This window comes from Rutidosis leptorrhynchoides, chromosome 1 (assembly GCF_046630445.1).
Source record: "Rutidosis leptorrhynchoides isolate AG116_Rl617_1_P2 chromosome 1, CSIRO_AGI_Rlap_v1, whole genome shotgun sequence".
NCBI lineage: Eukaryota > Viridiplantae > Streptophyta > Magnoliopsida > Asterales > Asteraceae > Rutidosis > Rutidosis leptorrhynchoides.
Window position 1 is genome coordinate 620,319,779 of NC_092333.1, and position 72,089 is coordinate 620,391,867.

The 72,089-nt window shown below is 32.6% G+C and overlaps 1 protein-coding gene and 1 pseudogene across 1 annotated transcript; both read right to left on the reverse strand.

Moving 5' to 3' along the window:
• Window positions 1-10,368: 10,368 nt before the first annotated feature.
• LOC139848460 (cold-responsive protein kinase 1-like) lies at window positions 10,369-13,537 on the reverse strand (annotated as a pseudogene).
• Window positions 13,538-23,709: 10,172 nt separating this feature from the next.
• LOC139848473 (homeobox-leucine zipper protein HOX17-like) lies at window positions 23,710-26,132 on the reverse strand. Its single transcript, XM_071838204.1, has 5 exons — window positions 25,767-26,132; window positions 25,517-25,596; window positions 24,756-24,855; window positions 23,791-23,820; window positions 23,710-23,733 (listed from the first exon to the last, which is right to left on the reverse strand). The coding sequence occupies exons 1-5, from the start codon at window positions 26,130-26,132 to the stop codon at window positions 23,710-23,712; spliced, it is 600 nt and encodes a 199-aa protein (XP_071694305.1).
• Between the last annotated feature and the right edge of the window lie 45,957 nt (window positions 26,133-72,089).

Here is a 72,089-nt window from a genome sequence, read left to right on the forward strand (position 1 = left end):
GATGAAGTTTAACTTTTGTCTACGTAATCACTATGAATGTTTAGTTCATAGTAAAATACGAACAGAAATGAATACAGAAAATAAAATAGATAAAACAATAAAATAAGGATAGAATCATACCTTGAAAAGAAGGTAGATGTAAAAAGACTTGAATTAAAACTTGAATCTTGATTACAATAAGTAAATCTAACCTAAGGGTTTAGAGAAAACCCCTAAAAATGACCTAACCAATTCTGGAAAAACTATCTACTTCTGAACATATGAAAACTGAGACCAGAGGCCTTAATTTATAGAATTCCGGGGCGGTGGCCAAGCCGGCGGCTTCATAGGGAAGTCGGCGGCTTGCCTTGAGTCGGTGACTCCTCATGCAAGTTATACTTGATCCGCAAGCTAAGATCTGGTAACCGTTATACCCAAGCCAGCGGCTTCAGTCCAGGCCGACGGCTTCACTTGATTCGCCAAATCTTTCTAATTTTATCTTGATTTTGTTTACATTTTTACTTGAACTTGGTTAATAAGTTGAGAAACCGTGTTAACCAGGCCGGCGGCTTCATAGGGAATCCGGCGGCTTCCTGTGCCTTTTTCTTGATCAACAAGTTCTTTCAATTTTACATCGATTCTGGAACATTCTGGTACTTTCAACACCAAGCTGGCGGCTTCATCCTTCCCATGCTGGCGGCTTCATCTAGCCGATTTGCAATTTTCTTTATTTTTTAACCTGTTTAATACATAACTTTGACATAATCATTAGAAATATATTTTTCCCATTTTTACCCATTTTAGTGTGTTTTAGCATCAAAATGACTCAAAAATACTAAGATAACTCCTCAAAACGTTATCAAAAAACTGTATAATTTAGGAGTTATCAGCTTTCTAGGATCGTTGAGGGTGTCGGGAACTCGGTTAAGTTTAGTAATCGACGGAAATTATCGAGCTAGTGGGAGTTAGTCAACTAGTAGAGTGGTGGAGATAATTATGCGACGTTTTTCTTCAAAGTTCTCAAGATTAGTGTGATGATTATGGGTAACAATAGGGCTTTGAGTACTTGTTTTACTCTCCGATGGCAAAGAAATTTGTGACTGACTGGTGGTATGAACCAAGTTTCTTCTTGAGTAGCCGCGGTTTTATTTCTTAATCGTACAGTGAGAGCGTGCTTGGGATGAGAAGATGGGATTGTGAAATTCATAACTATGAGGAAGTCTGTGTACCAGCGAGAAAGCGAAAAGTTGAAAAGTTAGTATATTTTGAGGTTGTGACTGTGTTCTCAATAGAGCCTTGATGAAGAGTCTACAAGGTCGTCTGTTGATTTTCTGATTTCCGGAAAGGAAAATCATAGATAGACGATGAAATCCTGTATGAGGGTGATCATTGACATGTGTGTTCGGGATTGGACATGTCTAGAGTGATTGGTGAGGCGGTGTAGTCTCATGAAGAATCCTATAACTGAAGAGTCGCATACTTCAGTTGGTCTTCTAGTGTAAGAAGATGATCTTCGTGTTAGAAGATGGTGGCAATAGAAACCGAGATGGCTCAAGCTAGTAACTAAGAGATTGGATTATCGCGCAACGGTGTTTTTGGTCACGAAAGATTTCACTTGCTCGTAGAATAACGAGTGAAGCGCGGTGTGATTCGGGTGTCTCATCTGGTGGTATCAAAAGGAGTTGGTAATCAGCTAATCTGGAGTTATTGTGGGCTGTTGAAGAAACATAGTGACGGGTTGGCGAAGGTTGTGTTTAGATCATCCTTTAAGTGGGAGATTGTTGGATGTGTGAAGGATATCAAAACAACAAGAAAAAAAAGGCTGATTCGAAATTACACCTTAAAGCGCAACGCGCCCCTTTCTAGGCGTGACGCAGCCCAAGCCTGACGGGCTGAAAATTCTAGAATCAAGTTTCCTTGTTCCCTAAGTTGTTTCCTTGCCTATATAAACATCTCATCGTAACCTGTAAATGTGAGCACAAAAATTATAGTGAAAAATCTCTGGTTTGCGCCCGTGGAGTAAACCATTCTCCGTGTTTTGGAGTTCAGATATAACCACGTTAAATCTAGTGTCGATTATATTTATCGTTATGCTTTATTTTATCATTTATCGTTCGCGGGTTTAGTGATTGGTTTAAATCATCGGCCTTGTTTGGGTCCATAATTCCTAACAATTATATTGATTTTTGGTATGTATATTTCTTTTAACAACAAAAAAATATGTATTTCATATTAAAAAGAGACTTACTAGCAAGAGGCTAGAGGAGAATTAGAAAGGACTTGATTAATTTCGATTTGAAACCAAATAACCTTTATGATTTAGCCAAAAAAGGAAAATATTCTAAAATAAGAAATACTTACAATTCACGGATTTATCATTAAGAATAGGGTAAATGACTCAAAAGGGTAACGTAAGTGTCCTAAGTTGTCAATCAAGGTAATATGACTTTTCTTTATACCCTAAAAGGATCGTATGTTATAATTCATTCCCAAAGAGAATTATTGTTTAAAGACTATGAAATTAAGGTAGTATTGTCAACTTATTAACGAAAGTTAGTTAAATTTCGTTAAGTGCTCAAATTTCGTTACACGGTTGGTTTACACGTTTGGTCCCTGAAATAAAAAAATAATGAAAAAATTAGAAAGATAAAATAAATAAAAGAAAGAAAAAATATTAAAAATATAAAATATAAAAAATTAAACATAATAAAAATATTAAAAAATATATTTTTTAGTTTCTTTTTAATTTTTTAATTATTATTTTTTTTAATTTTTTATTTATTTTTTAATTTTTTATCATTCTTTAAATTTTATTATTTATTTATTATATTTATATTTATTTTTTGTATTTAATTATTTTGTATTTATTTCATTTATTTTTTTCATATTATTTTTTATAATTTTTGTATTTTTTTATTTCAGGGACCAACCGTATAACGAAATTTGAGCACTTGACGAAATTTGACTAACTTTCGTTAATAAGTTGACAATACTACCTTAATTTCACACTGCTTAAAAAATAATCTTTTTTTAGGGAATGAATTGAAACATACGATCCTTTTAAGACATGAGGAAAAGTCATATTACCTTGATTGACAATTTGGGAAAGTTACATTACCATTTTGGTCATTTGCCCTTAAAATAACAGCATTCCGGCTGTAACTACCCGTCCTAATCTATCTGGACGAATACATTACATTTGGTTACATCGCGAGGTACTTGACCTCTATATGATACATTTTACAAACATTACATTCGTTTTTAAAAGACAAACTTTCTTTACATTGAAATTTGACGGCATGCATACCATTTCATAATATATCCAACTATAATTGACTTAATAATAATCTTGATGAACTCAACGATTTGAATGCAACGTCTTTTGAAATATGTCATGAATGACTCCAAGTAATATCTCTAAAATGAGCAAATGCACAGCGGAAGATTTCTTTCATACCTGAGAATAAACATGCTTTCAAGTGTCAACCAAAAGGTTGGTGAGTTCATTAGTTTATCATAATCATTCATTTTCATCATTTTAATAGACCACAAGATCTCATATATTGTCAAGCGTAACTCGCGAATTAAAATTCATTCATATGGTGAACACCTGGTAACCGACCTTAACAAGATGCATATAGAATATCCCCATCATTCCCGAACTCTCATCGGACATGATAAATCGAAGTACTAAAGCATCCGTAACCCAGATGGGGCTTGTTGGGCCCGATAGATCTATCTTTAGGATTCGCGTCAATTGGTGGCAGTTATAATAAACACCAATTCTTAGGCTACCAAGCTAAATAAGGGCATATTCGGTTTGATAATCCAACCATAGAATGTAGTTTCGATCACTTGTGTCTATTTCGTAAAGCATTTATAAAAGCAGCGCATGTATTCTCAGTCCCAAAAATATATATTGCAAAAGCATTTAAAAAGGGAGCAAATGAAACTCACTATATTGTATTTTGTAGTAAAAATACATATGACGATATTGAACAATGCAGGGTTGGCCTCGGATTCACGAACCTATATCATTTATATATATATATATATATATATATATATATATATATATATATATATATATATATATATATATATATATATATATATATATATTAATACACATAATCGTAATTGAATAATTATATATATTATTAATAATAATATACTAGTTATATTATATGTTACTTAAATAGATTTAATATATTTAATTTATATATTTTATATACTAATAATTATCATTCTTTATATCATGATATTAATAAAATCTATATTAGGATTTATATATGATAACAACATATATTTATATATTAATTGTTACATTTTATATATATAGTTTAGTTACTATCATTTTAATAAAAATATAGGGATATGTAATATTAATATTATTGTAATGTATTTTTTTATATAAAATATCTATTTGTCATAATACTAATAATGGTAAGTATGATAATAATAATAATGATAGTAATAATAATAATAATAATAATAATAATAATAATAATAGTAATAATAATGTTTATTTTAGTATAAAGGGTAGTTTTAAATAAAAAGATAATTTACTTTAATAATATAATGATAAAATAACAGTGTTAATAATAATAATCAGATTTATTATAAGCTTTATGTTTAATTTCTAAACTTAAGACTACGGTTCTTATAACTTATATTCGTAATCGTTTTCATAATTGTACCTGTATTCCTATAATTATAACTATTTTCCATAATTTTATCACATCACTTTTATTATTAATTTCGTAACATGAATGTAGTTAACATGTTCATAGTCATATTAATGCTAATAATCATAATAATACAATAAATATAATACTAACAATGATAATACTAATACTAGTAATAATAATACTAATAACTATAATAATGATATTAATACTTAATGATAATATTAGTAATAACTATAATGATAAAATTATTACTTAGTTAAATGATAATAATATTTATTACTTCTAATACATAGGAATATATAACAATTATCATAATAATAAAAATAATCAATAATAATAATGATAATAATAATAATGATAACAATAAATGATAAATAATAATAATAATAATATTTTTAATATAGAAGACTAACTTCCAAGGCTTTTTAAAAAAATGTCGCGAACCAGACTCGAACCCGTGACCTCTCGCTCACCCGCTAACCTCCTAATCCATTCTGCCAATTTCGTTTTTCTGATATTATATCCATCAGTTTATTTATAACCGTTATCAGATAATTCCCTTATTCCTTCTTCTCCACAAACACAGATCGACCAGAGCACGATTCTAACCATTAATTTATTATTATTAAGTTCTAAGATTTATAACCATTACAGAAACGTTTTAATAATTTTAATTTGCATTAAACAGAAAACGAATTAATAATAAAAAATTAAAAATAGACCTGATGAACACGATTTCAAACTCAATCATCAATTGTGATTTTTAGACAATTTTAGATCATGATATCAACATGAAAAAGATTACTTTTCACTCCTAAAAACTTTCTGAACAATCAATTTGATTTGAAACATCATAACGAATCCTAATTTCTCGATGAACACTCAGTTTGACTTTTGAAATTTAAACTTTGACTCCAAAATTAGAGCTTGATACTAAAAATTGAATGTTGAAACTTTCCAGATAGTTTAAGTGGAAGGTTTCTAACATAATTGCATTAACACATTTTGAAAATTTATTCATTTTCGAAGTTTTTGAAAAAATGGAACAAAACAGAGAAAAGGAGCTGTGTTCTTCAATTTAAACTTTGATTTTTGTTGTTTTCTCTCAAATTACCTTAGTGGAGTATTATGTAAAGTTTAACATATATAAATACAGCTGGATTAACTCAATTAATGATTGTATTAAAGCTTGATTTGCTCGACACATCAATATTCTGTCAGAACTTTAAATAAATAATTATAGTCGACTATAACTGAATTTGTTTGGTTCTGATAATTGAATTCCTAATTGGTACAATTTAGAAGACGTAAAGCAAATCTCCTACAGCATGAAAACGATTGAGAATAGAATATGGAATTTATTTGTAATTGTATTTGTATATCACAGTTTTCATATATATATTGAATCATATTTATATATTTATATAAATATATATATCTGTATTGGTATCTATATATGTATATATACATCTGTATCTTATGTATGTATATCTATTTGATTATAATCTATAATATTCATATATATGTATCTATACCAGTATTTGTATATCTCTTTTATTTATAATATACATTTATAAATTATATTAATCTTATTAATAATTATAACCATAATAATAATGCTCTTAATATTATAAATACTAGTATTATAAATTTATAGTATAATAATAACATTACTAATGATAGTGATAACAATTACCATAAATGTATAACAATAATATTATTAATAACAATAATACTAATATTAATAATATCAATAATATTAATGATAATAATAATATATCAATTTATATATATTAACTTATTCATACCATATTTCCTATATATATATATATATATATATATATATATATATATATATATATATATATATATATATATATATATATATATATATATATATATATATATATATGTATTAAAATCAATAATATTGATGATACAAATATTAATATTAATATTAACATTAATAATTAATAATAATAATGAAAGTAATAATAGTAATATTAATATAACAATCATATTTTTAGCGTGTATTTATATTTAATATTTTAATGGTATATATTATAATTGTACCACATATAACATGTGTTGAATATTATTTATTCATTTTAATAGATTATATAATATGTGTTTGTATATTAAATATAATTGTCTTATATATATATATTTATATATATATATATATATATATATATATATATATATATATATATATATATATATATAAGTTTTATATATATATTTACTTGATATGTTATATTCTTTTATTAAAATAAATTCAACATATAATATCTATAACTTTTACATATATTTCAATATACATATGATAATAATCATTATAGAAATCATTTATATCTATTCATAGATTTATATTAGTAACAACTTATTTTTTACATATTTAATTTTAATGAATTAACATTTTATAATTTCCCATACTTACATTTATAATTATTTATATATTTATATATATTTTATTTGTTTTCAAACAATTGTTCGTGAACCCTCGGAACTGGTCGAAGGTCAAATGATTTCATAAAATAGTTCAAAATTTTTGAGACTCAACATTACAGACTTTGCTTATCGTGTCAGAAATATATAAAGATAAAGTTTAAATTTGGTCGGAAATTTTTGGGTCGTCACACCGGCAACGCTATCACATTCGAAGAGTAGTAACCGTAATCGCCATAACCTTGTTTTTCGTATCAATAGCCTTGTCCCAGTTTTGTAACCACTCAATAAATGTCTCCCGTGAATCAAATGAAGGGGTAGCAATATCTTACTATTGTCTCACTTTAAACCAAAGATCCATTGCAACATTGAAATGAAAATGAAAGAAAATATGGACACATGTCTTTTTGCCATAATTTCACACCGGGAAAGCGATCGAATTTAGTCCAAGTCCTCGTTTAGAAAGATTAAACCGGTTTGGTAGCTTATTTAACTGATTTCGCCACAAAAAGATGTTGACTTTTCTCGAAATAAACTTGAACCATTTAGTGTTATGATTGAGCGAAGGAAGCATATTGCAATTGATGTACAGACGGACAGACTTAACAGAAAAGTACCATCGAAGGTGAGAGACCATCGCCATTTATCTTCATAATCATGTAGCTGCACATTTTGCAATTCAGATAAAAGCATTTCAAGGTGTTCCTCATTTATGCTTCCAAACGATTCCCAACTCCATTGCCACATCCAAGTATTATTGGTAAACCTACTATGAATCGTTACCTTCTTTTCAGTTTCGAGATTACTCGTCCCCCGGATATCATGAATAGATATGACCTTTTACCTTTACCTTTAATAGTGGAATTCCCATTCCATTGATCGAGCCAGAAACGAGTCTTCAAGCCATTACCCACCTGACGAGAAATGACATCATATGGTAACAAACCATTAAAATAGCCTGAAGAGCAACATGCTACAATACAAGACTATATTCTAGGAATGGAACAAAGCTCAAATGTAGTACCATGAATAGCCCGAACATATTTAGACCAAAGAGCATCACTATCCGTAAGATAACGCCACCTCCAATTATGAATTAAAGTGAGATTAAAAGCTTTAACACTACCAATTTTTAAACCCCCTTATCGTGAGAGGCTAAAACATTATTCCATCGAACCCAAGTCATCTTCCTCCTACTATGCAAACATTCCATAAGAATCGAGCTCCAAGCGCTTCAAGGGCATTTAAAACCGCTTCATGACATTTAAAAATCAATAATAAATAAATCCCTACACTTCCCAACATTGATTTTCGATATGCGTATTGGAGATAAACTACCGAAAATGTTTAATGTATATATCGGAACTATATATTGTTGCATAAGATTTTCCGTCGCAATGCCGAGGTCATCTCTACTACTGAAACAATGTTTAAGTTACCGAGCGAAATCATTTCTCGCAACAATGCATGAAAACTCTCTTCATAATTAAATTTCTCTGTGAATCCTTCCACCGCTTCTTGTTCGACACCGCTCTTCACTCTGGCCTCCTCGCTTTGGCCATTTTTTGGTGGTTGTTCCTCATTTTGTTCCCGTAGTGGCCTTGTGTTCTGGCCTCCACATCTCACTGAAGGTCCGCTGGGTTAGTTTCCCGATTTCCTTTTCCTTTTTCTCTTGGGTCTGGTGTCTTATTCACCTTTCAGCGGTTGAGGTTTCCGGTCACCTTCTTTCTGGTGTTTTTGGCGGTACAGGCAACGAATACCGGCTCTTGTGCATTCTGTGTCTCCGGTAAGATTTAAGGTTTGTTTCATCGTTTCCCATTTTTTGGTTGTTGGTTTTGAGTTATCTGAAGCTGCTCTTCACTTTTTCGGCATTTGTTCCGGTACTTTGCACTTCTGAGATCTCATGCAACGATCTCCGGTGAGATATGAGATCGACGAGGTGTTAGTTGCCGTTTTTGTTTGATGTCGGCTCCCTTACTCCCTTTTGATTCCCAGATGATGTCGCCTCCCTTGCTCCCTTTTGGTTACCAGATCCAAGAGTGTACGAGTTTTGTCTCCGATGTTTTTTTATCGGAATTGTTGCCGGCCTTTCTGTTTAGGGTGTTTTTAGTTCCTTTTTAGAAAATGGCATTTTTTATTCTCTGGACTTCACCTCCTCTTTCCCTCTGTCGGCTGCCCTCTGCGGTAGTCAGAGTTCCCTGGCGGGATTTTGGCCGTCGGTTGGTGTTGGTCTTTTTATGGTGGTTTCGGTGTTTTGTTTGCTGAGTTGGCTTCGTTTCGCTCCATCCTCCCTGTCGTTGTTCTGGTTCGGTTTGGAACTACGTCGTTGTTGCCGTTGTCGTTTTGTCTATTTCAAAAAATGAGGTTTTCGTGTGAGGTCTCTCAAGGGCTTTACGACTGCCCTGACGGTAGTTTAGTCTGTTTATTAGGGGGTCTTCGCCGGTTTGCTGGTCTTAGAGCGGTTATTAGGTGGTCTTTGTCGGTTTGCTGGTCTTAGAGCGGGTGTTCTTGAGTTTCTCGGTGGACGGAGCTTGCTTGTTTGCTGATGATTGGGTGGTGCTCTTTATGTCAGGGTGGTGAGGTGGTGAGTCGGGAGGTCTATTAGGAGCTTGGTCGAGCTTGGGGGTAGTATATCGATAGGTCTAGATTTTGGCTGGGTTACAGATTTCAACGTGCATGTATCAATTTGTATTGGTAATTGTCTTCAATTTGGTGTACTCGTGCACCGTTTAATGTTTGTAGTTATTAGTGGATCATAGGATCACGAACAACATATCAGTTGACCTACTCAATTGTATTTCAATTATGTATTCCCCCCGATCTTTTATGATTTATTAATAAATTATATATTTTCACAAAAAAAAAAATATTCACTCCTTAAATAACATTGGCGCTATCTTATTCAAAAGTTATTACAAAATACATGATATGGGTTGAATACTTGAATGTTGCAGAAATATTTATACACAAATATAGCATTCTTCTGCTACTCTTTCTATCAAATTGTGCTACTCCTTTACAAGCTTAGTACCTTTCATGTATGTATATTGATGATGCGTACTAACAAGAATAATAATAAGAGGATCTAAAAAACAACCATGAACTTAAAACTATAATTAATACAGTCATGGCTTAATAGTATCGTGGTGACCTTTTCAACAATGAAGCTGAAACTTTTTCAAATCCTGTTATAGATTATTGTATGCAAGAGTTTGCCTAATAAAAGGTTAAAAGTATAATTAACTGTTTTTTATGAAGAACTTCCACTGACTTCAAAATCTCGCGAGTTTGGAGGTTGAGTCAATGAAGGGGATTCGGTTGCCGAAGGACTAGAAAAATCAGCAGAGATGGTTTCATAAGAAACCTTAGCTTCATTATTTGGTGGTTTACGATCCAAGAAAGTTGGTTTTATTGGAGATTTGATGAATTCAACTATCCAACTCAGCATCGCTACAATCTCAGACATGGTTGGCCTTATGTTTGGAACAGGCTGAAGGCATGATAAAACTATACGAATCGTTTTTATAACGTCCTTAACTGAAAAACCATCCTTTTGCATTCTTGGATCGATTAGATCAATCACTTTTGATCTCTCATATAGTCATATAGCTTCCATGCCTTGTTATCATGAAAAAAAATCGACTAGTCAATCAACATTAGTTTTTGCAAATGGAATAGTTTGAAATACAGAAATTAAGCATGTAGCAGGTGTTGTAAACTGGTGCATCGTATCTACCAATCAATTCTATTAAATGAATAGAAAAAAAATCCAAGAAGTATGATATGTTTATGTTTGGGTGGTTGGAATGTAGGGTCCTTAACATTGAAGGTAGAGAAGTAATTATCATATCTGAAACGGGTAAACGAATCATGTTTTTCTTGTTCAGGATATTCAAAAAAACGAGGCTTAACCATCGTATTACGAACCCTTTCTACGTCACCCTCAAAATAATTATTTATAGAGAGGTTCGAAAGTGAGACATCTCTTCGGGACATTATACGCCTTACCACTAGGCCATCTTGGAGATTTTCGATTTGTGAATCAAAATTAAATTATTTATTAACACACCGCTACAATGTTCCAGTAATGTAGATTCTGTTTGTTATAGCTTTAGGTTTGCTTTGTAACCTAGGTAAACGTCCTTTCACCCTGTTGGTGAGCCCACTTGTTTTAGGTTTGTTTAGTTTGACTATGGCTCGTTTTGATTTTTTATATCGATTTGTACTTGTTGATCTTCGGATCCGTATTAATGTTATTACATTTGTTCGCCAAAAATCTATATTCTATAAATTAATCTATATAGAATATGCCTCAAGTGTTGAAAAAGTTAACTATAAGTGTTAAGCATATTTAAGCTAAAAACAAAATCAGAGATGCAATATGGTCAACAAGATATAAATGGCTTACATATTCAGGGGGATATTGCATATCTAAAGGTAGCGTAATATCAGTATTTCTCCTGCAGCTAATTATCTCATGAACCAGAACTCCAAAACTATAAATGTCTCCCTTCTCAGATACTTCGCCCCTGATTGCATATTCAGGGGCTGTATAGCCACTACAAACGGTCGAAATTTTTAAAAAGATCATAATTATAATTAGTACAAACGGCTAATATATCAATACCAAGATAACATCAACTAACAAGATACAATGTTCTAGCGAATGTTGCGCTGAGATACGCTTGGCCCTCAGGGAAGAACTTAGCGAGACCAAAGTCTCCGATTCTTGGCTGAAAATTGCCATCAAGTAAGATATTGCTCGCTTTGATATCTCTATGGACGATTCTATTATGGGATTCTTTGTGTAGGTACTGCAAACCACGAAAAATGCCCAAATTAATCTGGAATCGAGTATTCCAGCTTAAATACTGCTTACTTTTGCCTATTTATGAATACAAGACAAGTGGCGGATTCAGAAATCTGTAACCTCCCATGGAAAAATAAAATAATTCAAAATTTTAGGCTTGTGGGCTGGCACAATATAAAATAATTCAAAATTTCAGGCTTAAAATTTGTTGGTCCGCCCCTGACACCCCATGTCTAAAGCTAGGTCACCCCATGTCTAAAGCTATTTCCGCCCCTGGATACAACTTGAAGAGTGATTAATAAAAACAGAGCATAGATATTTACAGAAGCTAATGCATTTTAGAAAAAGGTAAATTATACTATAGATAATGTGGTCCAAACTTCTGTTCTTCATGTACTCGTAAACAAGTACCCTTTGAGGTCCCTTGCAGCAGCAACCAAGAAGACGTACGAGGTTTTTATGTTGTATGCTCGTAAAGTCGTAATCATCCTAACTTCTCATCCTAACTTCTGCAATGAATTCTGGTTCTCCTTGTTGCTACTCGACGAAACAAGGTTTCTTTATAGCAACTAACCTCCCATCTTTTAATATATAAACCCTATTAAAACCATCATAACTCATAAATTGTTCATTGTTCAATAACAATAAATTAACATCACCGATAATTCCATTCTAAAACAACATGTCGAAATTTTTATCAGGTAATAAAGTGTGAGGAAAGAGACGTACCATATAAACTGGCCCAAATTCACCTTTGCCTAAAAGGTTACACTAGTGAATATTATTGGACGCTTCTTTTAATGTTCGGAAGCTAAAAATAACTTATCGTCTCTAGTTTACCGTTGAAATAGTCTTTTGCAGCTGCAATTCACAATAGAAGTATAGTTTAGCTAACATGAAGTTAATAATCAACGCCTTAAAATAACAAAACGGTTCGATAAAAAATACATCCTTTTACCTTTACAACTATCTTTACGCCTCAAACACTCTCCTGACTGTGCAAATCTTATAAATTTTCTGAAAGCAAGAATCACAATAACCAAAACTAGGAACACAATTTCAGCGGTTGGTTATTGTGATGTGGTCCAGCGGTTGGTGGCATGCCTCCTTTAGAGGAGGTCAGGAGTTCGACCATCGTTGGCTACATATTAAAAACACAATTTCATCCCTGCCATGAAGTATCCATGGCACCTTTCCCATATCGTTTGGGGGGTAAAGGGGAGGGGGTTTTACTTGGCCGTGCCCTTAGATCGGTTTCAAGGTTTCCTCCAGGGCAGCGATGGGGGCGGGGTTATTATCGCTGCATCGACATAGTCGAAACGGAAGATGATTGCAACGGGTAGTTTAATCCCCCTCGGGTGACCTCAATCGCTGTTAAAAAAAAAAAAAAAAAAAAAAAAAAACTAGGAACACAATAAAGCCTCCAAGGAAAAAGTATAAGCCCACCTTATGACGCTTTTGAAACGAGCTTTCTTGATCAGGCGATACAGGTTTTTCTACATAATGTACACAATTATATTGTTATCATATTACTTGAAAACAAACATATGATAATTATACATATAGTTGATAACTACTGTGAGTACGTACCTTGAAGTAGACTACACATTTCTTCTTGTTAAAATGTTTGTAGTGTTTATAGTATGTATGATCAACTTAGCTATAAACACTTGTTAACCAATACTTGATTTGAAGAAATAAATATGGCCAATCGGTCGTTGATTGTTCGAAGTATAATTCTGAAATCGTGTGCTTGTTGAAGAGGTAGAAAGGATGAATTTGTATTTGTTTATATTTTTCAACGGGCTGTTGGAATTTAGAAATTTGATCGATTGAAGTTTGTAGTTGGGCTTTTTCAATGGGCTATCACCCATATCTGGGGCTACCAAATATTATATAAACAAAAGTACGGAGTATATATTCATCAATTATCATAATACAAGTTTATTTAAGTTTTTCTTAACAAAATAGTACATAGTTTTTTAAAAATATTGCAAAAATAAATCATAGGTTTGAATAATGTTCGAACATGACCTAGTTCAAACTCAATGACCGATGAAATTGTACTTCGAACCGGTGCACTAGGTTGACAAGGTTCGAACACGACCTGTTTTAACTCAATAACAGCGACATCCCAAATACGATGACAGATAAAATTCTATTTCGAAGTCATGCACTTGGAAAGGTTCGAACACGGTCTTGTTTGAATTCAACCTTGGCCACATTTTATCTAAGATAACCGATAAAATTATATTTTGAACTCGTGCACTAGGTTCGAACGAGTCCTTGTTTGAAACTGTGATGTTTTTTTGCACTTTTCTTTTAATAAACTGAATTTTATTAAAAATACACTTTAAAATTTTGTATTTTGGTGAATTTCCAATAAAAAGTAATAACCCCACTTAATGTAAAATGACTAATAAAAAGCTAATGTTCAGGTGGGGGCAGTCACCTCCTCCAGTCTAATATTTTTCTTCGCCGATACCGTGATGATCATCTTTTTCTTTATAATGATAATGATTCAAAAACTAGACAAATATTGACCATCTTTCTTTTAATTATGCTTAATACTGTCATGATCGATCAAGGAAAGTAGATTCTGCATTGACACATTGCTCCTGATACTAACAGTTATAATAGTTGACATATCAAATCCCGTATATTGTGGGATTTTTTAGAATAGATTAACATCACATATATTTTAGGCTTAAACCATTGACTCATTAGCTAGCCTATCAAATCCCATATATTGTGGGATCTTGTCAATATTTCCCATGCATAGCTAATCTATTATTGTATATATATACAATGCATTGATGAAGGAAAGTCAAGAAAAACATTCATAACCTTTATGATATCACGAGCCTTTTTTTTTTTTTTTCTTTTCCTTCTACTCACTTTCACAAACTTCTTCACTCTTTCAATGGCAGAAACCAAAATCCACCTTGCAATCACTGTTAACAACATCAGAAATTTCATTCCAATCATCCTTGATATGGATAACAGTCAATACGGGTCTTGGTCTGAATTATTTAAAATTCACTGCAGGGCATTCGATGTAATTGAACATATTATCCCTTCCTAGCCCACCTCTTCATCATCCACTAACACAGACTCTACCTCCATCGAAACCATTCAATCTCCTGCCTTATGGTCACGACTGGATGCTATAGTGCTTCAGTGGATTTATGGTACAGTCACGCTGTAGCGACCCGACCAAATCATGTTTGACGGCGCCGACTACTTAGGTCCCGTTACGTGGTCATAAGTTTTTAACATGACGTTTGACCAAAATGTGTCGCATTCATTTCATAAGTAAAAGGATGTTTCAAGTTTACAAATGTAGTTCAAAAGACTAGTTACATTACAAAGTTTAACGTACGAATGAAACCTATGCGACACAATTTAAAGTAGTCAAAAGACGCTCCAACTATGCATGTATACTCGACATCCAAGCAAGTATCAAAAAGAGTGCGGAAGCATGTATCAAGTAGCTTTCAAGGACCTGAGAAAACATATAGAAAACTGTCAACGAAAACGTTGGTGAAATCATAGGTGTTTTAGTAAACGTTGCATTTGAACCACAAGATTTAATATAATATGATTATCTAAATCATTTGCATTCCAAAGTTGTTATTTGTTTCGCGGGCACCCAATTATCAAACTTAACTGTTTTGTACCCTGTTACATAGTGTTAGAACATACACTATACTCGAAAATATATTTCATCCGCTAACGGTAGCGAACCGTCCGAATGAGGCTCGTCAAGCCCATGTGATCACATAATATAAGTTCTCGTTTACACCCTGCAAGTGTAACTAATGATAATTGAATTGAGGATTTTTGTTCAAACCCGTACGTGGAATGTTCGTTTTCGTACTTGTGTTCAAAGTGTAAAGTATGATACGTATATGTTTCTCATCCCATAGTTTAAAGCATAAAAGTTGTTTGAAAGATGGGACTATGATCTCACCTTGAGTGCACGTATGAAAAGTACTTCACAAAGTAACGTGTGCAAGGATAATGCTAGTCTTGACCTAAACAAATAGGTCGTATCAATAACGGTAAACACGATAGGTCAAAGATGTTCAATTAGTCCTATGGCTCGTTACGACTCGATTAAGTAGCATGTGAATCAAATTGTCAAGTTTCATGCAAGATACAAGTATAGAAACAAGTTAGGAAGGTTGCATAATCATTTGGTTAAGTTTGACAAAAAGTCAAACTTTGGTCGGTCAAAGTCAACGAAAAAGTCAACACGTTCGGGTCGGGTCCCGAACTATTTTTCTGAGGTTTTTATTCATATATAAACATGTTAGAACAAGTCCCATGTGAATCGGAGGTCCATAGGGTGCCAAACATTTTTCATAATTTGACCAAGGAGGTCAGAACCTGACCACGGCTTAGGCCGCGCCGCGACCCAGGATTGTCGCGCCGCGACAATACACGGGAGCTGGTACCTGGTCAGTCTCAAATTTCCAAACACTTTCCAAGCATAACTCGCAAACCGCTAATACTTAGAACTCGTATCTTATATCGTTAGAAAGGTAATTTGACAAAGAACACAACTAAATACATTTCACCAATCAAAAACGTTATTTGTAACAATCGACTTTCCAAAGTAATTGATCAATTAATGCACACATTTAATACTCAAATTTGATAAGTGCACATTTATGATTTGGGCATTTAATGCATACATACAACATGCCGTTTTGTAGGTAATCGAGCATACAATACAACTAACTACTTACTAACAATAATTCATGGCATTCAATGCATCAAATATTCATTTCAAGCTTATCAAACCCTAACCCAATTTCACCAAAATCACTAATCAAGTTTATGGAGTTTTCTCAAGCAACCTATACATCAAATTGAAGCTAGTGATACTAGGAATACATTTAATACATGCATTTATAACATTTAACACATTAAAACAACCAAATCACCAAATCAACACACCAAAGTTCATACTCAAGCTAGTTACTTCAAATAACGAAATCGAGCATATAAATCATATATTCATGTTAGACTTGAGCCATAGACACTAATTAACAACTTTATAAGTTCAAAATATCAAGAACACAAAAATCTAGTGATTTTAGAAAGTTACCCAAAGTTGATGAAGTCGGTATGGAATCGAAGGAAAAGTTGCAAGAATTCCAAATATGTAATTTGTTTTGCAAGACACCCGCTAGCTTGGATTTAGATGATGATTCTTTGATATGGAGTTTGAGAGAAAATTGAAAAGTAGTAAAGAAAAAGAGAAATGAAATGAAAAAGGTGGTAGGAAGGGGTTGACTAGTCAAATGCTAGTCACCTCTTTGGCACTTTGGCGAAACCAGTCCCTCAAGTTCGGTTGCGGGTGCGTGAATTCCTAAACGAGATATTTTTAAAACGCGTAATAACGGGAGATGTTATAAACATATAACGGGATTTAAATAGTTAAACGGAAAGGTAAACGGAAAAAGGCGGGATGTTACACACGCCTCCACTACTTCAAACGATTCTGTCACCGGACTCCACTGCACAGCAAACTTGGGAGCGGTTGAAAAGCATCTTTCACGACAACGAGCAATCTCGTGCCGTTCAACTCCAACACCAATTTTCTAACATCTGCTTGGATAACTTCCCCAATATGTCCTCCTATTGTCAAGAACTCAAAAATACGGCGGATCAGCTTTTCAAATGTCGGTGATAAGGTTAAGGAAGATCGGCTAGTGTTGCAATTGATTTCAGGCCTGGACGAAAACTATCAAGCAATCGGTACTCTCCTCTCATTCACCAAACCGCTACCTTCATTTTATGATGCTCGGTCAATGTTGATTTTAGAAGAATCGCGTAAGCAGACGATGGGCGTAAGCAGCCGATGGCAACACAGGCTTCATCAAATGCTGGTACAGCTCTCTTAATGCAAACCAATTCGTCAAATAACTCACAACAAAATTCCGGTAACTCACACAATCGGAATAATAATTATCGAGGCAGAGGTAACAATCGGGGTTCTTCTAATCGGGGACGAAGTAACAACGGAAGGGGTAAACCTAATTCTGGTCGTGTTTTTCAGGGTTACCAACAAACACCATATGCTGGGCCACCAGTATATAGTTCTTGGGTGTGGCAAAACCCAACTTGGAATTCCTCTCCACCACCATGCCCTTACCCCACTAATTCAAACTTGCCCACAGTTATAATAGTTGACATATCAAATCCCGTATATTGTGGGATTTTTTATAATAGATTAACACCACATATATTTTAGGCTTAGACCATTGACTCATTAGCTAGCGTATCAAATCCCATATATTGTGGGATCTTGTCAATATTTCCCATGCATAGCTAATCTATTATTGTGTATATAGACAATGCATTGATGAAGGAAAGTCAAGAAAAACATTCATAATGGACATAATGACAAATTGGCAATTCGCAAGTCAAACAATTCGCCACCTTCTGGCTTCTGCACCTACTCAAACCAATTCTGTTGGACATAATGGTACCAACTTCGTACCAAATACTAGTTCTTCTACTACTAACCCCTCGAATAACACTCAACATCCCACTCGCTCAATGATAACTCGTTCCATGTCGGGAATTTTCAAACCTAAAGCTCCCTTTAATCTCTCGGCAACAACTTCTATCTCTCCTCTACCCTCTAATCCTAAAATTGCATTAGCTGACCCTAATTGGCGTCGTGCCATGACCGAAGAATACCAGGCTTTGATGGATAATAAGACGTGGGAACTTGTACCCCGTCAATCCAACATGAATATCATCCGATCTATGTGGATTTTCCGTCATAAGACGAAATCTGATGGTACGTTCGAGCGTTACAAAGCTCGACTTGTAGGAGATGGACGAGCACAACAGCTCGGTATTGATTACCATGAGACCTTTAGTCCAGTAGTGAAACCTGCCACCATTCGGACTGTTCTTAGTATTGCGATTTCAAAATCTTGGCCTATACACCAGTTGGATGTTAAAAATGCTTTTTTACATGGTAATTTAAATGAAACTGTTTATATGTATCAGCCTACAGGTTTTAAAGATCGTACTCGCCCGAATCACGTGTGTTTGCTCAAACGCTCACTCTACGATTTAAAGCAAGCACCACGTGCATGGTACCAACGATTTGCAGATTTTGTCTATACTATTGGTTTCATACATAGCAAATGTGATCACTCGCTATTTATATACCATCAAATGTGATCACTCGCTATTTATATACCATCACGGCAAGGACATTGAGTACTTGTTACTTTATGTGGATGATATCATTTTAGCTACATCTTCTGATGCTCTTCGTGATCACCTTATGGGCAAATTGGCTTGCGAGTTTGCTATGAAGGACTTAGGTCCTCTGAGTTCATTTTTGGGTATCTCCGTTCAGCGTAGTACTAATGGTTTGTTTCTTAATCAAAGTGCATATGCTTGCGATATTATTGAACGTGCAGGTATGACTTCATGTAACCCGATTGCTACACCAGCTGATACCCAAGGCAAGCAAAGTGCCAACTTAGGAAATTTATATCCGGACCCCACTTATTATCAGAGTTTAGCTGGTGCACTCCAATATCTCACGTTCACACGCCCGGATATCTCATATGCAGTTCAGCAGATATGCCTACACATGCATTCGCCACATGACGCTCACATGCTTGCCCTAAAGTGCATTATTAGATATATTCAAGGCACAATATCTCTCGGATTATTTATCTCAACGTCCTCGTTACATGCACTAGTATCATATACTGATGCCGACTGGGCTGGTTTTCCTGACACTCGTCGGTCCACTTCCGGATACTGCATCTACTTGGGAGATAATATCATTTCTTGGTCATCGAAAAGACAACCTACGGTTTCCAGGTCGAGTGCCGAAGCCGAGTATCTTGGAGTTGCTAATGTTGTTGCCGAATCCTGCTGGTTACGCAATCTGTTACTTGAGCTCACGTGTCCAATTATGAAAGCTACTCTTATTTTTTGTGATAATGTGAGTGCGATATATTTGTCTGGCAACCCAGTCCAACATCAGAGGACCAAACACATAGAGCTCGACATTCATTTCGTCAGGGAAAAAGTCTCACGTGGCCAAGTTCGCATTCTTCATGTACCGACTAGATTTCAAATTGCGGACATTTTTACAAAAGGACTACCGAGACTTCTTTTCAACGAGTTTCGCACCAGTCTTTGCATACGAAACTGATAGCTCCGACTGCGGGGGAGTAACAGTTATAATAGTTGACATATCAAATCCCGTATATTGTGGGATTTTTTAGAATAGATTAACATCACATATATTTTAGGCTTAGACCATTGACTCATTAGCTAGCCTATCAAATCCCATATATTGTGGAATCTTGTCAATATTTCTCATGCATAGCTAATCTATTATTGTATATATAGACAAGTCAAGAAAAACATTCATAACCTTTAGATACCACTAATTGAAATTTTTTTCACAACATATTTGTATAAAACATCAATAAATTAAATTATAGGAGCTTATACATTTTTAGGAATTTTGAATCCTTAAATAGTCATGGAAGTGCTCTTCAAATATACCTAATTAATTTTGAAAAACAATTCAAGACACCTTTACGTTTTAATCATAAATTCGATATTGATCACCAGATTAACATTGTCGATTATAGATTTTTTGAAAAAATAAGCCTGTTACGCACACATACATACATATGCATCTATATAAATATAATACGAGCAATACTTCGAATTTAATTCTTTTTTTAAGGCGATTTTTTATCATTAGTATATCATTTATTTCAACGACCCTCATCATTTACACGTAACACACACGTTCGGGCGGAAACCCGATCGACTGTACCCGGGAACACATCCATTCAGGCAGTGTTCCGGGTAGAGATCCGCGAACGAATCCGGTAAAACCTCCCTATAGGGTCAATATATACCACCATTATTAATTGATGGCTTTATGTATTTGGACCAATCTTTAACTTATTTGGACCAAACCTATAAATTTATAGGTTATAATTAGATAATAATTACACTATGATAATAATATAATATATGAAAAGAATTAATTAAATTAAATTATTATATATATTAAGGTAATGATAACTCTATAATTACAATGTCAATGTGAATAATATAAATTAATTAAATTAATATTAAGAATATTAAAAAAGTTGAATAGTATTAATAAATAAAATACACTACATGTAGTAACACTAAATAATAGTAGTTACGTATTTTACGTTTAAGTATTTTTCGCTTATGTTTTTAATTTTTACGTTCAAGTATTTTTACGTTTTTCGTTTACATTTTTTCGTCTACGTTTTAAATGTTCACGTTTAAGTGTTTTCGTACTCATTTTTTACGTTTCTACGTTTACTCTTTTTTTTTTACGTTTTTAGTTTACGATTTTACAAAAGCGTATACTTTTTAGATTTTTTTGTTACATTTCTTTACGTTCTTTCGTTTACGCTTTTATTTATTACATTACGTTTTTTATTAACTTTTACTTTTTACATATACATATTTTTTAATTTTTTGGGTAAACGAGATAACTCTCCTATGAACGAGTACATTACGTTTTACCTTTAAAATTTACATTTTACGTTTAACATGTTTGTATTAACTTTTATGTTTATTTTTACTTATTAGTTACTTACATTCTACTTAATATTGTAGACATACATATTTTCAAAATGATTTTTTTCCGATAAGTTATCTACTTCGTATTTAATTTATATTGAAAGTTTGAGACAATGGATGGATTAAGTAAGGAGGTTAGGACCCAAAATTGATTATGTAAGATTTATCGAATTAAAAAGCACTATTTTTTATAATTAAGAATCAACCAAATTAAATTAAAAGATTTTCGGATAATCGATGACAAATGAGTTTAATGGACAAAATCTAAACGTTTTTGGAATACTAATTACAATAATAATACTACTCCCCTACGGTGATGGAGGTTTAAATATTGGCTCTTTAAAATTAAAAAACTTTTCTCTTTTAATAAAATGGTGGTGAAAATTTCTCAATAATAAAAACTCCTTTTGGACTCGGGTGATTAAAAGTATTTATGGGCCTAATGGAGGACTGAGAATCTCATCGAATTTACCCGAAAATAATAACAAAAAATTCTCGGGAAGAACTTGGTATAATATCATTAAAATTGAACAACCCCTAATGAAATTAGGGTGTGATATTTCTAACGAATTTGTTAAAGTCATAGGTAATGGATTGGATACTAGCTTTTGGAATGACAAATGGTGTGGAGAAGAAAGACTCAAAGATACTTACCCGAGACTCTTCAAACTGGAATCAAAAAAAGATGCCTTAGTGAGTGATAGACTAAATTGGGCCAAGAATACAGTTTCCTTAAATTGGGATTGGATCTCACAACCCAAGTGGCGTTCGGAAACTGAATATCATGCTCTAACAAACCTGTTAATGAACTTCAAGACCCCTCTTGATAAACAAGACACATGGAATTGAAAATTTGCAACTAAACAAGGTCACTTTTCTTCACGTGCTTTCATGAACCACCTTAATGAAATTGTCGCCTCAAACTTACCTTCGCCTGATCCCACCCTCGTCAACCCCCTGTTACCCCAAAAAATTGGCATATTTATTTGGCGTGCAAAACTAAATAAACTCCCCGTACGTACCGAATTAGACAAGCGGGGTATTGATCTCCACTCAACGAGATGCCCAGTTTGTGACAACGATTTGGAAACTCTTCATCACCCCCTTATTTCGTGTAAACACTCTGTCGACATTTGGGATAGAATACGTAAATGGTGGAACCTAAATAACTTATATATCTCAAGCCTTAATGACCTTTCAAAATGCTCTAACCCATCTTTCAACTCGTCCACTGGTTTGGCAATATGGCAAGCGGTAGTGTGGACCTCGAGCTATTTAATATGGAAAAATCGTAATGATTTAGTTTTCGGGAATAATAAACAAATCTGCCCAAAGATCGTCTCTGACATCCAATCAAAAAGCTACGAGTGGATCAATTGCCGCTGGAAAAAGGGTAAACTAGAGTGGCTTCAATGGATCACCAATCCGAAATCTTTCGATGCTAACCCCACTGTAAAAGCAGGTATCGGCTAAGGTGTAAGTTTTTTGCTCTAATCTTCGATCACTTCGTAGTTCGGGGCTAAGTGGGTTAGGGTAGAGCACTTTGTCGTTGAGTTTTCAACACTGTGTCTCCTATTTTAATCCAGCTTGTTTCTACAAGTTGTCCTCCCTATGTTGGTAATTGAAGACGAAAGCTTTTTCTTACACAAAACCCTGCCTCCTCTCGAGTTTTTGTTAGCCTAGTGCTTACGAGTTTAGCTTAGCATCCTCCTGTTTTATTGCTTGTACAGCTAGTTTTGTTTTTAGTTTCATGTTCTGTATATCCTGAATGTATATCTCCTTTTATAGTCTTAATAAAAATTTTGCTGGTTTTTAAAAAAAAAAATTACAATAATAATAAATAATAATAAGTGACAAAATTTGTAAAACATAATCATTACTCTATTAATTGTGTTTGCTTTTAACTTTATCCTAAAAATTCGTGCAAGTCTAAATCGCTGAATCCAAAGCGATTTTGATTAGGTTATTAGGCGTAGCACAGTCAGGTAATTCATATATACTTATTTATTTATTGTGTAATTTAAAATTTGTTGTTAAAGTTAATGTGATTTATTGCTTTGTTACGATAAGTATGAATCATCCATCTCTATAATTTAATTTCTTAAACCCTTAATTTTTTGACGATGTGAATTTGACATTATCAATTCACACGAGCATTTTGTTAAACACCTAATATGCATAATCATAAACCAAATACCAATAACAAAATCAACAACGATTTGATACCTGTGTAGCAATTAACTCAGAATAATTAGCCTGAATCCGTGATCACATAAAACCATGACAAAGAGATTTTATACGATTATAATTTTAACTTGGACAACTTTGGTTCAAAAGATAGGACCCTTAATTGATGTTCAATTAGTTTAAAGAAATCACATGTCATCTCTAAGGATCGAACCGATGACCTCTTCCTATCCCATGACACAAAGTACAAGGGAACGGGGAACCATTGGACTATACCCGCAAGTCCCTTTCATTTTAATTCTTTAAGCAGATATAAATATATGAGAGGTGATCCGCACACACCAATTTTTGATTCATGTACACTTTTATCTCATAAAATTACAATTATACCCTTGGAGAGTTAAACTTATACTATTATTATCCTAAGTATAAGTATAATTAAGGGTATAATAGTTAATTAGGTGTATATGAATTAAAAAATAGTATGTGAAGATCATCTTCCTAAATATATATCTTTCTAAATATATATTGCTAACGGTAATAGTATGGCATGTACGTAACGTACCTAGGACAAACATTCAGTTTACACTGATTATCATAACCGGATCAGACCTCATGATTTATTTATCATTATATCATTATTAGTAATATTTGATTAGCCTAGTATTATTTGTAGGGTCGTTGGTTGACAACTATATATAATCATGATTCACGAGTTAAATTTTTAATAAGCAATTGCCTAACATCCTAATTAGCAACCCTAGTTATTAAAAACAATCAAAGACGTTTTATTTTCATCCTACAACAATTTATCATCACTAGCTAGCATTCTTTTTAATTATTACTAACGATCATCATTCGTTTGGACCATGTTCCCGCCATTCATGAAGTTCATTTTTAATGCATTGCTTCCGTTGTGGGGGTACTGAACGTAGATAGGTAGCAATCGTTTTGGAACTAATCGATTGTTGCTGATGTTCAATTTTTAATGAACGACAACGAACCTCTTGAAGTTCATTCTTTAGTCTACTATTTTCTTCGTTTAGGGTTTCACAACGTTTCTTTAACAACTCGCATTCTTGTCCGATTTGCTTCAACTTTGTCCTGTCACCATATGATCAGCATCAATGATAAGTTGAGATTATTAATATATGATTGGGCAAATTAAATGAGACTCTTTACTTTCTGGTAAGGCATGAGTGTCTAAATTTTAACTTAGCATATTCTATCTCGGTGAGATTAGGTAATTTTATTGTAGCTAATCAAGATTATATTAGTTCTAAAACGAAAGAGGCAATGACTTAGCGGTATCGAGGTCACCCTTACAACCTTGAGGTTGAGGGTTCAAGTCCTGCTTAGGATAGTTCGTAACCATACTAGTTTAGGTACATGACTAGTGTGGTTTTATCGATGTAATTATCGTATGATATGATTATGTACTAAATTGTTTTTAGAGTAAGACATGATTCATGATAAGATTGATCTCTTAGATGTCGTATAAATTGGATTATAAGTCCATGATGATTGAAATTACATAGGTCAATTGTTTTGGTTCTAAATTTTCTCCAATTATCATTATCACCTATCTATATTGGGTTTCACCATTTTCCTAAAATATACTACTTATAAGTCAATTAGATATGTTTAATTAATCAAGCAACTTTTTATAAGATAATGTTTTTGTTTAAGCGATTTCAATATGAGTGTGTGCGAATGCACACATTAAAAAAAAAAAAAAAAAAAAAAAAAAAACTGAAAGTTGAACCTTGTTCGTTTATTTTGGAACCAGACTTCGATTTGTCGAGGAAGAAGATTCAATTTCCTTGAAAGTTCTTGTTTCTGACCCTGCAACCACAATATAGATAGACTTCATGTTAAAGTATAATTGTATGTTTGTCATATTCTTTAAACATCACTATCACTATATTCTTTAAACATATGTCTATATACATGGACCAAAGGGTCAAATTAATTCTTGTATGCTTGTCATACCAAAAATAATGATATTTATTTACCGTATTAAGGGTGCTATGGGTTTTAAAGCTATCTTCAAGTAAAGTGGTTTGCTCCGTCGTGAGCTTTAGCTTTTTTCTCGATCCATCGCCGTTGTTATCACCAATATTTGCATTGTTAACGTTTCGTTTTAAACTTCTATCTTCTTCTTGATCATCCATGGTTTTAGAACTAATATGATCATGATCAGCCTTTTGATCATCATTAATCTTATGATCATAATCACTTTTTTCAGTTTTCGGATAAAGTGGCAATGAGAGATTCAACCAAAACCCTTTCTTGTTTTCTTTTGCTGATTGCTTCTCACATTTCATCCCTAATCCAATCCCAAGACCAAGTGTTGTGTTGCATCTTTCTTCTTCATTCATATTGAAACAAGAGAGAAAAGTTATTTTTATTATAAATAAAAGGAAAATGGAAAGGAAAAAAAAAAAAAAAAAAGAGAAATTGCCCAAAATATAATCGGCAAATTAAGATGGAAAACCTTGTGGTTAGATAAGAAATCAAGGAGGAAATATACCTGTTTATAGATCAGTGGTACCAAAATTATACTTATTAATAATTATGTATTCATTAATTGTTAGGAGCTTTTATTAAGTAATGAAAGCTAAAACTATAACAATAACAATAATTAATTAATGTTAATAATATGAGAATGAGTTTAAGTTGTATTGCGTTACGATATCATTATGACACTTTGATAGGAAACCAACACATAATTACTTCTGCTTTGACAACATCCAACATTCTTGACTTTCCCTTAATGAAAGTCAAAGTTTAGTTAAAGATCTTTTATAACTCATAATTCTAGCTTGTTCATTAAACTAGTTATTTTTCGACACACATAAATTAAATTAAAAGATCCGAAAGATCGGGTTGCTTACAAAACATGCAGCTTGCTTGATAATATATAACCCTATGTTTTGAATTCCTCTCAATAGTAGTACAATTTTCATGTAGGATTCGCGTTAAACGAATGAACGGATCAAAATCTTCGCGTTAAACAAGAAAATTACATAATTAAAATATACTCGTATATAAATCTGATCAGCTGATGTTCTAGGGAATCGTGCCTGGTTTCTGAGTTGTATTGACTGGTCCAACATGTCGGGATCATTGTTCTGACGAATTTATATTTTTGGTGCGTCAAAAACGGACGTACGGTTTAAAAGTTAGGGAGGTGATACTCACACACCAGTTATTGATCCATACACACTTTTTACCAAAAAACTTGTAGCGACCCCGACAAATCGTCAAGTGACGGCGTCGTCTACGTATGGTCCCATTACAGGGTCATAAGCATTTATAACAAAGTTTGACCGAAAATATGTCGCATTCATTTCATAAAAGGATGTTTCAATGTTTACAAAAGTAATTCCCAAGACAAGTACATATCAAAAGTTATAGTTCATATGAAACACGTGCGACATAGTTTAAAGTAGCCAAAAAGACGCTCCACGTATGCAAGTATACTCGACATCCAATGCAAGTATCAAAAGTATGAGCGGAAGCATGTATCACCTAAGTTCAAGGACCTGAGAAAAACATAGAGAATCTGTCAACGAAAACGTTGGTGAAATCATAGGTTTAGTAAGTAAGTAAGTGAGTAAGTAAGTTGAACCACAAGTGTTGTCACGCTGAAATAATAATAAACCATTCTAAAAGTTGATATCAAGAGCACTCAATTATCAAGGCTTAACTATCACGAAACCCCATTAATATAGTGTCAGAACATACACTTATCCCCGAAAATATATTTCATCCGATTAACGGTAGCGAACCGTCCGAATGAGGGTTTGTCAAACCCGTATGGCCACACAACATAAGTTCTCGCTTACACCCTGCAAGTGTAACTAATGATAATTGAATTGAGGCTTTTTGTTCTAACTCGTACGTAGAATGTTTGTTTTCGTACTTGTGTTCACTTTGTAAAATGAAACGTTTATGTTTTCTCATCCCAAATATAAGTATAAAAGAGTAAAAGTGGGACTATGATCTCACCTTTGATTGCAAGAGTAAATAAGTACTTCAACAAGTAATGTGCGCAAAGGACAACGCTAGTCTCGACCTAAACAAATAGGTTGTATCAATAACGATAGTCACGAAGGGTCAAAGTTGTTCAATTAGTCCTATGGCTCAATACGACTCGATTATGAAGCATGTGAAGCAAATAGTCAAGTTTCATGCAAGATACATGTATAGAAACAAGTTAGAAAGATTGCATAATCAATTGGTTAAGTTTGACAAAAAGTCAAACTTTGGTCGGTCAAAGTCAACGAAAAGTCAACATGTTCGGGTCGGGTCCCGAACAAATTTTCTATGCTAATTATTCATATATAAGCATGTTAGAACAAATTGCATGTGAATTGGAGGTCTAGAACGTGCCAAACATTTTTCACATTTGGGACAAGGAGGTCAGAACCTGGCCCCCTTATATGTCGCGCCGCGACAGGAAAGGGCCGCGCCGCGGCAAAGGCCGGGTGCTGGTGCCTGGCCAGTCCCAAATGTTCAAGTCTCAATCCAAAACCTTTTTGTGCATAAAACACAAACCGCTAACACTTAGGACTCGCACCTTATATCGTTGGAAAGCTCTTTTGACGTAGAATGCAACTAAACACAATTCATCAATTAAAAACCTCATTTGTAACAACCGAGTTTTCAAACCAAGTGATCATTCAGTGCACACATTAATGCTTCAAACTTACCAATGCACATTTAATGATTTAGGCATTCAATGCATAAATATGACATGCCATTTTGTAGGCAATTGAGCATACAATACAACTAACAACTTACTAACAACAAATCATGGCAATCAATGCATCAAATAATCATTTCAAGTTCATTAAACCCTAGCTCAATTCCACCAAAAATCACTAAACAAGTTCTTAGAGTTTTCTCATGCAACCTATACATCAAAATGAAGCTAGTAACACTAGGAACACATTTAATACATGCATTTATAACATTTAACAACATTTAATCATCTAAAACTCAAGATTAAACACACCCATTTTGCTAGTTCATGCAAGTTACTTCCAAACAACAAATCAAGCAATTCAAACACATAATCTTGTTAGACTAGAGCCATAGACACTAATTAACAACCTTGTAACTCAAAAAATCTCAAGAACACAAAAATTAGTGATTTTAGAAAGTTACCCAAATGCAATGAGATTGGTATGGAATCGAAGAGGAGATCACGAGGAGTTCAAATATGTAATTTGTTTGGCTCGAAGCTTGATCGATTTAGTATGGATGATGATTTGCTTTTTGATGAATTTAAAGAAAATATGAAAGTAGAGAATGAAAAGAGAAAAGAAAATGAAAAATGGAGGTGGAAGATGGTTGACTAGTCAAGTGCTAGTCACCATCTTGGGGTTTTGGCAAAACAAGTCCCTCAAGTTGTAGTCGGGTGCGTTAAATTACCTGAACGAGATAATTTGAAACTCGTATTAACGGGAGATGTTATAAACATATAACAGAGTTTAATATAGTTAAACGGAAAAGTAGACGGAAAAAGGCGGGATGTTACATTACCTACTCCTTAAAAGAAATTTCGTCCCGAAATTTAAGTAGGCGTAGTAGTCGTTGTTCCTTCCTCGGATTCCTGCGTTTCCGGAATTGGGAATAAATGAGGGTATTTCTTTTGCATTTGATCTTGCCTTTCCCAAGTAAACTCGGGTCCTCTTTTGGCGTTCCAACGGACTTTAACAATCGGGATTCGGCTTTGTTTCAATGTCTTGACGGAGGTGTCCACAATTTCAACCGGTTCCTCCACAAAATGAAGCTTGTCATCAATAGTAAGTTCCTCGAGAGGGATGACGATATCGGGTTCGGCAAGACACTTTTTCAAGTTAGATACATGGAAGGTAGGATGAACGGAGTTCAATTGAGGCGGAAGATCTAAACAATAAGCAACGTTTCCAATACGCTCCAAGATTTCGAAAGGACCAATATACCGCGGATTTAGCTTCCCGCGTTTCCCAAAACGGATTACACCTTTCCAAGGTGCAACTTTTAACATTACTCGGTCACCGACTTGAAATTCGAGGTTGTTGCGTCTTTTGTCGGTGTAGCACTTTTGACGACTCCGGGCCGTCCGGAGCCTATCTCGGATTTGTACGATCTTCTCGGTGGTTTCGTGAATGAGTTCGGGTCCGGTGATTTGCACGTCGCCTACCTCGGCCCAACAAAGAGGTGAACGACATTTTCGGCCGTATAGTGCTTCAAAAGGTGCAGTTTTAATACTCGCTTGATAACTATTGTTGTAAGAGAACTCGGCGAGAGGTAAGTGCTTGTCCCAAGCTTTTCCAAAATCAACCACGCAAGCTCGTAACATGTCCTCCAAGGTTTGAATTGTACGTTTGTTTGGTCCGTTGGTTGTGGATGATACGTGGTACTCATGTTTAAACGTGTCTCTAAGGCTTCTTGTAACACTAGAAGTGAAACGAGTATTGTGATCCGAGATAATCGACAATGGTACACCGTGTTGGAATAGAATTAAGATATGTTTGAACAAGCTAGTTAAGGTTTGAAAGCGTTCATTGGAACAAGTTCCTTATCGGCTACCGAGAACGTTTTCCAGGGCTATTCACCCTCGTGGTGAATACTAGTAATATATGATGAGTCTCTCTCTCCATTGAGAAAGTATATAAAAGGTTTCCTTATACAAAAGTACAAGCGAAAGGACAGGAGTGGAATGAGAACTTAGAATAGGATGAGCTCACATCCTGAGGTAGCCATATTGCGCATCTAGTGGTCAAATGTTGAGACCTGGTGGGAAAACGAGATAGAACACGTAGTTGTATGGTTCGGGGTCGAGTAGTAGTTGTCCGTATCAGGAGCATGAGGACGATAAGTCAAAGAGAAAGGAAGTATCCTTGGATTATGTGTTATCTTGGGTCCCAGTAATATCAGACGGTCATAGTGAAATAACAGTGTTATGTAACGTGGTACGTGGTGATGAGAAGATTGATCGGATCCATAATTAAGTATTCCAATCGTTCGTGCAAAAATAACGAATTTCAGTTTCCTTGATTTCGAGTCGAGAGAGTATGCCCTTCGGGCGTTCAAGTAGAAATATTTCCATATTTGAATTTCATTGTGTTACATGAATTTAGCTATTAAGGTTGGTGTGAATAATCGCGTTAAAAGTTCGGACACGGAGAGGTTTAGTCCTTTCCTGGGGGAGTTAACGGGGTAAAAGGACGAGTAACACGAGAAAAAGTCGAAAATGAATCTGCGATAATAATCGGCGAGATCTAAGATTTTACGAGTACAAGTCAGAGTCGTGAGGGTTTCCCGATTACGCGTGGTTCCAATTGCAAGATGTGTTGTAATGCCTTGACCACTATCAACCTGGTCTAGAAATTTGACTTCGTTTATCCAAAATTCTCACTTGGAGAATTCGGTATAGAGTTGCTCTTTTCTCAAGAGTTCGAGCGTAAGACGGAGACGTTGTTCATTTTCTTATTTACTTGAATAGGTTTAGAACATCAATTATAAGTATGGTAACGATTTTTGTCTAGATAAGTTTACAAACGCGGTTCAGGAGGCCTATGAATACGGGCGGAGGCCTAGATAATCGAACGGTACTAAAAGAAATTTACAACTATTATAGCGAGTTTTAAAAGCGGGTTAGGAGACATCTTCTCCCTGATCCCTCAATTGATGATAATCGGAACAGAGGTTGGTTTGGAATATACGCGAGATTTATGTAAATAATCATGAGGTCATGGATACGAGGAAGAGGGTATCGGTTTTCAACCGAAAGTTACTTAGTTCCAATGATCTATACATAATTGTAGGGAAACATTTCTCCTTAACGAATAGGTTTTGAGCTCCTTAGTTCTATAGGTGTCAAGTCACAATTCAAATTATCCACCCAATAAGTTTAACGTATATCCTCCGATAAAATTTATCGATACACAAAAAAAAAAAAAATTTCGTTGGTCACTTAAATGGCGTAAGTAATACCTAGGGAAAATGGTGGAGTGCAAATAGTAGGCTCCAAAGCCTTGGATACAAATCATTTATCGATATCCTAATCGAATAAACATGAAACCTGAGAATTTTGAGAAGAAACGTACCCGTGACTAGTTGTCATCTCGGGCATCCTAGGTGTAAATGTTGAAGGTTCAACGGCGTGCGTTGGTTTTAGCTTTATTCTTTGGACAAGCATTTCTAAAATGACCCGGTTGGCCACACTTATAACAAACACCCGTTTTCGGTACATTGGGCTCCTTTTGAGTTACGGGGGCGGTACTTCCACAATGTTTGGCCATATGACCCCTTCCTTGGCATCGACGGCAAATTAGCTTACCACATTCACTAACGTGATGATTGTGGCATTTGTTACAAAAAGGTAGTTTTCCGGCATACCCCTTCTTGCCGCCGGGGGAAAAAGGCTCTTTGGTGAGGTTGTTATTGTTATGGTTGCTTGATTGAGAGGCTTCCCATTTTCTTTTGTTGTTACCCAGTTGGTCCTCAGCCGTTGGTGTCGGCGCTTCAATTTCATTCACCGTTTTTATAGATTGGCGGGCCATCATTAAAGCCTCTTGTAGGTTAGTGGGTTTGGATGTCATTATCCCGTGTTGAATGCTCTTAGGTGTAACGACCCGCACTTTTTCGATCATTCTATACTTATAAGATTAATATTTACATAAATTAAACCTTACCAACATGATAAGCAATCCAAATTGTCGAGACTTATATTTCCGAAAAGAGTTTTACACAACGTTTGACCGTCTAGTTTGACCGATGATATCACGAACTATACAATATATGATAATTATACGTTTGTGTATATATATGTATATATACATATTTAACATGATTAATGAATGTTTTAATATCTCATTTTGTATTAATAACAACAAGTTATATGTGTATTTTGAAACTACTAACTTAAGTTTTCAAAACGATAACAATACGTAACGTTATTTGACTTAAATACTTAAGACTATAATGTTTATACATATATTGTATAAGTAATGTATTTAATCACTTTTAAGAACTTAAATACATAAAATCATATAAGTGTATTCACAAAAGATAGCTATATTTGAATCCTCATTCCATTTTTCACAAAATTTCTATACGTATATTTAGAGTATTTGTACTCATATCATACCTAGCTCCTATACGTATTTACTAATAGTAAATACACATCAAAATCACCACCTAACCAGCCATTATTCATGCCCTTAGAGCTAGGTAATTACTTTTGAATCATTGCAAGACTAATTACAAAAATACAAACTAGAATTTTGTCATGTTATCCTTAAAGATCACATTTTTAGGAGTATATATGTATCATCATTTTTGATTCATTTTTACTTCAATCTCTTAACTAAAAACACACACTCTTTCTTACTCTCTAAACTCCATAACAATCCAGCAAAGTTCCATAAAGATCTAGCTTCAAAAACCATACTAAAACACCATAAGAAAACCATACAAAAACACTTCAAGAAAACCTTCCAAGAACACCAACTTACTTCCAATCTTTCATCCACTTCCATCACCCTTTTGATTCTAGCTTCTTACTCCTCTTTTATAGCAAACTTATCCAAGGAACTTGAGGTAGAATCTATGTTCATAACCTTATTCGATTCATATATATATAGCTATTTTATTTTGTGGTACAAAAGTTTAACAACAAGAACATAGTTTGAATGTTTTCAAACTTGTTTGCAAACTAAATAGATCCTTCTAACTTAACTTTTAAAATACTTCAAGACCTGTAATATAACTTATGTATATACTAATTTAACAAGGTAAAACTTGGTTTTTCAAAGTATAAGTATTTTTAGAAAAATGGTCATTAAATGATTTTGTTGTAACAAAAAAATGTTTAACTTCATATGTTTCACTAATGTTTCACTTATGCCGTATGATTTTGAATACAAACCAAGGTATTTACAGTTCATAGTCTTAAAGAAGAACTCGATCCAAGAAGATGGCAATTTGAATCAACGAAAACGGATTTGTAACGAAGAAACTATGACCGAAACAAAATTGGTTATCCTAGATCATTTCAACTACGGGATCAATTGGAAAAAATGATATAAATCACATATTTCTAAGATAACATGATATTTTATATATATGTACTTATAATTCAATTTTATATGGTTCAGGATCACCCGTAAACAACACGAGAAGATTAATCATAAGATCCCATGATTGTACGCAACACGTCATTTGACAACACCGGTACTTTATGTACGCAACACGTCATTTGACAACACCGGTACCATGGGTCAAGATTAATCTCGACCAATACATATACGATGGGGTTTTATTTATTTCGTTGGGGGTTTTGTTTATTGCGGGTATATTAAACATCTAAAAATGAACCATTAAAAATTGAATTACTAACATCGGAATGCTAACTACGGACTAAGGAAATATTCAAAATATTAAAAGTATAACAAGTATATATATATATAACGTTTGTTTTAAAATGAAAACATATTGATATATTATATATGGATAGGTTCGTGATATCAACCGGAAGACCGAGTCAAAATATATATATCATCAAGACAAGAGTGAGTATATAGTCCCACTTTTAAACTCTAAATATTTCGGGATGAGAATACATGTATTTTATGTTTTACGCTATGGACACAAGTAACTGAAAAATATATTCTACGTTGAGTTGTACCACTGGCATACTTCCCTGTAGCTTGGTAACTAATATTTACAGCGGTATTGTAAACGCGAATCCTGTTGATAGATCTATCGGGCCTGACAACCCAAACCGGACTGGACGACCAGTATTCAACGGTTGCACAGTACTTCGTTTTGTGACTACACTTGGTACGGTGTAGTAAGATTTCATATTAAAGGGAATATGCGACGTGAAAATGTTAAGTATGGTTACCAAGTGCTCAACCACTTAGAATATTTTTATTGAAATGTTTATATACGAAATCTTGTGGTCTATATATATATATTGCTGCGCACTAAACCTATATCTCACCAACTTTATGTTGACCTTTTAAAACATGTCTATTCTCAGGAGATTACTAAAGCTTCCGCTGCATCATGTTGGATCTAACCAGGATCTTGCGTACGCATGTTTGTGTCAAAAATAAAACTGCATATCCGAGATGTTGTACTGTAAAATATGCTAGAAACCGTGTTGTTATTATCATTTGTAAAGTTTGTAAGTCGAAGATTATCGCTAAACGATAATCACCTTTTTATTGTCTAAAGCTTGTAACAAAAATAATGGTTTGGTTTGTAATGTATAATATATGCAGTTTTCCTTTTTAAAAATGTCGCATATAGAGGTCAATACCTCGCAATGAAATCATACGTTATCTAACACGTTCTTATGGTTAAGGACGGGTTATGACATGTGGTATCAGAGCGGTGGTGTTAGCGAACCAGGTTTGCATTAGTGTGTCTAACTGATAAGTCGTTAGGATACATTAGTAAAGTCTGGACTTTGACCGGGTCTGATTTAAAAAAAAAAAACCATTGCTTATCACTGTTGGTTAAAATTTATATGTAAATATTATATAAGTACTAATGGGTTAGTTGTTGTGTGATAGATGTCGAGCTCAAAAATTGTTATCACAATCAACGACTCCGAATCAGAATCTTCAGATGGCGTTCCAGTCATTAACCTGTCCGATGACGAAAATGATATCCTTGGGGAAGACTCACAAATCCCGGATGAACCGACTATAGAGAACTCGGAAAGTGAACCCGAGGAGGAAAGTGAACCCGAGGAGGAAAGTGAACCCGAGGAGGAAAGTGAACCCGAGGAGGAAAGTGAACCCGAGGAGGAAAGTGAACCCGAGGAGGAAAGTGAACCCGAGGAAGAAATACAGGAAATTACAAAAGACGAGTTCGAACTAGGAAAGAAACGAAAGGCTAATGAATTAGAAAATCCAAATCCCGAGTTTAATGAGAATGATGTGGCACCAATTCAACTCAACACTACCACCCCTATCCCCGCTATTCCTATTCGTTCTGTCCCGGCATCCAGTTCTTCAGTCCCACAGCCAAAATATAGGCAGACAGTTAGGATAAGCGTTAAGCAAATCTTTGTGTCTAAACGTCCTAGAAAATAGATCAAACGATGCGCTGCTGTGTCAAACCATGGAACCGAATAATGTTTTGTATAATATTAATAGTGTGGTTTGCTTAATGTTCGATGTAAGATAAGCATGTGTAAAATATTGAAGTATGAAATGCAATAATTTTCCATGGTTAAGTATTATTTAGATTGTAGTAATTGATTCTGTACTAAGCTATTAAGTATGAACATTAACGGGTAGGTACTACCCAAGATATAATTATAAAACGCTAATAAGAAGAAAAGGCTTTTATAATAATACCTAGTTCATATTATTAATAAGCTATAATGTACTATAAATACACACTACATCTATAATAATCCATGTGAATAATTATTTTCTTTCATTAGGAAATGGCGCGATTGAATCGAATGACGGAACAAGAACTCGAGGAACTCATCAACCAGCGAGTGAACGACAGAATGTTATGGGTTGAGGCTGCAAGAGCTGCTGCAGTTAATCCAAATCCTCGTGTAGGATGCTCCTACAAGACGTTCCAAGCTTGCAAGCCATCATCATTCAGTGGAACGGAAGGACCGATCGGTTTAACCCGATGGATAGAAAAGATGGAGACTGTGTTCAAAATCAGTGGTTGTGTTGAAAAGGACATGACCAAATACGCATCGTGCACTTTACAAGATAGTGCACTCACGTGGTGGAAAAATTATGTGAAGGCTGTAGGAGGAGATGTAGCCTATGATACTCCGTGGGAAGAATTCAAAGCAATGATAATCACCGAGTATTGTCCAAGGAATGAGGTTATTAAGTTAGAAGATGAGTTACGAAGTTTGAAGGTGGTTGGTACTGAAATCACCAACTACAACCAGCGATTCATGGAATTAGTTTTGCTATGTCCTGAATTGGTTCCAACCGAAGAACGGAAGATTGAAATGTACAAAGCTGGTTTGCCCAAAAAGGTCAAGGCAAATGTTACAGCATCGAAACCTAAGACAATTCATGAAGCTATAACCATGGCGAACGAGCTAATGGATCAGGTCATTTTGGACAAGAAAGCATTCAATACTGAGGTGAAGGTATTGGGAAACAAGAAAAAGTGGAATGGAAGTTATGATCGAGGTAACCAACAACAACCTTATAAGAAACAAGAAACCACAAAAGGTGCGAGTAGTGGTTCAGGTTTTGGTTATAAAGGACAAAGTCCTTTATGCAACCATTGCCACAAACATCACTTTGGTTACTGTAGTGTGTTATGCACCAAGTGTAATCGACAAGGTCATCTTGCGGAAGATTGTAAGGCTCTCGTTACAAATGGCAACAAGACTCCTGCCACCAACGCAAATAGAACTGCTTTGGCTACCATTACTTGTTTTGGTTGTGGAAAACAAGGTCACTATAAGAGTCAGTGCCCGAATCAGAATGGCGGACCTGCACGTGGAAGAGCGTTTGTTATTAATGCTAGAGAGGCACGAGAAGACCCGGAGCTTGTTACGGGTACGTTTACCATTAATAACTTATCAGCATCTATTTTATTTGATACTGGCGCCGATAGAAGCTACGTGTGTATAAATTTTTACACTAAATTGAATTGTTCATCATTACCTTTAGATGCTAAGTACTTGATTGAGTTAGCTAATGGTAAACTAATTGAAGCCGATAAAATTTGTCGTGATTGTGAAATAAATTTAGCCGGAGAAACATTTAAAATCGACTTAATACCCGTAGAATTGGGAGGTTTTAATGTAATAGTCGGCATGGACTGGATGTCCAAAATAGGAGCGGAAGTTGTTTGTGCTAAGAAGGCAATTCGTATTCCTGGTAAGGATAAAATACCGGTGATGATTTATGGAGAGAAGGGTAATTCAAAGCTAAAACTCATTAGCTGTTTGAAAGCCAAGAAGTGTTTAGAAAAGGGATGTTACGCTATTTTAGCACATGTTAATAAAGTCGAAAAGGAAGAGAAGTGCATCAATGACGTGCCTGTGGCAAGAGATTTTCCCGAAGTTTTTCCGGAAGAATTGCCGGGATTACCTCCATTTAGATCGGTAGAATTTCAAATAGATTTAGTACCAGGAGCTGCACCAGTGGCCCGTGCTCCATATAGACTTGCACCGTCCGAGTTAAAAGAACTTCAAAGTCAGTTAAAAGAATTACTGGACCGTGGATTCATACGACCGAGTACTTCACCTTGGGGAGCTCCAATTTTGTTTGTTAAGAAGAAAGATGGATCTTTTAGGATGTGTATAGACTATCGTGAATTAAATAAGTTAACTATCAAGAATCGGTATCCACTACCGAGAATTGATGACTTATTTGATCAATTGCAAGGATCATGTGTTTATTCAAAAATCGACTTAAGATCGGGCTATCATCAACTACGCGTCAAAGAAGAGGATATTCCGAAAACTGCTTTTCGGACACGTTATGGTCATTACGAATTTTTGGTCATGCCGTTTGGATTGACAAATGCGCCAGCTGTATTCATGGACCTCATGAATCGAGTTTGTGGTCCGTATTTAGATAAGTTTGTTATCGTTTTCATTGATGATATTCTTATCTATTCCAAGAGTGAGCAAGAGCATGAAGAGCATTTAAGGTTGATACTGGAGTTGTTGAGAAAAGAACAACTTTATGCTAAATTTTCTAAGTGTGCTTTCTGGTTGAAAGAAGTACAATTTCTTGGCCACGTTGTTAATAGCGAAGGAATTCAGGTTGATCCAGCAAAAATTGAAGCCATTGAAAAATGGGAGACTCCTAAGACACCAATGCAGATACGCCAATTTTTGGGTTTAGCCGGTTATTATAGAAGGTTTATTCAAGATTTTTCTCGAATAGCTAAGCCGTTGACAGCGTTAACGCAAAAAGGGAAGAAATACGAATGGACCTCGGAGCAGGAGAACGCATTTCAAATACTGAAGAAGAAGTTAACTACGGCGCCTATTTTATCGTTACCAGAAGGGAACGATGATTTTGAAATATATTGTGACGCTTCGCGACAAGGTTTTGGTTGTGTTCTTATGCAACGGAAGAAAGTGATTGCATTTGCATCCCGACAATTGAAGATTCACGAGCGAAATTATACGACGCATGATCTAGAATTGGGAGCAGTCGTGTTTGCATTGAAGATGTGGAGACACTACTTGTATGGGGTTAAATTCACTGTGTTTACTGATCATAAAAGCCTTCAACATATTTTTGATCAGAAACAATTGAACATGAGGCAACGTAGGTGGGTCGAGTTAATAAACGACTATGATTGTGAAATTCGTTATCATCCCGGGAAAGCGAATGTGGTGGCTGACGCACTAAGCAGAAAGGAACGAGAACCAATTCGAGTACGAGCGATGAACATAAAAATTCGCATGAATCTCAACTCACAAATCAAAGAAGTTCAACGAGAAGCACTTACTAAAGAAAATATAGGAAATGAAATAATGAAGAAGTATGAGAAGCAACTCGTTATGCGGGAAGATGGAATTCGATATTTTGCAAATCGTATTTGGGTACCGAAGTTGGGTGGATTAAGGAAGTTGATATTGAACGAGGCACATAAGACAAGATACTCGATACATCCTGGAGTTGGAAAGATGTATCAAGATCTTAAGACACGTTATTGGTGGCCTAACTTAAAGACCGACGTTGCAACATATGTTGGGGAGTGTTTGACTTGTTCCAAAGTTAAAGCAGAACACCAGAAGCCGTCAGGGTTACTTCAACAACCAGAAATCCCAGAATGGAAATGGGATGGTATTACCATGGATTTCATCACGAAGTTACCAAAGACTGCCTGGGGATACGACACCATTTGGGTGATTGTTGATCGTCTCACCAAGTCTGCACATTTCTTGCCTATAAAGGAAACGGATAGAATGGAGAAACTATTACGATTGTATATAAAGGAAGTTGTTTCAAGGCATGGAATACCTATTTCCATTATATCCGATCGTGATAGTAGATTTACCTCAAAATTCTGGCAATCACTACAGGAGGCATTAGGAACTCGGTTGGATATGAGTACCGCATATCATCCACAAACCGATGGACAGAGTGAGAGAACGATTCAGACTCTCGAAGACATGCTCAGGGCATGTGTGATCGATTTTGGAAACGGATGGGATAAATACCTACCGTTAGCAGAATTCTCGTATAATAATAGTTATCATGCGAGCATTGGAGCTGCGCCATTCGAAGCATTGTACGGAAGGAAGTGTAGATCTCCTATCTGTTGGAATGAAGTAGGAGATCGACATTTAACTGGTCCCGAGATCATACATGAAACGACTGAGAAGATAGTGCAAATCAAGGAGAGATTAAAAACAGCCCGCAGTCGCCAAAAGAGCTACGCCGATATCCGAAGGAAACCATTAGAGTTTCAGGTCGGGGACATGGTTATGCTAAAGGTGTCACCTTGGAAAGGTGTAATACGTTTCGGCAAAAGGGGTAAACTGAACCCAAGGTACGTAGGCCCGTTCAAGATCATCGAACGCATTGGACCGGTAGCTTATCGACTCGAGTTACCGCAACAACTCGCCGGAGTACATAATACCTTTCACGTCTCAAACCTTAAGAAGTGTCTTGCAAAGGAAGACCTCACCATTCCTCTTGAAGAAATTCATGTCGACGAGAAACTACAATTCGTCGAAGAACCAATCGAAATCATGGACCGTGAAGTTAAACAGCTCAAACAGAGTAATATACCGATTGTTAAGGTTCGTTGGAATGCTAGAAGAGGTCCCGAGTTTACTTGGGAACGAGAGGATCAGATGAGGCAAAAGTATCCACACTTGTTTCTCGATGACGCAAAATAGGTACAATTTTAAAATTTCGGGACGAAATTTATTTAACGGGGAGGTAATGTAACGACCCGCACTTTTTCGATCATTCTATACTTATAAGATTAATATTTACATAAATTAAACCTTACCAACATGATAAGCAATCCAAATTGTCGAGACTTATATTTCCGAAAAGAGTTTTACACAACGTTTGACCGTCTAGTTTGACCGATGATATCACGAACTATACAATATATGATAATTATACGTTTGTGTATATATATGTATATATACATATTTAACATGATTAATGAATGTTTTAATATCTCATTTTGTATTAATAACAACAAGTTATATGTGTATTTTGAAACTACTAACTTAAGTTTTCAAAACGATAACAATACGTAACGTTATTTGACTTAAATACTTAAGACTATAATGTTTATACATATATTGTATAAGTAATGTATTTAATCACTTTTAAGAACTTAAATACATAAAATCATATAAGTGTATTCACAAAAGATAGCTATATTTGAATCCTCATTCCATTTTTCACAAAATTTCTATACGTATATTTAGAGTATTTGTACTCGTATCATACCTAGCTCCTATACGTATTTACTAATAGTAAATACACATCAAAATCACCACCTAACCAGCCATTATTCATGCCCTTAGAGCTAGGTAATTACTTTTGAATCATTGCAAGACTAATTACAAAAATACAAACTAGAATTTTGTCATGTTATCCTTAAAGATCACATTTTTAGGAGTATATATGTATCATCATTTTTGATTCATTTTTACTTCAATCTCTTAACTAAAAACACACACTCTTTCTTACTCTCTAAACTCCATAACAATCCAGCAAAGTTCCATAAAGATCTAGCTTCAAAAACCATACTAAAACACCATAAGAAAACCATACAAAAACACTTCAAGAAAACCTTCCAAGAACACCAACTTACTTCCAATCTTTCATCCACTTCCATCACCCTTTTGATTCTAGCTTCTTACTCCTCTTTTACAGCAAACTTATCCAAGGAACTTGAGGTAGAATCTATGTTCATAACCTTATTCGATTCATATATATATAGCTATTTTATTTTGTGGTACAAAAGTTTAACAACAAGAACATAGTTTGAATGTTTTCAAACTTGTTTGCAAACTAAATAGATCCTTCTAACTTAACTTTTAAAATACTTCAAGACCTGTAATATAACTTATGTATATACTAATTTAACAAGGTAAAACTTGGTTTTTCAAAGTATAAGTATTTTTAGAAAAATGGTCATTAAATGATTTTGTTGTAACAAAAAAATGTTTAACTTCATATGTTTCACTAATGTTTCACTTATGCCGTATGATTTTGAATACAAACCAAGGTATTTACAGTTCATAGTCTTAAAGAAGAACTCGATCCAAGAAGATGGCAATTTGAATCAACGAAAACGGATTTGTAACGAAGAAACTATGACCGAAACAAAATTGGTTATCCTAGATCATTTCAACTACGGGATCAATTGGAAAAAATGATATAAATCACATATTTCTAAGATAACATGATATTTTATATATATGTACTTATAATTCAATTTTATATGGTTCAGGATCACCCGTAAACAACACGAGAAGATTAATCATAAGATCCCATGATTGTACGCAACACGTCATTTGACAACACCGGTACTTTATGTACGCAACACGTCATTTGACAACACCGGTACCATGGGTCAAGATTAATCTCGACCAATACATATACGATGGGGTTTTATTTATTTCGTTGGGGGTTTTGTTTATTGCGGGTATATTAAACATCTAAAAATGAACCATTAAAAATTGAATTACTAACATCGGAATGCTAACTACGGACTAAGGAAATATTCAAAATATTAAAAGTATAACAAGTATATATATATATAACGTTTGTTTTAAAATGAAAACATATTGATATATTATATATGGATAGGTTCGTGATATCAACCGGAAGACCGAGTCAAAATATATATATCATCAAGACAAGAGTGAGTATATAGTCCCACTTTTAAACTCTAAATATTTCGGGATGAGAATACATGTATTTTATGTTTTACGCTATGGACACAAGTAACTGAAAAATATATTCTACGTTGAGTTGTACCACTGGCATACTTCCCTGTAGCTTGGTAACTAATATTTACAGCGGTATTGTAAACGCGAATCCTGTTGATAGATCTATCGGGCCTGACAACCCAAACCGGACTGGACGACCAGTATTCAACGGTTGCACAGTACTTCGTTTTGTGACTACACTTGGTACGGTGTAGTAAGATTTCATATTAAAGGGAATATGCGACGTGAAAATGTTAAGTATGGTTACCAAGTGCTCAACCACTTAGAATATTTTTATTGAAATGTTTATATACGAAATCTTGTGGTCTATATATATATATTGCTGCGCACTAAACCTATATCTCACCAACTTTATGTTGACCTTTTAAAACATGTCTATTCTCAGGAGATTACTAAAGCTTCCGCTGCATCATGTTGGATCTAACCAGGATCTTGCGTACGCATGTTTGTGTCAAAAATAAAACTGCATATCCGAGATGTTGTACTGTAAAATATGCTAGAAACCGTGTTGTTATTATCATTTGTAAAGTTTGTAAGTCGAAGATTATCGCTAAACGATAATCACCTTTTTATTGTCTAAAGCTTGTAACAAAAATAATGGTTTGGTTTGTAATGTATAATATATGCAGTTTTCCTTTTTAAAAATGTCGCATATAGAGGTCAATACCTCGCAATGAAATCATACGTTATCTAACACGTTCTTATGGTTAAGGACGGGTTATGACATTAGGGAGGCCATCCATGTAAAGTTCAACTCTTAGGGACTCGGGAGTCATGAGATTCGGACAACCTAAGGCTAGTTCGGCAAACCGTTGATTATAAGCTTCGAGGTCATTCCCGACCGTTTTTAAATTTCTTAGTCCCTGTTCGAGCCTTCGAGTCTCATCGCGCGGGAAATATTCGGTGATCATTCTTTCTCTTAATTCGGTCCAAGGGAGTGTGTGGGCTTCATCGATACCCACCGATCGTACATACGTGTTCCACCATGAGAGAGCAACACCGGTGAAAGTGAGGGTGGAGAATTTGACCTTATCTCGGTCTCGACAACCGCTTATGCTAAAAACGGATTCCGTTTGATCAAACCATCGGGTGAGAGCAACTGGTCCCCCGGTTCCATCGAAAGTGGGAGGGTTGTACTTCATGAAGCTTTTGTAGGAGCACCCTTCGCTAGAGTTACCGGCTCCTTGGTTATTGTTGTTGGAAAAGTGATCGGCCACGGCCTCACCCACGGCGGTGGCTATCATTTGTTGAAGAGCTTGTTTTAGAGTTTCGGGAGGAGTATTGTGTTGACCTTGGTGAGCCATTGTTCCTTCATGACACAAGAATATCGTTGATTAGTATTTTCAACAATACTAACCGTGATACGGAAAAAGGATAGAGAGAAAATTTTTCCTTGACTCGCCTTAAATTCTTTATGTCATAATGTCGAAACGTTCATGTGAATCACCGTAATATAATCCCGGAAATTATATTACCCTGATTCACATGTGCATTTAACATTACTTCATAAAGTCAAGGTGGCGCGTCAACAAAATTTATCAACGTAAGATCAAGATCGAATACGAGTTAGATATGATAAAAGAGTTCGAGTATAATGCACAAATAATCAAGTAATTCCTACTTCAGTCTATATGCCGGTTGTAGTCTAGATTCACTAATGTACCCTATGACTCGGGGTTGACACCAATGAACTCTAAATCCCTACAACCAAAGCTCTGATACCACTTGTAGCGACCCCGACAAATGGTCAAGTGACGGCGTCGTCTACGTATGGTCCCATTACAGGGTCATAAGCATTTATAACAAAGTTTGACCGAAAATATGTCGCATTCATTTCATAAAAGGATGTTTCAATGTTTACAAAAGTAATTCCCAAGACAAGTACATATCAAAAGTTATAGTTCATATGAAACACGTGCGACATAGTTTAAAGTAGCCAAAAAGACGCTCCACGTATGCAAGTATACTCGACATCCAATGCAAGTATCAAAAGTATGAGCGGAAGCATGTATCACCTAAGTTCAAGGACCTGAGAAAAACATAGAGAATCTGTCAACGAAAACGTTGGTGAAATCATAGGTTTAGTAAGTAAGTAAGTGAGTAAGTAAGTTGAACCACAAGTGTTGTCACGTTGAAATAATAATAAACCATTCTAAAAGTTGATATCACGAGCACTCAATTATCAAGGCTTAACTATCACGAAACCCCATTAATATAGTGTCAGAACATACACTTATCCCCGAAAATATATTTCATCCGATTAACGATAGCGAACCGTCCGAATGAGGGTTTGTCAAACCCGTATGGCCACACAACATAAGTTCTCGCTTACACCCTGCAAGTGTAACTAATGATAATTGAATTGAGGCTTTTTGTTCTAACTCGTACGTAGAATGTTTGTTTTCGTACTTGTGTTCACTTTGTAAAATGAAACGTTTATGTTTTCTCATCCCAAATATAAGTATAAAAGAGTAAAAGTGGGACTGTGATCTCACCTTTGATTGCAAGAGTAAATAAGTACTTCAACAAGTAATGTGCGCAAAGGACAACGCTAGTCTCGACCTAAACAAATAGGTTGTATCAATAACGATAGTCACGAAGGGTCTAAGTTGTTCAATTAGTCCTATGGCTCAATACGACTCGATTATGAAGCATGTGAAGCAAATAGTCAAGTTTCATGTAAGATACATGTATAGAAACAAGTTAGAAAGATTGCATAATCAATTGGTTAAGTTTGACAAAAAGTCAAACTTTGGTCGGTCAAAGTCAACGAAAAAGTCAACATGTTCGGGTCGGGTCCCGAACAAATTTTCTATGCTAATTATTCATATATAAGCATGTTAGAACAAATTGCATGTGAATTAGAGGTCTAGAACGTGCCAAACATTTTTCACATTTGGGACAAGGAGGTCAGAACCTGGCCCCCTTATATGTCGCGCCGCGACAGGAAAGGGCCGCGCCGCGGCAAAGGCCGGGTGCTGGTGCCTGGCCAGTCCCAAATGTTCAAGTCTCAATCCAAAACCTTTTTGTGCATAAAACACAAACCGCTAACACTTAGGACTCGCACCTTATATCGTTGGAAAGCTCTTTTGACGTAGAATGCAACTAAACACAATTCATCAATTAAAAACCTCATTTGTAACAACCGAGTTTTCAAACCAAGTGATCATTCAGTGCACACATTAATGCTTCAAACTTACCAATGCACATTTAATGATTTAGGCATTCAATGCATACATATGACATGCCATTTTGTAGGCAATTGAGCATACAATACAACTAACAACTTACTAACAACAAATCATGGCAATCAATGCATCAAATAATCATTTCAAGTTCATTAAACCCTAGCTCAATTCCACCAAAAATCACTAAACAAGTTCTTAGAGTTTTCTCATGCAACCTATACATCAAAATGAAGCTAGTAACACTAGGAACACATTTAATACATGCATTTATAACATTTAACAACATTTAATCATCTAAAACTCAAGATTAAACACACCCATTTTGCTAGTTCATGCAAGTTACTTCCAAACAACAAATCAAGCAATTCAAACACATAATCTTGTTAGACTAGAGCCATAGACACTAATTAACAACCTTGTAACTCAAAAAATCTCAAGAACACAAAAATTAGTGATTTTAGAAAGTTACCCAAATGCAATGAGATTGGTATGGAATCGAAGAGGAGATCACGAGGAGTTCAAATATGTAATTTGTTTGGCTCGAAGCTTGATCGATTTAGTATGGATGATGATTTGCTTTTTGATGAATTTAAAGAAAATATGAAAGTAGAGAATGAAAAGAGAAAAGAAAATGAAAAATGGAGGTGGAAGATGGTTGACTAGTCAAGTGCTAGTCACCATCTTGGGGTTTTGGCAAAACAAGTCCCTCAAGTTGTAGTCGGGTGCGTTAAATTACCTGAACGAGATAATTTGAAACGCGTATTAACGGGAGATGTTATAAACATATAACAGAGTTTAAAATAGTTAAACGGAAAAGTAGACGGAAAAAGGTGGGATGTTACAAAACTTACAATTATATCCTTAGGTTTATCGAGGAAGTTGAACCTCCATTATTATAAGTAAGGACATAATAGTAAATTAGGTGTGTATGGATCAAACAATCGTATGTGAGTATCATCTCCCTAAAATCTATGATTTTTACAAGTTTTAACTTTTAATTCATGAATAATATTAAATCCAAATTTTCAAGGTATTTTCATTGGGTTCTGTGCCTTATTTGTGAGCCTATGTTGTAATGTTCGTTCATATGTTTTCGTGAACGAAAATCTCGCGCCGAACGAACCTACGGTTTATTTTATACATATTATACAATAATTCAATAAAATTTATAAATAAAACTTATACATCTAAAAATTATACAAAACTTATGATTTAATAATATTAAAAAATAGAATAAAAACTTAAAATAAAATATCACTTCATTAAATTATTAAAATACTTATGTTATTTAATTTAATTATTCTAATAATTAATTAAACTTATGATAACTATTAAATTAATTATTATTAATAATACTTATTTATGTTAATGATAATTAATAATATAAGTTATAAAATAATTAATATTCTTATATTAATTAAATACCTATAATATAATTAATAATTCAATATTAATTAAATACTTATAATATAATTAATAATTCAATATTAATTAAATACTTATGGTATAATTAATATTTCAGTATTAATTAAATACTTATGATTATACAATTTAATTAAATACTTATATTTATTTATTTAAGTTAATACTTATACTTATACAATTTAGTTAAACTATTTATATATACTTATAATTTAATGAAAATACTTATGTTATATCAATTTATTCATTTAGCTTATGTTAAGTTAATTAAATTAATTTAATTTAATTAACTTATGATATAATAAATTAACTAATATTATATCAACTAATAACATAACGTATGATATTACAATTAATTATATTCTAGCTATAAAGTTGACTAAGGTTGACCGGAGTTGACTTCCGGTTGATTTTTTTCATTTGACTTGAGTTGACTTTCTAAAAATATAAACTTTCTAGAAATAGAAATTTACTAAAAATAGAAAATTTACCTAATACCATGACATATTCAAACATTAATCAACTAATCTAAAAGTGACTTCAAGCACTAGGACTATCATAGATTGGCCCGACCTATGTTAGACTTTTATAAACTTATTCTCGTAATTAAGTTGTAGTCTCGATCATCTTTGATCATTTTATCTGTGCACGCGTGTGATCTATTTACTGTCCTCTCAAGGTGAGTTATAGTCCCACCTTTTAAACTTTTAAATCTTTTGGGATGAGAATGCATGCTTTTATTTTTACATGTTAGACACAAGTATTCAAATCATTCTACTTTGAGTTGAAGCTTAATATCCCCTAATTTGGTAACTGTTAATCACCGAGTTTCCTAACTGGTGAGCGCGAATGTTATTGATAGATCTATCGGGCCCGACCGCCCCGTCCGGGTTAGTCATGCTAATGTGCAATGGACGTATAGTACTTTGAGTTGATACAATTGCTTTAGTATATGCATAAATGTTCATGGATAATATTGTTGAGTTAAGCTTAGTTACCAAGTGCTCAAGGATGTAGAACTTTTTATAAAGATTTTCAAACATAAATCTTGTGGTCTAATTTAAATATTGTATGCAATATTAAACTTATAACTCATCAACATTATTGTTGACGTTTTCGCATGTTTTATTCTCAGGTAATTGATTGGCTAATTGCTTCCGCTGATTACTAAAGGTTTGCATACTTAGAGTCGTAGATTTTAAAACATTTACTTTTGCATTCAAACTTTATACTTTACTAGTACTGTGGTTAATGTTAGCGTTTGAGTCAACATATTTACTATGGTGAATTTATCCTTAAAACTTACTATAAATGACGGTTTCCATCTTTGACAAATTTTTAAATAATTGAATGCAAATGTTATTTCGAACGTCTCATATAGAGGAATAACCTCGTTATGGGACGTGGTTAACGTTGGTCGTCAACATCATTTTGACGGGGCGTTACACATCAAATTGTATGACGCGTGCCTGTCATTTTTAACTCGGGTGGTCCCTTAATTTTACAAATGGCCCCTTCGTATGTTTTTTGTTAAAAATGTCCGTTATATATCATCACATGATTAACACGTGGTGTCATTTTATGACGTTTAATTCTTCTTAGGCCCTTTTACTTTGGGCTTAGATCGACTTAATAGTCTAAAGAGACTATTCGGTAGGAAAATACATTATTTACTTTTCTACTTAAATTATGATTATTTTATATCAAGGGATCATTTGATAATGCCCAAAAGGGTTGATGTGCTCATATAGTCAAGAGATTAATTTTTGTTTAGAACGGCAATATCGGCATCGAATCCTCTCATTTGCCACTCACGCACCCGTTAGGAAGAAACTCATCGCATCCATAGCGCAAAGCTTCAGGTTAACTGCTTGGCCCGCACAGAGTGAAGGATACCAGATGCACAACCTTTGGAGAACCCCCCCCCCCCCCTTGTGACGACCCAGGAATTTCTGACTAAATTTAAACTTAATCTTTACGATAAGCAAAGTCTGTAATATTGAAATCTCAAAAACTTTGAACTGTGTTCATGTATTCAATTACCCTTGACTGTTTTCAACGATTCACGAATAATCATTTATAAATAGATATATGTATATGAATGTATGTGTAGATATGTATATGATAACATGATAACTTGAAATACATTAATAAAATATTATAAGAATTAGTTTCTGGAAGAAAAGACGTAAGATAATTTATGATATACAATAAAAAAAACTTGATATTTAAAACATAATTAATTATATAATAGTTTATATATATATATATATATATATATATATATATATATATATATATATATATATATATATATAATTTCGATACATAATTATTACTTTATGTATATTGTTAAATGTATAAACATTAAATATATAATGTATATTATATGAAATATCACAAAACTAATAATATATATGTAATTACAAGTTAAAACATAATTATTATATTAATCTTGTTATAATTACATTCAATATTAAAATAAATATTAATATTAATACTAATATCTATATTATGAATATTAATATAAAATTTGATACATTTAAGTTGTTATATATATAAACATTATTATTACTAATATTATTATCAATACTAATATAATTAGTATTATTATTATAATTACCATTAATAATATTATTATTATCAATTTCATTAAAACCTTTATTATTATGACTTATTATTATTATTACTCTAATTATTTTTATTACTAATATTATTACTATTATTATTAATTGTATTTAGATTATTATTAATATAACTATAATAATTAATTTTTAATAATAATTATATAAGATCATACATAGAGTGAGGAATCCAAATCAGATATCTATATCTTTCATACTATGCTTAAATTGATTCTTCACCCTTTAATTCATCCGAACCAGAAATCAATCACCATAAAATCCAAAATTCTTGCTACAAGTCTTTTTCTCTTTTTATTTTTCTTTGTATCTTTCTTCTTAATTTCATTCTTCTGGTCGACCAATATTGCTAGATAACAACACATTTTACTGCAGCAATTATTCGTTAACATAATTATAATTGTTTATATAATAACTAGTATTCAGTGTACTCAGAAATCAAAAACAGAAACCGATTAAACTGAAACTATTTTTCCCTGTTTTTCAACTTTTCAGCCAAAACCCAATTAAGAATCGAATTTCAAAATCTAATAATGTGGTTGTATTAGGAATCTGTTACTCAATCTATCTGTGAAATTTCAGCCTTTAACTTCCCAAATTGAATTCGAATTTGATAGTCAAATTTTTTTTGTCAAAAAGTCAAAGCTTATGTTCTTCGCAAAATTCATAATCGTTTCAATGTTTTCAGTTAAATTAACGATTCCAATAGATTTTAGGAGTGATTTTAAACTTAGTTCGTGTTGAAACAATTGTCCAAAAAGATCTCAAAATCAAAATCTTATTTTTATTTTTTTGGTCTGTTACGAACAGCAGCGACAGTATTGTTTTCTTTTTAGTTTTTTTTATATTTTTTTAAATTAAAAACATCCTTTCTAATTTTGTGGTTGTTTACAAGTCTTTATTAAAACCATAAAAATCGTTTTTCTTTTATGCTTTCAAACTCTCTATCGACTGCTATTTTTGAAGAAGAAGAGGATACAGTATTAGTGGTTAAATAAAAATTAAGCTGAGTATTAAAATAGAAATGCAAGGACATCAGACTGGTTAAGCGTGTTTATGGGTTAGCAATAGGTTGGAGGTTCGATCCCTGCAGTGGTATTAATTTTTTTAGCCTACCTTCTTAATGTAGTTATAGCCTTATTATTATTATTTCATTATTATTATTATTATTATTATTATTATTATTATTATTATTATTATTATTATTATTATTATTATTATTATTATTATTATTATTATTATTATTATTATGGTTATTATTATTATTAATTATTATTAATATTATTATTGTTATTGATATTATTAGTTATTGTTATCATTACAAGTATTATAATTATAATTGCTATTATTATTATTATTACTAATATAGGTGTATTCCTAAAAGTTACCATCATTAACATTATCAAGTATTATTGATATTACCTTTATTATTAGTATGATTATAGTTATAGTTAGGAATATTGTTATTGTTTTTATTATTATTAATATATGTATTATTATTAATATTATTATTATTATTATTAAAATGATTTTTATATTTAGTATCATTATTATTATTATTATTATCACTACTACCATTAGTAATAAAATTATTATAGTTATTATTATTATTATCAGTACTGGAATTATTATTATTATTATTACTAAAAGTAATATTATCTTTAAAACTGTTGTTTTTGTTAAAACTAGTATTATCATTAAAAGTAACATCTTTACTATCATTATATTTATTATTAATAATATTAACAATAGTATTATTATATTATTAACACTATTATGATTAAGAAAATGAAGGTTTTAAAGATATTACTAAAGTTATAAGTATAAAAATAAAGATTTTATATACAAAAATATATTTAAATTACATAACTTAACTATATTAAAATCTCTACATATATAAAATGAAAATATATAAATAAATAATAAAACTTATAAAATATTAATATAACAAAAACATTACTAATAATAAAAAGAATTATTCGATTATGAGGATATGTTTTAATATATATACAAATGATATAGGTTCGTGAATCCGAGACCAACCCTACACTTATTCAATGACGTCATATGTATTTTTACTACAAAATACAGTATGGTGAGTTTCATTTGCCTTTTTACCCTTTATATTTTTGGGCTGAGAATACATGCGGAATTTTTATAAATGTTTTACAAAATAGACACAAGAAATCGAAACTACATTATATGGTTGAATGATCGAAGCCGAATATGCCCCTTTTGCTTGGTAACCTAAGAATTAGTAAACCGATCTGCTAATTGACGCGAATCCTAAAGATAGATCTATTGGGCCTAACGAACCCCATCCAAATTACCGGATGCTTTAGTACTTTGAATTCGTTTTATATCATGTCCGAAGGATTTTCCGGAATGATAGGGGATATTCTTATATGCATCTTGTTAATGTCGGTTTCCAGGTGTTCACCATATGAATGATTTTTGTCTCTATACATGGGACGTATATTTATGAGAACTGAAAATGAAATTTTTGTGGTCTATTAAAATGATAGAAATGATTATTTATGTTAAAATAATGAACACACCAACCTTTTGGCTGACACTTGAAAGCATGTTTATTCTCAGGTACGAAAGAAATCTTCCGCTGTGCATTTGCTCATTTTAGAAATATTACTTAGAGTCATTCATGGCATGTTTCAAAAGACGTTGCATTCGAGTCGTCGAGTTTATCAAGATTATTATTAAGTCAATTATAGTTGGATATATTATGAAATGGTATGCATGCCGTCAACTTTCGTTGTAAAGAAAGATTGTCTTTTCAAATCGAATGCAATGTTTGTAAAATGTATCATATAGAGGTCAAGTACTTCGTGATGTAACCAAATGTAATGTATTCGTCCAGATAGATTAGGACGGGTCACGTCAGTTGGTATCAGAGCGGTGGTCTTAGTGAACCAGGTCTTGCATTAGTGTGTCTAACTAGTAGTTATTTAGATGCATTATGAAAGGACCCGTCCTAATCCATCCGGACGAAGTCATCAACTATTGATTCCAGAGCGATGATAGACTCCATGTAATATCTTTAAAATGAGCAAATGCACAGCGGAAGATTTCTTTCATACCTGAGAATAAACATGCTTTAAAATGTCAACCAAAAGGTTGGTGAGTTCATAGGTTTATCGTAAACAATAAAATTCAGTACTTTTGATAGACCACAAAATTTATTTGTGCATGGTACAAATGGGCCCGAATCCTATACCCACCTGTAATGTACATGATATATCTTTTAAATACAGTACATGTTTCTCGTGTACGAAACCATTTTCATAAATCATAGTAACCGTACACATATCGTGTGCACAAAAATAACATACACGTAACATGTGTATAAAATCATTCTCTCGATATATAACATTCACATCAACTGGTGGCAATTATCATGTCCACATAATTCAATGGTGGCAATTATCATGTCCACATAATTCATTCGAGGAATGTTTTGCTTGTGTCTATCTCGTCAAACATTTATAAAAGCATTTCATGTATTCGCAGTTTAAGATGTACTTCAAAAAGCATTTAATAAAGCAGTTGTAAAAGTAGCGCATGTATTCTCAGTCTCAAAAATGTAAAGAGTAAAAGGGAATCAAATGAACTCACCATAATGTATTTTGTAGTAAAAATACATATAATGACATTGAACAAGTATAGGGTTGGCCTCGGATTCACGAACCTATATCATTTGTATATTTATTAATACACATAATCATAACTGAACAAATTTATTTATTATCTCATTATTTCGTATATTTAATTTGTGTATATATTTAAAGTGGTTAATATTCATATAGTTATATTAATATATCCATATTCATATACGTGATTGTTTAAATGTTATACTTAAAAATCGATAGTGTTGTTATTTGTATGTATTTATGTAACTAATATTAATAAATTTGATATATGTAGTTATATGAAATTTTAGTATATGTAATAAGTATATTTTAGGTACATAATACTTATCTGTTTTTAAAAAAAAAAAATAGTTTTGATATTAATAATTTACTAATAATATTAATAAATTTTTTATTAAAACAAAAATATTACTACTAATAATGATATTGTTAATAACTATACTTTTTGTTAAATAATAACAATAATTATAGTAACCAATATATTTATAACACTTAATAATAATAATACTAATACTTATAAGATGATATTAATGCTACTATTAATCAAAATAATAATAACTTGTTTTATATTTCATAATAAAAATAATAATAACAATCATAATAATGATAATACATTCTATTAATAATAATTAAGTTAATGATAATATTTGAAATAATGATAATAATATTTACATTTAACAATAATACTAGTTAATAATAACAATAATAATAACAATAATAACAATCCTAATAATAATACTAATATTTATAACATTAGTAATAATAATAATAATAATAATAATAATAATAATAATAATAATAATAATAATAATAATAATAATAATAATTTTAATGATAATAATAATTAAGATATCAATTAATACCTTAGTGGCATTAAAAAGGAATAAAATGCTCGCGACGGGACTCGAACCCGCGACCTCTTGTTAAATCAAAACACCCCTAACCATCACTTCATTTTCGGTTTTCTGATTAATGTCACTACCCGAATTTATATAAGCTGTGTTTTCTGTTTTAAATCCGAAAATCCCAATCATACTGGATCCTGGCCCAATAATGCAAACGAATCCACGGCCCAATACTTAATTCAAGCCTAACAATACACTAAGCCCAAGGAAAAACATGTGGGATTTCGTTGGTGTTTAACAAAAAAATTTGAACGGCAGCAGCTAACATTCAATGAAGTTTGTAGGGTTTAGTTTCAACATCATTACATCATCAACCATACAGCATCATAATCATCATCTTTCATTATTATCATGAATTATCATCATAAATAATCACCATTGTCTCCTTCATAACCATTGGATACCGTATAATCATTTGTTTAATAAAAGGAATGGAGCCCAACAATCCCTTTAACAGCTCATTCACTAATCAAGTTTTTAACATTCTCTAGTTTGTAACATTCGCTGGTAAACAAACCAAGCAACACCAACTTAGCAACCCTACCATTTTAACAAGTGGTGTAGTTATTCAATTTTGATGGCCCATCATCATTATCACGTTTCCTTTTTTTTTATATAATCGATTATTTAACAGAAAGAGCAAGGAGACAACGAGATATAATTAGTATAAAGGAATTAGTGGTAGGGTTTGTGTGTTACCAATCCTCACGTATCAATCAACATGTATAGAGAGGCTTTTTCAGTTTTAATTAAAGAGTGGGTAGTTTTCCTTGGTCTACCATGAAGAAGAAGAGGTCCAAAAGCAAGCAAAGTGTCGGCCAGGAACGATTAAAGAAAGAAAAAAAAATATAACGTATGCAAATATCAACTCACTTCTTAACATCTTGCTCTTAAAGGAGACGTGGCCCAATTAGTCATTTTTTAATTCCAACTTGTGGTAATATAATCCTACTCAAAAGAGATTCCCTGCCCACATTAAAGAGATATAAAATGCATGGTTGTAGTAGAATATATAATCGAATGAGTTTTTGGTTTGTTTGCGTTTGCAGGACGAGGTAGGTGGTGGTTATAAGGTTGGTTTAATGGTGATGATCAGACGGGTGTTGTGATGTATCATGATGATTTCATGGTGTTTGTTTTATGTCGATGGTTGCTAGCTTTCGATGGTGGTGATGATTAAAGAGGAGGTAAGTGGTGGTGCTATGGATTCCCGAAGAAGGATTAAGAAAGAATGAGGTTGTTGTAATTGCTTTTGTGTAATTGTTAGTGATAGTGGAAAAATTTGAATACTTTAATAGCCTAATTGGATAGAATTATATAATTGATATAGATATCGACAGGTTGAATTAATCAAAAGAAAAAGATGAAGTTTGACAAATAATTGTACCCGATTTTGTTTGAGTTATATGCTGAGGTCAATTGGTTTGCTTTATTAGGTAGGAAACAAAGATTTTGCAACAGCTTGAGAGATACAATGAATGTAAATTGAAATCTGTGGTACAACTTCAATCATATATAATTATAAATAAATATATTACTATTAATAATATCTTTTAATACTAATAAAAATACTACATATAATATAAATAATAAGATTAATGTTATTTATTAATAAAAATGCTAATATTATTATTAATATTCATAATAACATTAAGGATAATAATAATAATAAGTTTGTATAGAAATAATAATACTTATTTTAATAATATTAGTAGTAAAAATAATGATATTAATAATATTAGTATTGATAGTTGTATTGATGTTAATATAACAAATTATGTGTATCAAATTTCATGTCTATATATTTATTATTACTGATACTGATATTATTATTAATGTTACTAAAATAAAAGTAATAATAATAATATCAATATAACAATTATATTTAAACTTGTAATTATCTTTAATATATTAATATTATATTTTGCTAATTATGTCGTATATATAATATCATATATTGAATACTCCATATTTATGCATTATATATATACTACCATATATATATATATATATATATATATATATATATATATATATATATATATATATATATATATATATATATATATATATTCGAATTATTATATATATAATTATGTTTTTAAATATCAAGTTTTATTACTTAATTAAATGTATTAATTATATATAATAAAATAATTAAACCCAAGTATAACATTATACATTTAATATTCTACAAAATATGTTCGAAATCCTTTATATTCGATATACTCTATATATTTAAAATAACAAGTTCAATTATCTTAAGTTATCTTTCCTAAAAGTCAAATCACATAATTGTTTATTGATATAATATTAATTCATTATGTAGAATTATTTACATATATATAATTATCTACATATGCATTTCTGTTTACAATTAAAAGTTCATGAATCGTCGGGAATTGGTCGAAGGTCAAATTCATCTCATGAAAATAATCCAAAACTTTCGAGACTCAACATTACAGGCTTTGCTTATCGTATCAACACCATATAAAGATTAAGTTTAAATTTGATCAAAAATTTCCTGGTCGTCACAGTACCTACCCGTTAAAGAAATTTCGTCCCGAAATTTGAGTGAGGTGGTCATGGCTAACAATAAAAATGTTTTCATGACGAATTTGAGCTGATAAATAGAGTTTTATCATCATGGAGTAATATAGATAAAACAATTTGATTACTTGAAGAGTACGAATGAAGCTATCACTAAATAGTGAAACGAGAAAGACAAATTTCTTCATAACTTTTGACTAGTCATGGTTGATTTTTTTTTTTTTTTTTTGGAAAACAAGATTTGTCTTAACTTTTGACGTTGTCTCGATTGAATTCCGGAATTCAAGGGATTTAAAAGAAAATCTTGGGAATCTATAGGATCTGATTCTTCGAGATTTATGGAAAATTAGGATCCTCTTTAATTTAATGCGATTATCTGTCTCGATTGCTTTGTCTGTTATCTTCTCTATAAATGAACTTCTTTCGTTCCATTATTTTCACCACTCCAAATCTTTCTTTCTCGATCCATACTTTCAAACGATTGTGAAAATGCTTAATCCAGTTCTAATCCTTGTCCTTCTTCTGTCAATCACTTCTGTCTACCTCCTTTTTCATCTACTACCGGAGAAATCTGCTTTCTTCTACTTCGCCCTTGGGGTTATAATGTTTTTAATTCTCCCACGTCTTTATGTTGCGATAAACATTGATATACACGGTTTGTAATTTATGTGTTGTTATCGGGTTTTATATCCTCCCTTATATTTCGAAGCTCTATGCTTTTGTTTTCTCTTCCCGACTTCAAGTCAAGCGATTAATGGTCCAGAATTTGTAGATATAGAGTTTCGGATGATTATAATGTTCTAAGCAGGAAAGAACGTGATAGCACGATTTGATTTTCAAATTTATCAAAATTACTGAAGATAGAACTATCAAGAATATATTCTTCTTGATATGTTCGGAGGTTATGTAGAATGAAAGAGTTATGTAACATGGCACATAATGAGGGTATGATCTGTGAACCATCATCACGTTCCATTAAAAATTCAGCATGACTTACTGTAATATAATCACATTGGCCAAGCGCATTATATTATACTAACTCATGCTTCAGTTCTCAACACTTCTTCACAATTCATTCATAATTTATACTTATATTTTACAGATGTTTCCAATATAATGGAATTCAAAAAATACGAAGGGGTAGATAATTTCGGACAAGAATATTTATGAAAATATCCTCAGAAATATCGAAGATATTTATGATGATATTTTGGAATTTCTAAGTTCGAAGGTTGATGAAGAAAAATTTTTCGGAAGATTTTAACATGACTTCGGAGCAAGATATTCTCTAAAGATTTCGGCGGATCCAGAATTATCTGGATTCTTTGAATATAGGGTTTGGTCCTTGTATTTGTCCTTGGTCTCCTTTATGGTTAGCTGAATCCGTTTTTTTTTTCAGTTCCAAATTTTATATCAAGCGTTCCTAACATTCCCTTCTTTATCATCAAACTTTTGGCCATTTAGGCCATCTACAATTTTACTGTTTCCTCTACATTTAATGCAGCCATATCTGAATTTTTGGTTACTGTTTCCTCTGCATTTAATGCAGCCATATCTGAATTGTTGGTTATCAATCTGGGGTGGTTTCAAGAGAATTGTGTTTTTAGATGACTAAACACTGATGGTAATATGGTGGAATATAAAAGGTTCTCTGGTAACAATAAATAAACACGTATATATTCCGAGGTTATAATAAGGTTGTTTTGAATGAAAAGTCGAAATCAACTTGCTGGAGCTGTGACAAAATTTGCTACTTTGAAAGGGATTGTAAAGTTATTTTGGGTAATAATAACACTAAAGGAATTAGTACAGCTACTTGTTAAACGTTTACTCGGTTTCGAGTATTTTCAGGTGCATAACTATATGCATCAATCTTTTCCTTTCGTAGATGAAGTGTGGTTGGTTCATCCTCTCGATTGAGGTGTTTTCAAGAATCATGAAAGGTTTGAACGCAGAATGCAATCGGCAAGATACAAATGAGGTTTAAGATGAAATCAAGTGGCAAACTTGAAGAAATGTTTAGTTTCATATGTTATAATCAATATTTTAATTCATTTTAATTGTCCAATATTATTACTCCACAGTCGATAGTCCACAGTTAACAGTCCAATAATTCATATATAGTTTAATATATAATATTCGAATTAATTAATACGTTTCGTGACCCGTATACGTCTCAGACTCGATCACAACTCAAACTATATATATTATTGTAGAATCAACCTCAACCCTGTATAGCTAACTCCCGCATTACTGCATATAGAGTGTCTATGGTTATTCCAAATAATATATATAGATGCGTCGATATGATATGTCAAAACCTTGTATACGTGTCCCGATATTTAAAGTGCGTAAAAATAAATAACAAAAATTAAATGACGATAAATAAAATTGCGAGAATGTAAATTGCGATAAATAAATTGCGATAAATAAATGTAATCAGTTAGCTAGGAACAATTAGCTAGGAACAGTTAGCGTGGATTCTTAACAACATTTTTCTCGTAGTTAATTTGTTTGTTTCTAACAAATTTTATTTTGTCCAGTGTTTTCTTCATTATGCCACTTGTTGAATTCTGATAGATCAAAATCTAAATATGAAATTGAATGAAAATGATTATTCTATGGTGAACAAATACGTATATCGGTGGTTGTAAATAGGATCGTAAATGACTATTGAATTAGATTTGAAAGAATGTACAATATACTTATTAATGTGAAATCTGAATATTCCTCGGGTATTACCTACCCGTTAAAATATTTTCAACATTAACAGTTTGTACTAAAGAATTTTTAATTACAATCTTTATGAAAATATACTTACATATATATTTTCTTCAGATTTAATCATAGATTTAATGAATTAATATGATATTAATCTCATTTGCTTTTCGGTTTGAGCTAGAATAGCTAATCTCTAAGACTTTAGAGATTACATAATCGCCATGTTCCGTGAAGATAAATGATATAGAACGATTCGTAGAACGAAAATTAATCGATGTAGAACAACGTGTAAAACGAAGATTATGCTCGAGGTACAGAATGAGATGTTGAGGCATGGATTGTTGATGGTACTGGTGTTGTTATTGATGGTACTGTTGGTGCCGGTGATGTTGCTGAAACTGGTAAATTTTGCACCATATTCTCCTAATTGATTACTCGATCGCGAAATTCGTTGACTTCTTCTATTATTCCGGGATGATTGTCGGTTGAAACAAGCGGATGAATAAGGTTGAGAATTTTGGATATCATATAACCATGGCGAGATATCCTGGAAATGAGAGTGAATATAGTGCATCGAAGTGGTTCGACGGTAAGTGCTTCAGGTTCTCCGCCAAAAGATGAATTCGGTTGGTGGAAAGGATCGCCTTTTTCGCATTTCCATTAATTAAGTCGACTACGATCTCATCAGATGAATTGGGGATGGCTGATTGATTGATTCATTCTGGTGACACCGCTTTCGGAGCTTAGGTGAATATCCATGTCGGAATAGCTGTCGGAATAACTATTGGAATAGCTATCGAAATCTGAGGGGCTCGAACTGGTTGAGGGATTCATCCCGTACGATCAGATGAAGGATTTTCGGTAAGAAATAGATTATAGGATATAGATTAGTACCCTGCAATACATAGGTTACATATGTATATATAATACTAAAATCCCATAAGTTTCGGAGGAATCTACGGGAGCTGTCAGGCAAAGGTAACAATAACAGATACGCTAAGATATGAATTAGCAGATACGCTAAAATATGAATTTTTGTCTAACAATATTCATGCAATCATTGTAGTAAGATGTGTCTAGACTAAGAATAATAAGCAGGTAATTTTTTAAGGATGATAAGCAGATGATTTCTGACACAAAATGATAAGAAAAACTTTTGACATGCAGACACAGTCGAAGTCCAGACTCAATGCATCTAAACAACTATCAGTTAGACACCCTAATGCAAGACCTGGTTCACTAAGACCACCGCTCTGATACCAACTGAAAGGACCCGTCCTAATCCATCCGGACGAAGTCATCAACTATTGATTCTAGAGCGATGATCGACTCCATGTAATATCTTTAAAATGAGCAAATGCACAGCGGAAGGTTTCTTTCATACCTGAGAATAAACATGCTTTAAAGTGTCAACCAAAAGGTTGGTGAGTTCATAGGTTTATCGTAAACAATAAAATTTAGTACTTTTGATAGACCACAAAATTTATTTGTGCATGGTACAAATGGGCCCGAATCCTATACCCACCTGTAATGTACATGATATATCTTTTAAATACAGTACATCTTTCTCGTGTACGAAACCATTTTCATAAATCATAGTAACCGTACACATATCTTGTGCATAAAAATAACATACACGTAACATGTGTATAAAATCATTCTCTCGATATATAACATTCACATCAACTGGTGGCAATTATCATGTCCACATAATTCAATGGTGGCAATTATCATGTCCACATAATTCAATGGTGGCAATTATCATGTCCACATAATTCAATGGTGGCAATTATCATGTCCACATAATTCATTCGAGGAATGTTTTGCTTGTGTCTATCTCGTCAAACATTTATAAAAGCATTTCATGTATTCGCAGTTTAAGATGTACTTCAAAAAGCATTTAATAAAGCAGTTGTAAAAGTAGCGCATGTATTCTCAGTCCCAAAAATGTAAAGAGTAAAAGGGAATCAAATGAACTCACCATAATGTATTTTGTAGTAAAAATACATATAACGACATTGAACAAGTATAGGGTTGGCCTCGGATTCACGAACCTATATCATTTGTATATTTATTAATACACATAATCATAACTGAACAAATTTATTTATTATCTCATTATTTCGTATATTTAATTTGTGTATATATTTAAAGTGGTTAATATTCATATAGTTATATTAATATATCCATATTCATATACGTGATTGTTTAAATGTTATACTTAAAAATCGATAGTGTTGTTATTTGTATGTATTTATGTAACTAATATTAATAAATTTGATATATGTAGTTATATGAAATTTTAGTATATGTAATAAGTATATTTTAGGTACATAATACTTATCTGTTTTTTAAAAAAAAAATAGTTTTGATATTAATAATTTACTAATAATATTAATAAATTTTTTATTAAAATAAAAATATTACTACTAATAATGATATTGTTAATAACTATACTTTTTGTTAAATAATAACAATAATTATAGTAACCAATATATTTATAACACTTAATAATAATAATACTAATACTTATAAGATGATATTAATGCTACTATTAATCAAAATAATAATAACTTGTGTTATATTTCATAATAAAAATAATAATAACAATCATAATAATGATAATACATTCTATTAATAATAATTAAGTTAATGATAATATTTGAAATAATGATAATAATATTTACATTTAACAATAATACTAGTTAATAATAACAATAACAATAACAATAATAACAATCCTAATAATAATACTAATATTTATAACATTAGTAATAATAATAATAATAATAATAATAATAATCTTAATGATAATAATAATTAAGATATCAATTAATACCTTAGTGGCATTAAAAAGGAATAAAATGCTCGCGACGGGACTCGAACCCGCGACCTCTTGTTAAATCAAAACACCCCTAACCATCACTTCATTTTCGGTTTTCTGATTAATGTCACTACCCGGATTTATATAAGCTGTGTTTTCTGTTTTAAATCCGAAAAGTCCAATCATACTGGATCCTGGCCCAATAATGCAAACGAATCCACGGCCCAATACTTAATTCAAGCCTAACAATACACTAAGCCCAAGGAAAAACATGTGGGATTTCGTTGGTGTTTAACAAAAAAAATCGAACGGCAGCAGCTAACATTCGATGAAGTTTGTAGGGTTTAGTTTCAACATCATTACATCATCAACCATACAGCATCATAATCATCATCTTTCATTATTATCATGGATTATCATCATCAATAATCACCATTGTCTCCTTCATAACCATTGGATACCGTATAATCATTTGTTTAATAAAAGGAATAGAGCCCAACAATCCCTTTAACAGCTCATTCACTAATCAAGTTTTTAACATTCTCTAGTTTGTAACATTTGCTGGTAAACAAACCAAGCAACACCAACTTAGCAACCCTACCATTTTAACAAGTGGTGTAGTTATTCAATTTTGATGGCCCATCATCATTATCACGTTTCCTTTTTTTTATAATCGATTATTTAACAGAAAGAGCAAGGAGACAACGAGATATAATTAGTATAAAGGAATTGGTGGTGGGGTTTGTGTGTTACCAATCCTCACGTATCAATCAACATGTATAGAGAGGCTTTTTCAGTTTTAATTAAAGAGTGGGTAGTTTTCCTTGGTCTACCATGAAGAAGAAGAGGTCCAAAAGCAAGCAAAGTGTCGGCCAGGAACGATTAAAGAAAGAAAAAAAAATATAACGTATGCAAATATCAACTCACTTCTTAACATCTTGCTCTTAAAGGAGACGTGGCCCAGTTAGTCATTTTTTAATTCCAACTTGTGGTAATATAATCCTACTCAAAAGAGATTCCCTGCCCACATTAAAGAGATATAAAACGCATGGTTGTAGTAAATATATAATCGGATGAGTTTTTGGTTTGTTTGCGTTTGCAGGACGAGGTAGGTGGTGGTTACAAGGTTGGTTTAATGGTGATGATCAGACGGGTGTTGTGATGTATCATGATGATTTCATGGTGTTTGTTTTATGTCGATGGTTGCTAGCTTTCGATGGTGGTGATGATTAAAGAGGAGGTAAGTGGTGGTGCTATGGATTCCCGAAGAAGGATTAAGAAAGAATGAGGTTGTTGTAATTGCTTTTGTGTAATTGTTAGTGATAGTGGAAAAATTTGAATACTTTAATAGCCTAATTGGATCGAATTATATAATTGATATAGATATCGACAGGTTGAATTAATCAAAAGAAAAAGATGAAGTTTGACAAATAATTGTACCCGATTTTGTTTGAGTTATATGCTGAGGTCGATTGGTTTGCTTTATTAGGTAGGAAACAAAGATTTTGCAACAGCTTGAGAGATACAATGAATGTAAATTGAAATCTGTGGTACAACTTCAATCATATATAATTATAAATAAATATATTACTATTAATAATATCTTTTAATACTAATAAAAATACTACATATAATATAAATAATAAGATTAATGTTATTTATTAATAAAAATGCTAATATTATTATTAATATTCATAATAACATTAAGGATGATAATAATAAGTTTGTATAGAAATAATAATACTTATTTTAATAATATTAGTAGTAAAAATAATGATATTAATAATATTAGTATTGATAGTTGTATTGATGTTAATATAACAAATTATGTGTATCAAATTTCATGTCTATATATTTATTATTACTGATACTGATATTATTATTAATGTTACTAAAATAAAAGTAATAATAATAATATCAATATAACAATTATATTTAAACTTGTAATTATCTTTAATATATTAATATTATATTTTGCTAATTATGTCGTATATATAATATCATATATTGAATACTCCATATTTATGCATTATATATATACTACCATATATATATATATATATATATATATATATATATATATATATATATATATATATATATATATATATATATATATAAATATATATATATATATATATATATATATATATATATATATATATATATATTCGAATTATTATATATATAATTATGTTTTTAAATATCAAGTTTTATTACTTAATTAAATGTATTAATTATATATAATAAAATAATTAAACCCAAGTATAAAATTATACATTTAGTATTCTACAAAATATGTTCAAAATCCTTTATATTCGATATACTCTATATATTTAAAATAACATGTTCAAATATCTTGAGTTATCTTTCCTAAAAGTCAAATCACATAATTGTTTATTGATATAATATTAATTCATTATGTAGAATTATTTACATATATATAATTATCTACATATGCATTTCTGTTTACAATTAAAAGTTCATGAATCGTCGGGAATTGGTCGAAGGTCAAATTCATCTCATGAAAATAATCCAAAACTTTTGAGACTCAACATTACAGACTTTGCTTATCGTATCAACACCATATAAAGATTAAGTTTAAATTTGGTCAAAAATTTCCGGGTCGTCACACATTAGTGAGTCTGGACTTCGACCGTGTCTGCATGTCAAAAGTTTTGCTTATCATTTAGTGTCGAAAAAATTATTTGCTTATCATCCTTAAAGTCTAGACACGTCTTACTGCCTCTATTACATAGACAGTGTATAGATAAATTCATATCTTAGCGTATCTGTTCTTGTTACCTTTACCTGACAGCTTCCGTAGATTCCTCCGTAACTTATGGGATTTTAGTATTATATATGCATATGTAAATTATGTATTGCAGAGTAGTAATCTACATCCTATAACCTATTTCTTATCAAAAATACTTCACCTGATCGTACGAGATGAATCCCTCAACCAGTTCAAGTCCCTCGGATTCCGATATGGAGTTTCACCTAAGCTCGGAAAGCAGTGTCACCAGAATGAATCAACCAATTCATCTGAGGGGTTCGTAGTCGACTTAACCAATGGAGACGCGAAGAAGGCGATCCTTTCCATCAACCAAATTCACCTCTTAGTGAAGAACCTGAAGCACTTACTGGCGAACCTGTCCGAAACACCATATTCACTCTCATTGCCAGGATATCTCAGAACGATCATATGATATCTTAAATTCAAAACCTTATTCACTCGCTCGTTCCTACCGACAATCATCCTGGAGTAATAAGTTAATGAACTTCGCACTCAAGTTATAGTCTTGAAAAATATGGTGCAAAATGTACCAGCTTCAGCAACAACACTGGCACCAACAGTACCACCAGCATCAGTACCAGCAGCACCAGTACCACCAACAACCACAACATCCGCATCACACGTCTCGACATCACAATCCATACCTCGAACATCAACATCATACGCACCGTAGATACCAAGGAGTACCAATAACAATTAACAATGAAGTATTGATCCATAACTTCATTAATATTATGTGAAGAATATGTGGTTTCTAGAAGTTTTAAAGATTACTTATCCTAGCTCAAAACAAAAATCATATGAGTTTAATATCATATTAACTCAGTAAATCCATGATTACATCTGAAGGAAATATATATGCAAGTATATTTTCATAAAGATTGTATTTAAAAATTCTCTTGTACAAACTGTTAATAGTGAAAATATTTTAACGGGTAGGTAATACCCGAGGAATATTTAAATTACACATTAATCAGTTACATGGTACATTCTATAAAATCTGATTCAACAGTCATTTACTACCCTACTTATATCCACAGATATACGAATCCGTTCACCACAGAATAACCATTTTCATTCAATTTCATATTTGAATTTTGACCTATCAGAATCTAACAAGTGGCATAGTGAAGAAAACATTTGACAAAATAAAATTTGTTAGAAACAAACAAATTAATTATGAGAAATTTTGCTAAGAATCCACGCTAACTATTCCTAGCTAACTGTTCCTAGCTAACTGTTAATTCCGTATTACATTTTATTTATCGTAATTTATTTATCGCAGTTTATTTATCGTAATTTATATTCTCGCAATTTTATTTATCGTCATTTAATTTCTGTTATTTATTTTATGCACTTTATTTATCGTCATTTAAATACTGTTATTTACGCATTTAAATATCAGGACACGTATACAAGGTTTTGACATATCATATCGACGCATCTACATATATTATTTGGAATAACCATATACACTCTATATGCAGTAATACTGGAGTTAGCTATACAGGGTTGAGGTTGATTCTACAATAATATATATACTTTGAGTTGTGATCGAGTCTGAGACATGTACACGGGTCACGATACGTATTAATTAATTCGAATATTATAAATTAAACTATATATGAATTATTGGACTGTTAATTGTGGACTATCGACTGTGGACTAATAACATTAGACAATTAAAATGAATTAAAATATTGATTATAACATATGAAACTAAACATTTCTTCAAGTTTGCCACTTGATCCCATCTTAAACCTCATTTGTATCTTGACGAATTACAATCTGCGTTCAAACCTTTCATAATTCTTGAAAACACCTCAATCGAGAGGATGAACCAACCGCACTTCATCCACGGAAGAAAAGATCGATGCATATAGTTATGCACCTGAAAACTCTCGAAAACTGAGTAAACGTTTAACGCGTAGCTGTGCTAATTTCTTTAGCGTTATTATTACCAAAAATAACTTTGCAATCTCTTTCCAAATTAGCCAATTTTGTCACAGCTCCAACAAGTCAACTTCAATTTTTCGTTCGAAACAACCTTATTATAACCTTGATATATATATGTGCTCTTTTATTGTTACCGGGGAACTTTTATATTCTACCATATTACAAGCAGACGTACCAGCAACCTTGTTACTCCTTGGTTTAAATCTCTCTGACAAATCACTATATTTATCTATTGAAGTCTTATCATGAACTCATCGGCATCTTGTAACGATAATTACCATGCCAAATACTGGGAGGCATCAATCGATAATCTCGAATTCCTCAGCGATTCTACGACAACAATTATATATATATATATTCTATCTCCTAGATTTACAAAACTTCAATTCTGAATTTCTGAAAAGCGCTTTAGTCTATGAATCAGTTTTCTGAGTTTTAGAAAAAGCTGATGAAATCTTTAGCGAATACCTTGCTCCTTAATCTAAATCCTTGCGGACGAATTTCTTCATCATCTTCTGATCTTAAATATTTTAAAGATATCATCGTATCTTTCGTTATAAATATCTTAGATATTCCTGAAGATACCTTCACAAATATCTTTATTCGAAATTATCTATCTCTTCGTGCTATCCGTGTTACGTCATAAAGGAAACTATCTTAGTTTCTAAATTTCTTTAAAATTCGAGTTTGAATTATGAATGGTTTCTGGATAAGTGTTGGGAATTGAAGCATGGGTTAGTATAATATAATGATGCCCGGCCAACGTGATTATATTACAGTAAGTCATGCTGAGTTTCTAATGGAACGTGATGATGGTTCACAGATCTTAGTCTCATCATGTGCCATGTTACACGACTCTTACATTCTACCTAATCTCCAAACATATCGAGAACATATCTTCCTAATAGTTCTATCTTCTCTCTTGAATTCTGGTAATTTAACCAATCAAGATCGTGCTACTACAATTTCTCTCTTAGAACGTTAGACATGATCAATCGAAACTCCATATTTACGAAATTCTGGACCGTTATTCGCTTGACTTAAAGTCGGGAAAAGAGAACTAAAGTATGGAACTCTGAAATATAAAAGAAACGAAGGGAGTGGATTTATAGTGAGATATCCGACAGAGCAATCAAAACAGATCATCGCATTTAATTCAAGAGAATCCTAATTTCCTTATTTTCTGAAGAATTAAATCTTATAAAGATTTCGAAGATTTTCTTTAAATCCCTTGAATTCCGGAATTCAAACAAAACAACGTCAAAAGTTAAGATACACCTTATTTTCTAAATTCAACCATGACTACGTGTTAGGTCTTTAAAATAGATGTAATTTGAGTTTAGAAGCATTTTTGTAAGAGTGTGGTATGTGTCATATAAATACTGAAATGTCCCGTTCTTATTGATTAAAAACGTTCCATATTAATTGATTTCGTTGCGAGGTTTTGACCTCTATATGAGACGTTTTTCAAAGACTGCATTCATTTTAAAACAAACCATAACCTTTATTTCATCAATAAAGGTTTAAAAAGCTTTAAGTAGATTATCAAATAATGATAATCTAAAATATCCTGTTTACACACGACCATTACATAATGGTTTACAATACAAATATGTTACAACAAAATAAGTTTCTTGAATGCAGTTTTTACACAATATCATACAAGCATGGACTCCAAATCTCGTCCTTATTTAAGTATGCGACAGCGGAAGCTCTTAATAATCACCTGAGAATAAACATGCTTAAAACGTCAACAAAAATGTTGGTGAGTTATAGGTTTAACCTATATATATCAAATCATAATAATAGACCACAAGATTTCATATTTCAATACACATCCCATACATAGAGATAAAAATCATTCATATGGTGAACACCTGGTAACCGACAATAACAAGATGCATATATAAGAATATCCCCATCATTCCGGGACACCCTTCGGATATGATATAAATTTCGAAGTACTAAAGCATCCGGTACTTTGGATGGGGTTTGTTAGGCCCAATAGATCTATCTTTAGGATTCGCGTCAATTAGGGTGTCTGTTCCCTAATTCTTAGATTACCAGACTTAATAAAAAGGGGCATATTCGATTTCGATAATTCAACCATAGAATGTAGTTTCACGTACTTGTGTCTATTTTGTAAATCATTTATAAAACCTGCATGTATTCTCATCCCAAAAATATTAGATTTTAAAAGTGGGACTATAACTCACTTTCACAGATTTTTACTTCGTCGGGAAGTAAGACTTGGCCACTGGTTGATTCACGAACCTATAACAATATATACATATATATCAAAGTATGTTCAAAATATATTTACAACACTTTTAATATATTTTGATGTTTTAAGTTTATTAAGTCAGCTGTCCTCGTTAGTAACCTACAACTAGTTGTCCACAGTTAGATGTACAGAAATAAATCGATAAATATTATCTTGAATCAATCCACGACCCAGTGTATACGTATCTCAGTATTGATCACAACTCAAACTATATATATTTTGGAATCAACCTCAACCCTGTATAGCTAACTCCAACATTCACATATAGAGTGTCTATGGTTGTTCCGAAATATATATAGATGTGTCGACATGATAGGTCGAAACATTGTATACGTGTCTATGGTATCTCAAGATTACATAATATATAATACAAGTTGATTAAGTTATGGTTGGAATAGATTTGTTACCAATTTTCACGTAGCTAAAATGAGAAAAATTATCCAATCTTGTTTTACCCATAACTTCTTCATTTTAAATCCGTTTTGAGTGAATCAAATTGCTATGGTTTCATATTGAACTATATTTTATGAATCTAAACAAAAAAAGTATAGGTTTCTAGTCGGAAAAATAAGTTACAAGTCATTTTTGTAAAGGTAGTCATTTCAGTCGAAAGAACGACGTCTAGATGACCATTTTAGAAAACATACTTCCACTTTGAGTTTAACCATAATTTTTGGATATAGTTTCATGTTCATAATAAAAATAATTTTCTCAGAATAACAACTTTTAAATCAAATTTTATCATAGTTTTTAATTAACTAACCCAAAACAGCCCGCGGTGTTACTACGACGGCGTAAATCCGGTTTTACGGTGTTTTTCGTGTTTCCAGGTTTTAAATCATTAAGTTAGCATATCATATAGATATAGAACATGTGTTTAGTTGATTTTAAAAGTCAAGTTAGAAGGATTAACTTTTGTTTGCGAACAAGTTTAGAATTAACTAAACTATGTTCTAGTGATTACAAGTTTAAACCTTCGAATAAGATAGCTTTATATGTATGAATCGAATGATGTTATGAACATCATTACTACCTTAATTTCCTTGGATAAACCTACTGGAAAAGAGAAAAATGGATCTAGCTTCAATGGATCCTTGGATGGCTCGAAGTTCTTGAAGCAGAATCATGACACGAAAACAAGTTCAAGTAAGATCATCACTTGAAATAAGATTGTTATAGTTATAGAAATTGAACCAAAGTTTGAATATGATTATTACCTTGTATTAGAATGATAACCTACTGTAAGAAACAAAGATTTCTTGAGGTTGGATGATCACCTTACAAGATTGGAAGTGAGCTAGCAAACTTGAAAGTATTCTTGATTTTATGAAACTAGAACTTTTGGAATTTATGAAGAACACTTAGAACTTGAAGATAGAACTTGAGAGAGTTCAATTAGATGAAGAAAATTGAAGAATGAAAGTGTTTGTAGGTGTTTTTGGTCGTTGGTGTATGGATTAGATATAAAGGATATGTAATTTTGTTTTCATGTAAATAAGTCATGAATGATTACTCATATTTTTGTAATCTTATGAGATATTTCATGCTAGTTGCCAAATGATGGTTCCCACATGTGTTAGGTGACTCACATGGGCTGCTAAGAGCTGATCATTGGAGTGTATATACCAATAGTACATACATCTAAAAGCTGTGTATTGTACGAGTACGAATACGGGTGCATACGAGTAGAATTGTTGATGAAACTGAACGAGAATGTAATTTTAAGCATTTTTGTTAAGTAGAAGTATTTTGATAAGTGTATTGAAGTCTTTCAAAAGTGTATAAATACATATTAAAACACTACATGTATATACATTTTAACTGAGTCGTTAAGTCATCGTTAGTCGTTACATGTAAGTGTTGTTTTGAAACCTTTAGGTTAACGATCTTGTTAAATGTTGTTAACCCAATGTTTATAATATCAAAAGAGATTTTAAATTATTATATTATCATGATATTATGATGTACGAATATCTCTTAATATGATATATATACATTAAATGTCGTTACAACGATAAACGTTACATATATGTCTCGTTTCAAAATCATTAAGTTAGTAGTCTTGTTTTTACATATGTAGTTCATTGTTAATATAATTAATGATATGTTTACTTATCATAATATCATGTTAACTATATATATAACCATATATATGTCATCATATAGTTTTTTTACAAGTTTTAACGTTCGTGAATCACCGGTCAACTTGGGTGGTCAATTATCTATATGAAACCTATTTCAATTAATCAAGTCTTAACAAGTTTGATTGCTTAACATGTTGGAAACATTTAATCATGTAAATATCAATCTCAATTAATATATATAAACATGGAAAAGTTCGGGTCACTACAGTACCTACCCGTTAAATAAATTTCGTCCCGAAATTTTAAGGTGTTGAAGGTGTTGACGAAACTTCTGGAAAT

Coding starts and splice junctions, on each gene's coding strand:
- LOC139848473 (XM_071838204.1), bottom strand. CDS start 26,132: ATGAATGAAGAAGAAAGATGCAACACAACACTTGGTCTTGGGATTGGA. Junction 25,597..25,766: donor CCCATAGCACCCTTAATACG/GTAAATAAATAT, acceptor TTGTGGTTGCAG/GGTCAGAAACAAGAACTTTC. Junction 23,821..24,755: donor TAAAGAATGAACTTCAAGAG/GTTCGTTGTCGT, acceptor TCACGGATTCAG/GCTAATTATTCTGAGTTAAT.